The sequence below is a fragment of the Zea mays genome, chromosome 8 (genome assembly GCF_902167145.1).
Source record: "Zea mays cultivar B73 chromosome 8, Zm-B73-REFERENCE-NAM-5.0, whole genome shotgun sequence".
Taxonomy (NCBI): Eukaryota; Viridiplantae; Streptophyta; class Magnoliopsida; order Poales; family Poaceae; genus Zea; species Zea mays.
The window spans coordinates 25757404-25828874 of record NC_050103.1 but is presented as its reverse complement, the minus strand read 5'-3'; the positions used below and the strand labels follow the sequence as shown (position 1 = coordinate 25828874).

The 71471-nt window shown below is 43.6% G+C and overlaps 3 protein-coding genes, 1 long non-coding RNA gene, 1 other non-coding gene and 1 pseudogene across 14 annotated transcripts; 1 reads left to right on the top strand and 5 right to left on the bottom strand.

The window, feature by feature from the left end:
- Window positions 1–23734: 23734 nt before the first annotated feature.
- LOC118473087 (uncharacterized) lies at window positions 23735–24957 on the bottom strand (annotated as a pseudogene).
- A 4890-nt stretch (window positions 24958–29847) lies between these two features.
- LOC111590015 (small nucleolar RNA Z247) lies at window positions 29848–29986 on the bottom strand. Its single transcript, XR_004852309.1, has one exon. It is a non-coding gene; the product is annotated as a small nucleolar RNA Z247 (small nucleolar RNA).
- Window positions 29987–43982: 13996 nt separating this feature from the next.
- Window positions 43983–45170, bottom strand: LOC103634982 (uncharacterized). The gene is made up of 3 exons (XR_557051.3): window positions 45054–45170; window positions 44276–44354; window positions 43983–44182 (listed from the first exon to the last, which is right to left on the bottom strand). It is a non-coding gene; the product is annotated as an uncharacterized lncRNA (long non-coding RNA).
- A 45-nt stretch (window positions 45171–45215) lies between these two features.
- Window positions 45216–47178, top strand: LOC103634980 (GDSL esterase/lipase At1g28640). The gene is made up of 3 exons (XM_008657558.4): window positions 45216–46152; window positions 46234–46610; window positions 46686–47178. Exons 1-3 carry the CDS (start codon window positions 45885–45887, stop codon window positions 47007–47009), a joined length of 969 nt encoding a protein of 322 aa, XP_008655780.1. The 5' UTR covers window positions 45216–45884; the 3' UTR covers window positions 47010–47178.
- A 1073-nt stretch (window positions 47179–48251) lies between these two features.
- Window positions 48252–53504, bottom strand: LOC103634979 (uncharacterized). Of its 9 annotated transcripts, none has more exons than XM_008657554.3 (10): window positions 53418–53504; window positions 51748–51897; window positions 51229–51598; window positions 51073–51135; window positions 50783–50875; window positions 50580–50687; window positions 50179–50298; window positions 49882–50073; window positions 48963–49132; window positions 48252–48679 (listed from the first exon to the last, which is right to left on the bottom strand). In XM_008657554.3, the coding sequence occupies exons 2-10, from the start codon at window positions 51856–51858 to the stop codon at window positions 48518–48520; spliced, it is 1389 nt and encodes a 462-aa protein (XP_008655776.1). In that variant the 5' UTR covers window positions 51859–51897; window positions 53418–53504; the 3' UTR covers window positions 48252–48517. The 9 variants fall into 9 exon arrangements, with proteins under 9 accessions (XP_008655776.1, XP_035817534.1, XP_008655779.1 ...); XM_035961641.1 differs by having other exon boundaries at window positions 50179–50274; window positions 51751–51897; window positions 53418–53503; XM_008657557.3 differs by having other exon boundaries at window positions 49002–49132; window positions 53313–53502.
- A 1921-nt stretch (window positions 53505–55425) lies between these two features.
- Window positions 55426–58036, bottom strand: LOC100283879 (SEC13-related protein). Of its 2 annotated transcripts, none has more exons than NM_001348977.1 (2): window positions 57883–58036; window positions 55426–56608 (listed from the first exon to the last, which is right to left on the bottom strand). In NM_001348977.1, the coding sequence occupies exon 2, from the start codon at window positions 56539–56541 to the stop codon at window positions 55624–55626; it is 918 nt and encodes a 305-aa protein (NP_001335906.1). In that variant the 5' UTR covers window positions 56542–56608; window positions 57883–58036; the 3' UTR covers window positions 55426–55623. The 2 variants fall into 2 exon arrangements, with proteins under 2 accessions (NP_001335906.1, NP_001150249.1); NM_001156777.2 differs by having other exon boundaries at window positions 57888–57985.
- Between the last annotated feature and the right edge of the window lie 13435 nt (window positions 58037–71471).

Sequence of the window (71471 nt, the reverse complement as noted above, 5' to 3'; positions counted from 1 at the left end):
GCCACCAGAGCGAAAAGTTGAGTTTGCCATAGAGCTTCTTCCTGGCACCACCCCCATCTTTAAGAGAGCTTACAGAATATCCGGACTAGAGTTGGTTGAGCTTAAGAAGCAGATTGATGAGCTGTCAGAGAAAGGTTACATCCGGCCAAGCACCTCGCCTTGGGCCGCCCCTGTCTTGTTCGTGGAGAAGAAAGATGGCACCAAAAGGATGTGTATCGATTATCGAGCTCTGAATGCGGTCACCATCAAGAACAAGTACCCCTTGCCCAGAATAGAAGATCTATTCGACTAGTTGAGAGGAGCCAGCGTGTTCTCCAAGATAGATCTGAGGTCAGGTTATCATCAGCTCAGGATCCGACCTTCAGACATTCCGAAGACGACATTCATTACCAAGTATGGGTTGTATGAGTTCACTATGATGTCTTTCGGTCTAACAAATGCACCGGCCTTCTTCATGAATCTGATGAACAGTTTATTCATGGATTATCTTGATAAGTTTGTGGTGGTATTTATTGATGATATTCTGATATATTCTCAAAGCGAAGAAGAGCATGCAAATCATTTGAGGATGGTATTGCATAGATTGCGAGAGCACCAGTTGTATGCAAAGTTGAGCAAGTGCGAGTTCTGGATCAGTGAAGTCCTGTTCTTGGGTCATATAATCAACAAAGAAGGATTGGCTGTGGATCCGAAGAAAGTGGCAGACATTCTGAACTGTAAAGCCCCAACAGATGCTCGAGGAATCAAGAGCTTCATTGGAATGGCCGGATATTATCGACGATTCATTGAAGGGTTCTCGAAGATTGCGAAACCAATGACAGCTCTGCTAGGCAACAAGGTTGAGTTCAAGTGGACCCAGAAATGTCAAGAGGCTTTTGAAGCACTGAAAGAAAAGTTGACTACAACGCATGTCTTAGTCTTGCCTGATGTGCACAAGCCCTTCTCGGTGTATTGCGATGCTTGTTACACAGGGTTGGGATGTGTGTTGATGCAGGAGGGAAGAGTTGTGGCTTACTCGTCCCGACAGCTGAAGGTTCATGAGAAGAATTATCCCATCCATGACCTAGAGTTGGCAGCAGTGGTTCACGCATTGAAGACATGGAGGCACTATCTGTATGGGCAGAAATGTGATGTTTACACAGATCACAAGAGTCTGAAATACATATTCACTCAGTCGGAGCTGAATATGAGGCAACGAAGATGGTTAGAGCTGATCAAAGACTATGAGTTGGAGATTCATTACCATCCAGGCAAAGCGAACGTAGTGACAGATGCTTTGAGCAGGAAGAGTCAAGTCAATCTGATGGTCGCTCGTTCGATGCCTTATGAGTTGGCCAAAGAGTTTGACAGGCTGAATCTCGGATTTCTGAATAATACGCGAGGAGTCACAATTGAGTTAGAACCTACCCTGGAGCGGGAAATCAAAGAAGCGCATAAGAATGATGAGAAGATCAGTGAAATTTGGCGCCTGATTCTAGACGGCAGAGGCAAAGACTTTCGGGAAGATGCAGAAGGTGTGATATGGTTCAAAGACCGCTTGTGTGTTCCCAATGTCCAGTCTATTTGGGAGTTGATCCTCAAGGAAGCTCATGAGACAACTTATTCGATTCACCCTGGAAGTGAGAAGATGTATCAGGATCTGAAGAAGAAATTCTGGTGGTACGGAATGAAGAGGGAAATCGCAGAGCATGTGGCTATGTGTGATAGTTGTCGAAGGATCAAGGCGGAGCACCAGAGGCCAGCTGGATTGTTGCAGCCATTGCAAATTCCTCAGTGGAAATGGGATGAAATCGGTATGGACTTTATAGTTGGATTGCCTCGCACTCGAGCCGGCTACGATTCCATTTGGGTAGTGGTGGACCGCTTAACCAAGTCGGCCCACTTCATACCAGTCAAGACCAACTACAGCAGTGCAGTATTGGCAGAGCTGTACATGTCTCGGATCGTTTGTCTTCATGGTGTGCCAAAGAAGATAGTGTCAGACAGAGGAACACAGTTCACCTCTCATTTCTGGCAGCAGTTGCATGAAGCTTTGGGTACACATCTGAATTTCAGTTCCGCTTATCATCCGCAGACAGATGGTCAGACCGAAAGAACCAATCAAATCCTTGAAGATATGTTGAGAGCCTGTGCGTTGCAGGATCAGTCCGGATGGGACAAGAGGTTGCCTTATGCAGAGTTCTCCTATAACAACAGTTATCAGGCCAGCTTCAAGATGTCACCATTTCAGGCGCTTTATGGGAGGAGTTGTAGAACTCCATTGCAATGGGATCAGCCTGGAGAAAAGCAAGTATTCGGGCCAGACATTCTGCTTGAAGCTGAAGAGAACACCAAGATGGTCCGAGAGAATCTGAAGATAGCGCAATCAAGGCAGCGAAGCTATGCAGACACAAGAAGAAGAGACCTGAGTTTCGAGGTCGGAGATTTTGTCTATCTGAAAGTGTCACCGATCAGAGGAGTCAGAAGATTCGGAGTCAAAGGCAAGCTAGCACCCCGCTACATTGGTCCGTATCAGATTCTCGCATGGCGTGTAGAAGTGGCCTATCAGCTCTGTTTGCCAGAAGGCTTGTCCGCAGTGCATGATGTCTTTCATGTGTCTTAGTTGAAGAAATGTCTGCGTGTGCCAGAAGAGCAGTTGCCAGTGGAAGGTCTGGAGGTCCAGGAGGACTTGACCTACATTGAGAAGCCAACGCAAATCCTTGAGACTGCAGACAGAGTCACCCGAAGGAAGACCATCAGAATGTGCAAAGTCAGATGGAATATCACTCTAAGGAAGAAGCAACCTGGGAGCGTGAAGATGATCTGATGGATAAATACCCAGAACTCTTTGCTAGCCAGCCTTGAATCTCGAGGGCGAGATTCTTTTAAGGGAATAGGTTTGTAACGCCCCGAATTTCGAGTTGAATTTTTTTCTCTGTCGCTCGCTAAATTCGGGCGTTACCTCTCTTTCCCCATTTCTTTTCGCTAAAACCCTACCCATTTCCAAGACTCTAGGTCATATAATAATGATAAACCCTAGAGATTTTCTCTTTAGTTGTTGCATCATGCCGGATCATGCATTTTGTTGTTTGATTGAGAGGGTTTGTGAGTCATGCATTCTAGTGATGAATTAGAGCTAAAACAGGAAAATAAATAAGAAAAACCCCAAACCCCCCCCCCCTCTCTCTTGGGCCGGCTTCCCTGGCGCAGCCCAACCGCGGCCTGCCCTTTCCCCCTCCCCCTTTTCTCGTCGTGGGCCGGCCAGGCGTCTGCGGCCCAGCCACTGTTTCCCTCCCCGCGGCCTGCTTCTCCCCCCTTTCCCCTTCGCGTCTTAGGCCGGAACCGCGGTGTCCCAGCTCGGCGCGGCCCAGCCGCCAGCGCGTGGGCGCGGTGCGCTCACCCGGCCGGTGCGGGAGGCGGCTCGGCAGCCGCCGCCGCTGCATGTGGGGCCCGCCCGTAAGCCGTGGAATCGCCCCCTGTTCATCCTCTTCCCCATGACGTTTCTTTCTCCTCTCCCCATCGCTCTCGTCGCCTAGAACCGTTGCCGCCGCATCTGTCCGCTCGACCCCCGTCTCGTGGTAAGCCTCGCCTCCCTCTCCTCCCTCGTCCCTCCCCTCCCTGCCTCCCTCACGCGCGGCTGGATGGCGCGGCTCGGCGCGGCCGAAGCTCGGCCATGGTGTCCGGCGCGACCCTGGCGTCCCGCGCAGCCCCCCCCCCCCCCCCCGCTCGCGGTCGGCCCCGGCGCGGGCGCCCTTCGCGCGGCCCCGCCCCGGCTCGCCCGTTCCCTCCCGTCCCGTCCCCGCGGCCCGCGGCCTGGAGCTCGGCAGGCATGCCTTCGGTGCGCGGCCAGAGCTCGGCTAGCGTGGCCGTGGCAACCCCGCACGGCATGCCCTAGCCCCCGGCACGGCCTGCCCTCTCTCCTCCCCGCGCAGCGCCCCATCCCGTCCCCGCTCGGTGCGCGGCCATGGCGTCCGCGTCGCGGCGCACGGCCTTGGCGCGGCTCGCCCGGCGCGGCTCTCAGTGCGCAGCACGGCTGCTCGCGACGGCTCTGCACGGCCTGCTCGCAGCACGCCTGCGCTGCCGCTCGCGGTGGCCCCGTGCGTCGCGGCTCCCTGCCCGGCGCGGCCCTCTGCTGCTTGGCGCGTCCGTGGCATGCAGCTCGGCCACGGCGTGGCTGCCCGTAGCGTGTAGTGCGGTTCACGGCCAGCGTCCCCAGCACGGCGTAGCGCGCGTCTAGCAACTCGCTTGTTCGCTCGCTCGCCCGTGCAATGCTTAAACGTCACGCTCTATCATTTACCCTTTGTGTGCAAATTGTCGCGCGATGATGCTCTTCATCATTTAAATGTCCTAGTACTAATTGAACTGTATCAAGAAGCGACAATAACTAGGCGTGGGCTAATTATGCTTAGATAATAACTATCTTCACACCTATATTAAATATCGGTTAGTGTAACTACATGAAATGAAGTGGTTAAGATCATTCTTTCACTTAACATGAACATAGTGAGTTGTCAATTGTAGTAATGGTTATGTTATTCTTACTACTTAAAATGGTCGTAAGCGCTAGCCATATGTTGAGTGTATGACTATTGGATTCATCTCTTTGTGTGGTGTACTGTTTACTTTCTGATTTGAGATGTGAATGCATGTTTGAACTCGTATAGAGAACGATCTAGTTGAGGAACCTGAAGAACTCGCAGGAGAAGCCCCTGAGCAGCAATCGGTTGGTGGAGGCAAGTGTCCCTTGACCTATCTTTGTCCTATACATTCTTTAATTCACCTCCCGCATTCCACAGTTATACCTAAGGATTGACTAGCTTTTGTTATCCATGTCCTTATTTACCTATTTTGGGTTGGATTATTATTGTTTAGCTTTATGCTATTGCTCAACTCTAATTAATGAACATGATGAGATTTATCAATGATACGTTGTTTTCCTTCTTTATTATTGATGTTATACTTGAGTCATTCATAGGGGCTCGAGCGGTTTCTCGAGTGCCTCTCCGTAAGGACCTGTTCGTTGGATGACCGCCCGGGACAACAGTGCAACCATCAGGGTGGAATGGGATGCCCTTAGCTAAATAATTAGAGGAACCGAGGTGTAGTTCGCTTAGCCGTCGTGTCGTAATGGGGCTCAGTGTATGTAGCTCGCTCTGCCAAGTTTGGTTCGCCCCTTGGGGAGGAGTGCGGTGCATTTAGGAAACCTAACGGGCGGCTACAGCCCCGGGGAATCTTTGTAAAGACTACGTAGTGAGACCCTGCCTACTCACCTTGGGAGTGTTCAAGGGTCCGTACAACCCGAGGCGAAAAGGGAGTCACGGCTCATGGGTAAAGTGTGCAACCTCTGCAGAGTGTATGCAAACTGATATATCAGCCGTGCTCACGGTTATGAGCGGCCAAGGGAGCTCCAGTGATTAGTGGTACTTGATCAGAGATGTTCGGATTCGCAGGTGGCAATGAGATTGATGGTTCTTGGTACTAGCTCTCGTAATGGTAAGTGGTACTCTTTCCATTTGGAAAGGAGTACGCTTGGGTTAATAACGTGGGTTAATTCTAAAACCTGGCTTTCTCTACTAGTAATAAAAATCTGACCAACTAAAAGCAACTGCTTGACTTACCCCCACATAAAGCTAGTCCACTACAGCCAAACAGGATACTTGCTGAGTATGTTGATGTGTACTCACCCTTGCTCTACACACCAAACCCCCCATCCTCAGGTTGTCCGCATTGCAACCACTGCTCAGGAGAAGATGAAGTCGTGGAAGGAGACTTCCAGGAGTTCCAAGGTTACGACGAGTTCTAGGCGTGGGTTAGCGGTAACCCCCAGTCGGCTGCCTGTGAAGGCCGCGTGTATCTATGTTTTGTTTTTCGCACTTTGATTATTGTAAAGACTATATGGATGTCTCAGACATATGATGTAATCGACTATTTTCCCTTTTTTAATACAATTCGAGCACTGTGTGATGATGTCCATGTGATGTAACTGATGTGTACGTGAATTGCTGATCCTGGCACGTACATGGTTCGCATTCGGTTTACCTTCAAAACCGGGTGTGACAATGGGCCAATCAAGGAGGAGGTGTATGTGGAACAACCCCCTGGCTTTGAGGATGACAGGTATCCCGACCACGTTTTTAAGCTCTCTAAGGCGCTCTATGGACTTAAGCAAGCCCCAAGAGCATGGTATGAATGCCTTAGAGATTTCTTAATTGCTAATGCTTTCAAGGTTGGGAAAGCCAATCCCACTCTTTTCACTAAGATTTGTGACGGTGACCTTTTTGTGTGCCAAATTTATGTCGATGACATAATATTTGGTTCTACTAATCAAAAGTCTTGTGAGGAGTTTAGCAGGGTGATGACACAGAAATTTGAGATGTCGATGACGGGCGAGTTGACATACTTCCTTGGGTTCCAAGTGAGACAACTCAAGGAAGGCACCTTCCTCTCCCAAACGAAGTACACTCAAGATCTTCTCAAGAGGTTTGGAATGAAGGACGCCAAGCCCGCGAAGACACCGATGGGAACCGACGGACATGTCGACCTCAACAAAGGAGGTAAGTCCGTTGATTAAAAGGCATACTGGTCTATGATAGGTTCCTTGCTTTATTTATATGCTAGTAGACCGGATATTATGCTTAGCGTATGCATGTGTGCTAGATTTCAATCTGACCCAAGGGAATGTCACCTTGTGGACGTTAAGCGAATTCTTAGATATTTAGTTGCTACGCCTTGCTTCGGGATCTGGTATCCAAAGGGGTCTACCTTTGACTTAATTGGATACTCAGACTCCGATTTGCTGGATGCAAGGTTGATAGGAAGAGTACATCAGGGACGTGCCAATTCCTAGGAAGGTCCCTGGTGTCTTGGAGTTCCAAGAAACAAACCTCCGTTGCCCTATCCACCGCTGAGGCCGAGTATGTTGCCGCAGGACAGTGTTGCGCGCAACTACTTTGGATGAGGCAAACCCTCCGGGACTTTGGCTACAATCTGAGCAAAGTCCCACTCCTATGTGACAATGAGAGTGCAATCCGCATGGCGGATAATCCTATTGAACACAGCCGCACTAAGCACATAGACATCCGGCATCACTTTTTGAGAGACCACCAGCAAAAGGGAGATATCGAAGTGTTCTATATTAGCACCGAGAACCAGCTAGTCGATATCTTTACCAAGCCTTTAGATGAGAAAACCTTTTGCAGGCTGCGTAGTGAGCTAAATGTCTTAGATTCGCGTAACTTGAATTGATCTATAGCATACATGTGTTTTATGACTTTGATCAAGTTACTTTATGCATTTATGAGATTTGTTGTTTCTTTATGGTGCTCAAGTTGTGCAAGGGATCCCCGGACCTCACAAGTCCATGTGCGAGTGATGCACATATTTAGGGGGAGAAGTGCTACAACTTGACCCTGTGAGACTAACATTTGTGTTTGAGTTTACTTAATGTAGTTTCAAAGGTGAATTGAAAGGGAAAGGTGAACTTGGACCATGCAAAGACTTCCACTGCACTCCGGTATTAGTGTACTCACCTCCAAGTTCTTTCTTATGATCTTATTGCCTTTTGCTCTTAATTGACGATTTTGGTGAGGCAATGGGGTTCAAGGGCCAATAATGATCCCGTTTTGGTGCTTCATGCCAAAGGGGGAGAAATTAAGGCCAAAGCAAATGGATCAGCTACCACTTGAGGAATTTTGAAAATAGTAGAGTTAGAACTTTTGATTTGTCAAAATACTCTTATTGCAAAAACTTGGCCTCTTATGGGGGGAAATTTCAATTATGGGAAAAAGGGGGAGTTTTTGGATCTTAATCAATTTTTCCAGTGGATTATCTCTCTTTATGCCCAAACAAGCGAGTTTGAATTAGAGATAGGAAAATGAATTTGATTTGCAAAAACAAACCAAGTGGTGGCAAGGAATGATCCAAATATGCCAAATTTAAGTCAAAAACAATTTGGTCTTCAATTTGAGTCAATGTTGCATGTATTGCATTGCTTTTTGATGTGTTGGCATAAATCACCAAAAAGGGGGAGATTGAAAGGGAAATGTGCCCTTGGACCATTTCTACAATGTTTTGGTGATTAAGTGTCGAACACATAGTGAGTGAGATATTATGTGCCAAATGAAGAGAGAAGTGCAAATCATGTAATAAGGTATGTTTCTAGACTTAGTACATTGGTTTGAGTACTAACATATTTTGTCTAAGTGCTAGAAATAGAGAAAAGAGAAGGAGAAAAGGACTTGGCTCTGAGCAGCCAATACTCAGCTCAGTCTGGCACACCGGACTGTCCGGTGGTGCACCGGACAGTGTCCGGTGCGCCAGGCTGGCTTCCGGCGAACTGGCCGCTCTCGGGAGAATTTGGCGGCGTATGGCTATAATTCACCGGACTGTCCGGTGAGCCAACGGCCGCCAGCGCAACGGTCGGCCGCGTAATCCGCGGGCGACGCGTGGCCCGCACCAGCGGTCGGCAGGGGGCACCGGACTGTCCGGTGCGCCAACTGCCACGAATCTGCAACGGTCGGCTGTGCCAGAATTGGAAGGAGATCGTGCACCAGACATGAACATTGGCTGTCCGGTGGTGCATCGGACTGTCCGGTGCGCCACCCGACAGAAGGCAAGGATAGCCTTCCTTGTTGGCCTCCAACGGCTCCTAGCTGCCTTGGGGCTATAAAAGGGACCCCTAGGCGCACGGAGGAGTCACCCAAGCACACTCTAAGCATTCCAAGACTTCTAGTCCTCACTTTCACGCAATCGTTCATCGTTCTTGAGATTGGAGCACTTTTCGAGTTGTAAACTCCCCGCGCGTGTTTTGTGTGCTCATCTTCTCACTTGTGTGCGTGTTTGCGGTGTGGATTTAATTCTAGTGTGCGTTGCTCTTCCCGACCTTACTCCGTGCTTTCATTGTGATCTTTGTTGTAAGGGCGAGAGACTCTAACTTGTGGAGATTCCTCGCAAACGGGAAAAAGAGATAAGCAAAGAAAAGTCGTGGTATTCAAGTTGATCATTGGATCACTTGAAAGGGGTTGAGTGCAACCCTCGTCCATTGGGACGCCACAACGTGGAAGTAGGCAAGTGTTACTTGGCCGAACCACGGGATAAAATCACGTGTCTCTTGTGTTGAATTCTTTGTGATTGTCTTGGCCTCAAGAACTCGCTTCGCAACTACTTAGTCACACTAACATTTGTATAACCAAGATTTGTGGCTATTAGTTGTTGAATTTTAAAGGATCACCTATTCACCCCCCTCTAGGTGCTCTCGGGATGTGACATTACCCTTTTTCACATGGACTTGTAATCTTTTAGCCTTTGCCTTCTTATTCAACTCTCTCTCTCTCTCCCTTTCCAACCTTGATTGTTTATGTTGCTTCTTCTTTTATCCTAGACCATCTCCTCTAAAGTAGTTTTATATATTTTTATATACCTAACTACCCTTTTAAGTAGTTTTATATATTTTTACTTTTGAATCATTTGTCCTATGGCTACCATCATGAGGCAAGTGGTATGTTAGAATACAAATATGGCACATGAGGTAAGTATATATGCATACAGTTGCACCATATCGTTATATCATGTGCATTCTTGTTATGAGCATATGCATTGAACCAAGTCGATGAACAAGTTAAACAATTATTCAAAGTACTTTTGAGACAAGTCGGTGAGAAATTTATATGATCATTCCAGAGTGCTCTTACGGATTATGCCGCTGCTTGTTGGCTGCAACCATACCGCACATACATTATTGAATATTGCTCGAAAGAGAGGTATGATGTCGCTTCATACCTTGTTGGATATATGCATATGCATTGCATTAGCCTTTTTGAGGTTTATTTATTTAAATATTTATATTGGCATAAAGTGGATACCAGAAGCATTGCTTTCATTTATACGAGGTCATTATTATATTTATATGTAGAAGTGGTTTAGTTTTTTTTTATATCTTGTTCTTAATCTCTTGATGAGAATTTTGTCGGACTAATAATTTTTATCACAAAATTTGTTTATCGTCATGACATGTATTCTTCTACTCCCTCCTTTCATAAATATATGACACCGTTGTCTTTTTAAAAAAACTTTGACCACTCGTTTAATTCAAAAAAATAATGAGTTATCATTTATTTTGTTGTGATTTATTTTATCACTTAAGGTAGTTTGTGCTTAACTTAAAATTTTACATTTTTGAATAAATATTTTGAATAAGATGAGTGGTGTTTTCGAAAAAAAATCAATGGTGTCATATATTTGTGAACGGAGGTATAGTATGATCAAATCGAAGTCTAGTTAAATTTTAGTTTGAACGACATGTTTAGACAGTTTGTTTGCTGAGGATTTATTCTCAACCCTATCATCTTTTCATGTGTTTTGGATGCTTTGTCCGAGGGGAGGGGATTAACAGATCTTCACTGTTTTATCTATACTTAGTGATAATAATAATAATTCTGGTAGCTAGTGTACTTAGATGATGGTTAGTGGAGCCGACTCCAATGATTTTGTTGTCAGGCTTCGGCCACCAACACAGCACAAGAACACCAGAGGAGCAAGTCCGCAACAACAAGAGCGCACAGATTGGTTGATCGTTTACCTAGCCGTGAATAGTGGAGAAGGTTTGCCTCGCTCTGACCTGATATCCGGATGGAAATTGTCAGGTTACAGGATGGGAATGAGAGCTGGCTACTGTTATGCCATCACATTCAGACAGTAATAGTGCCATCACGTAATAAGTCCCTGAAGACTAGGACTGCATCTGCACCCTGAGGACACACCGTTACTCCGAAATCTGAACGTGCAGTGCTCATCTCTGGCTGTGATATTTAGTCTGCAGTCTCGGAGAGCGTCACCTTCTTCAGTAGGCCCCAAGCCCATGCCTTCTCATGGAGGTCAGGACCTGACTGCGACAGCACATTCAGAGAATCATGAGGATTATAGATCACGACAGCACCTCTAGTGACAGTGAAAGTTAGAGAGGGAGAAAAAACGGAGCCTGTCAAACCTCGTTGCAGTCTCTTTGCCGAGGTCAGAAGAAAGCAGGGATTGATGTATACTGACATAGGAGTATTTTTTTTACCTGCCAAACCACTATATAAGTACTGCGCCATTACTGGAATCAGTCAGCATCAATGGGCGGCATATCCAGTTTCTGAAAAAGACCAGATGACTCTAAGATAAGGTGAGAGAGACAGTGCTGCAGACTAGTCACACCCGAAATCCGTCGAGGATCGATTGGTACTGCTGTTCTGACCTGCGTAAATTTGAGCTCAGTGATCAAATAGGGAGTAAAGAGAGAGGGGCATGGCATATATCGGCGTGATAAACTGAAAATTCTACGAGATGAGAAGATGTAGCGTACAGGTAAATGTGGTAATGGAAACATTTCTTAACAAAAAATAGTAGGACTCTAAATAAATATTAGTTAAAATGAACAAAAATAAGGTTCCATCCTAATTTAATTCGATCCTTAATTTTTATAGTGTAAAATTTAAAACTCATTATCATCCATACTTACGGAGCATGCGATTGGTCACACGTACGTTCTAGATATCTTCATCCATGCATCCAACTTAGGTTCCACTGTTAAGCTGCGTAATAATATAAACGGGAATGAGGACTGATGAACTTACGAGGGAGAACAGAAAGGAAACAGAACAGGTTGGTGGGTTTTGTTCCCGAGAATTTCGACAAACAATCCCCAAAATAAGCTCCATGACACTTTTGATACTGACAACAATAATGGGGATTATTTTCTTTTTCTAAAGTTGGACGTCTGAAAATTAGTATTTCGTAGATGTCCAATGCAAAACAGTCCTATTACCTTAAAAAACGATAAAAACACCAACTTTTTTGGATTTTAGCCATTTTTACTTTTTTTTTGCACAACTATACTCTTTGCAGTTTCATTTCAAAAAATGGACCCCAACCTCGGCGCCATCATCATTGGCGCCGAGGTAACGCACATCGACGTCAGTACCATTGACGCCAACTTTTCCTACGTGACAGCCGATGTGGCAAGTCCCAGGGGGTCGGCGCCATAGATCTTGGCGCCGACCCCCCTTGACGGTGGGGTCCGGTGCTATCCAGGGGGGTCGGCACCAAGATCTATGGCGCCGACCCCCTGAGACTTGCCACATCGGCTGCCACGTAGGAAAAGTTGGCGCCACTATGTGTTACCTTGGCGCCAATGATGACGACGCCGAGGTTAGGGTCCATTTTTTGAAATGAAACTAAAAAGGGCATAATTGTGCAAAAAAACCCCAAAAGGGCTAAAATGCAAAAAAAGTTGGATAAAAACACCCAGTTAAGGACAAGAACACATACTCACGGTTGTAGTCTAGGAGCATGTTTGGTTTATGTTTGTTTCGATGGAAGTTTTGGGCCAATTGCTCAACCAAATCTTTCGATTCATACTTTACGCCTATGCGTGTATTCTCATTTACTCGTTTGGCTTCCAAGCTAGAGACAAAGCTAACCGACAACTCTTAATCACAGTATGAATCTACTCTACCACAATGGATCGCTCATCTTTAGCCGGGTTCAATTCTCCCCTTACGCTCGGCCACTCCGGGGACCTAGTTGTCATGATGCCTCTTGGCTCCCCCGATGATGAGATGTATAGCCTTACGATGAATCTTTTGAAATTCATTCCGTTAGACTAGTTTAGAAGACATAAAATCAGAGTAGATTGTGAGGCTAGAATCCTCTTCTTAGAAATCCGGAGACACTCGTAGATCTCTACTAGCCTGGGGTCTCAAAGAGTCCTTATTAGGCTCGCATCGCGAGAGCTGCCAGCCCCTAAACACTTTAGGGCTCAAAGCCTTATGGGAACAAAAGACCCAGCCCAATTAGGCTTTGTTCGACAGTTTGGTATTTTTTTCTTAGGCTGGTTTTTCTCCACATATGGATTGGATGAATCTAAGTCTTTCATCCAATCCCTTGTGGGATTAAATCCCTAAACTCAATCCGCCAATCTTTGTTTGTTTGTTTCATATGGATTATATCCTAAAACCCAATCAACTATGTTTGTTCGTTTATTCCATGTGGATTAAATCCCAAACTTGAAAACCAACAAAAGCCAAAAAAAACCAACAAAGTTTAAGTATAGAACATGTCATTGTATCTCTCCAGAAATTTAAGCATGCATGTCACGTGATTCTCAATACATATTTTTTCGTTCAGATTCAACACATTTTTAATCCAGATTAATGTGACACCCGGATTTCGGGGCACCAAGACCCGGGTGCGAACATAATCACCAGGTGCGCTGGGACCAAGTCTCACACATATGATGAATCATGGCACATGATCGAATGTCACATCTTTACTATATAATAGGATTTCTATACAAAATAAATAATTACATTATAAGGAGACAACGGTCCAGCAACCCAAAGTTGACTGGGAGACGACGGCCTAGATCTCTCTCACGAACTCATCGCAGCATCCTCCATGCGCCTCATCCTGTGGTACCTGTTCTTGACCTGTGGGGGGGTGAGACAGCAAGAGTGAGCTCACATACGTTCATCGCTCAACAAGTTGTGGGGAATAATGTGCATGAACTCGCCAAAGGTGGGAGCTCACGTGAAGTGTAAGGCTTACCAAAGATGATGGTTAGAGCTGAGCATTGCTTTTAAAGTTGGTCAAAATTTTATTAGCACTTACTAAGTATAAGTAAATACCAACCCAATTAAGTAGTAGAACAAAAGTAACAACATCACCTGCGATGCAATGCATATGACAAATTGAATTTAGTTCCATAATTTAATCATCAGAGAGTCCTGAGCTGCTCATGACCGTGAGCTCGGCTAGTATACCGGTTTTACACTCTGCAGAGGTGGTACCCTTTACCCACAAGTCATGTTACCCATCTGCCAAGGGATCGCGACTTCCCATACACCTCTACCGAGGAGGCGAGACAGGGTAACACTACGAGGCCTTTACAAAGTTCCACTAGCTTCAGAAAACCCGCTACAGTTTATAGGAAGCTCCAATGCAGGGTTCTTGCCTGACCGCCATCGCAGCAAAATCAACCAAGGACCTCCCTACACTGACCACTCCCCTACTGCCCTTGCCCCTTTCGGGTAAGGTAGTCCTCCACTAGCTTTCCTAATTAATCAGCCAAGGGCGTCCATAAACCCTTGTGGTGGCACGTGTTTCTCAAGTTAAGCTCTATGTTCCAATTAACATTAATGATCTTGACATGAACATAAATAGAATAACAAAATAACTGGAACATAGATATGATAAATAATTATCCCAAATCCATGTAAAGCAATAGCAAACTACCCAAGTGATTCAGGGGTAAACAAGGTAATGAGATAAACAATCTAGGGTAACCTATTGGGTCCCATCAAAATTAACTTATGCATGAATAAATGATATTAAAGAACATTATTGGGTAAAAAGTGGTCAAGGGCACAACTTGCCTGGGACTTGAGATTCCAGGTACCAACTTGCTCTTCAGATGACACGTGTCCTCACGCTAGTCGTAGCATTACAAACAAACAGTGTATAGGCAAAATTAACATTACACCAAACATAAGGATAAACTGTATGATTATGATCTACGCGTTGCTACAAGATCGTAGAAACAAGAACTGCTAAATTCAGGGTTACAGTTATGAGGTTATGGTTTTCCGAAGATCCACGTGGTTAAGTATAGAATAAACTAAGTGCAACATTTTAACCTGTATTTCATGACAAAAAAATTACCAGATGATAACAAATATTATTTTGAGACTAATGCAACTAGAATGGATCAAAGTGGAGTTACAGTTATTGAGTTATGAATTTACAAAGATTTTATGTGTTTGATATGAGATTAATTAGGAGATCAATTTTATTATTGTTTTCATGTCAAAACAGAGGCAATAGGTAATAAACAACATTATTACAAAATTATAGAAATTGGAATGGACTCATTTGGACTTAATATGAATTTTCTATGGATTTAACAAGATTCTGGAATTGTTTTTATATAAGAAATTCATTTTATAAATCAATTTATCTGATCTACCATTTCCCTAAACCGCGCCTCAATTACCATATAAGACAAGGGCTTCTACGTAAGTATTCCCGTGACTCAGATTTACCCCGCGGTGGACTGCGGGTTTATTCATAAAAAGGACAGGGAGTCTTATGCAAAAAGTGGTGGCCGAAGGGGTATTGGCCAATCCTAGCCGCACGATCTAAAATCAACCGTCCAGATTAGATCATTTTATTACGAAACAACGCGCGATCACAGATGAATGACAATCGTTGATTCCGAGATCTGCGAACGAGATCAGTTCTAAACCAATGATTCGCGCCAACCGCACGATTAGAGATCCAATGGCTCAGACCCATCCTATCCCTACCGGTACGCAGACTAGATCATGACCGATGCCCCTGGATCCAACGGCACTCGGGCTTCCTTCCCCCATTCTGCCACCCAGGCGCGGAGTAGCAGAGGCCCGTGGCGGCGCTAGGATCACCCACGGCGGGGTTCCACCGGCGCACAGCCGATGCGGTACGCACATAGCCCACCCGGCCATACGAGGAGCATTTACCCATCTTAGAACCAAGGCGAAACTCTACTGAGAATTCGTACCTACAATGGTGGCGCCGAAATCTCGGATTACGGCAAGCGTGACGCTGGAGGCAGGGCGCTCGCACCGGTGAGCGATTCTTCCTTGATATGGTGGAACTCCGATTCAATAGGGCTCCACCCGGGTTCTCCACACGGCGGTGAAGCCTTCCCCGCTGATTCTTTGACCGCCCAACGCCGTAGCTTGGGATATTCTCACGGCGGCACGGAGGTGGACCAATGGAGTTGGCTGTGACGGAGAGCGGAGGCGAGTGCGCGTCTGCGCCCTGATGACCAATTCACGACGCCCCCGAACACCAGACGCATAGGCGGGCCATCCAGGCTGGTGCCTGAGGGTTTGACGGCGACCCTCGCGCTACAAGGGCGGCGGCGACTTTCTTCTTTCTCTCTCTCCTCTCTGTCTGTTCTCTGAATGGCGCCTTGTGGTTTGATGCATTGCTCACAACGGGGCACGGCTGGGATTCAATTTTTATACCCAAGAACGGATAGAGTCCGAGCGTGGATCAAGGAATTGGATCCGCAGTCCTCGCGGTGAATTCGTTGATTCGGTTACGGAGCTCGTGTGGGGGATAACGCGCTGCTGCGGTCAGAGATGGCGAACAGGAGAGTCTGACGAGAGGGGCCCACAAGTCATAAAGAGCCAGCAATTATAAAGGAAGCTGTTGACGGGGTGGGGCGGGCGTGTCAGCGCGCGCACCAGGGACATAGGGTTGAGTCGCTGTGCGTTAGTGGGGAAAAGTTGGGCCAGAATTGGGCCTAACACAGGTTTGTTTTCTATTATTTTCTTTGTTTTTCTTGCTGTTTTCTATTTTTAAATTTCAAATTCAAACAGAATTCAAGTTTCAAATTTCAAATACACGTTCAGCGACAGGGGCTGGTACTTTACAGCCGCTGGATCCCAATCAGGATGTCCTTTCTCTTAGAGAGGCCCGAAGCCAGAAGAGGAAGGCTGTTAGTCCAACACCTCCGGAGGATGACCTGGATCAGGAGATCCAAAACCTGGAGATCCTTCAGCAACAGGTGCAACGCAAGAAGGAGAAGATGGCTCGTCTAGCTGATCTTCAGAGACAGATAGACGAAGCTTCTGAAGAGGTTCGTCATCTTGTTCAAGATGATCAAAACCGAAGGCCTCCACATAGAGAGCTTCATCAGGAAGGCTTCCACAATGAGGATGACTGGTATGAAGATTTCCATCATGGAAACTTTGCTTTTGATGATGCTTCTCCTCTCTCAACAGAATTGCAGGCTACACCATGGCCACAGTCTTACAAGCCACCCCAGCTCCCCATGTATGACGGTCACACAGACCCGAAGCAATTCCTAATGAGCTATGAAGCAACCATATCTTCGTATGGTGGCAATACGGCAGTCATGGCAAAATCTTTTGTCATGGCCGTCAGGAGCGTTGCTCAGACTTGGTACTCTTCTCTTCGGCCAGGGACAATCACTTCTTGGCAGAAATTGAAGGATATGCTGATAACTAGCTTCCAAGGGTTTCAGACGAAGCCAGTCACCGCTCAGGCTCTCTTCCAGTGTACCCAGGACCATGAAGAGTACCTTCAGGCGTATGTCCGGAGGTTTCTGCGCCTGAGGGCACAAGCGCCAACAGTGCCCAATAAAATTGTCATTGAGGCCATGATTAAGGGGCTTCGGCCGGGACCATCAGCGCAGTACTTTGCCAGGAAGCCACCACAAACCTTGGAGAAGCTGCTCCAGAAGATGGACGAATACATTCGAGCTGACAATGACTTCCGCCAAAGAAGGGAGGAAGCATTTAGGTTCTCTGAAATGACCAGGGGCTTCGGAGGAAGATTTCACCCGAGGCATGTTAGGTCAATCCATAACTCTGCTCAAACTGATGATCGAGGGAGCCAGCAGCAAAGGCCACAACACCCTTCACAAGCTTCGGCCCAACAGCAGAGTTCTTTTCGGCCGCCAGCGCCAAGGGGCAGAGGCGCCAAGGGCTTCGGGGGAAGGTTTGGAGACCAGCCAAGAAAAATATATTGCATATTCTGTGGTGAAGACAAGGGCCATACTACCAGGATGTGCCATGTTACCATCCAGAAGCAGAAGGAAATAGCGGAAGCAGCAGCGCAACAGAGTCAGCCGAAGCAGGTCATGCATACTGCTTCGTATCACTCACCTTATATTCCAGAATATGTAGGCAACCACCCTGCAGCTTATGTTGCTTCGGCGAGCCAACCCCAAGCATCTTGGCAGCAACCTCCACCGCCACCACCGACCCAGCGAGGACAACAGCCAGAAGGGAGTCAGCACAATCATCTTCAGAGGGATTTCAGAGAGGAGTCCGAAGCTCGCACAGTCAACAGCACTGTGCCAGAGTCGAAGCACATTTATTGACAAATATCCTACCTCAACAGCAGTTCTTTTGCATTTTCTACACTCACTATTACCCTTTTTGTTAATAAGGAACAATTATCAAGAGTTTAAATGTCTTTTATTGAATTTCAATTCCTTGTAATACTTTCGTCTTTTACCATAATAAAAATATGTTTTTTTCCATAGGCTTGAGTTGCCGAAGCATACGAACTTATACTGATTTGAAGGACCTTTGTATTATCAAAAATTTGATCTAACGGACACAGTACAAATTGTTCGAAGCAGTAAAAAGTCGTTCCTAAGGGAGCGCAGTGTAAGTTTTCTAAACCTACAGCGAAAAATAAACGCTGATTCCGCTGAAAGTAAAAGGCGAAGAAGCTCCTAAGGGAGGCTTACAGCGAAAAATAAACACTGATTTCGCTGAAAGTAAAAGGCGAAGAAGCTCCTAAGGGAGGCTTACAGCGAAAAATAAACGCTGATTCCGCTGAAAGTAAAAGGCGAAGAAGCTCCTAAGGGAGGCTTACAGCGAAAAGTCAGCGCTGATATAAAAAGTGTGTGTGCTTTATTACAGGGATATGTATCTGCGACACAAATATCATTTTGCATAACATAACATTATCACATCATTTTTGCATAACATAAGCATCATACAGCATAATGCATCTGGAACAAGAAGGGGATACAGTGTTGACCTTCGGAACATATTTTGGAAAAGAGAAAATCGTGCTAAGGCACAAGACAAATCGAGATGAAGTGTAGCCTCATCGGAAACGCAACACAAAACTTTTTTATAGCTTCAGAAAATATTTCACGAAGCTTGGACATTTTTCATCAGAGAAGTAAGCGAATTCTTGTGATATAGAAAAGATTTTCTTCACGAAACATGAAAAGAAGGGAAGGTGTTTTTTCGCCGAAGGCTCAAAAAATGGTATGTATGCAAAGTTTCATGCATCGTAAAGAATTAAACTATAAATAGATTATATATTACATTTAAAGTTACAATATATTACACATTTTTACGTTTCAAATATTTCTACAATGGCATTCAATCCTCTTTAAGCACTATCTCTGCAGCTTCGTTCAATAGTTGGTTGACAACCTTGTCCGTAATGGCTTCGGCCATTTTTCTAATTTCATCGTCCCCCTTCGGGTGGGGGCCCGGAGATGCCTCAGCAGGTTCTGAGGGAAGAAAAGATACGGCTATATTACTATTACAAACCGAGAACAGAGTCTGGAATTAAAAATTACAGCATGATAAAAACCACTAATTAATACCTATTTGTCCTTCGGGCTCTGTACTTTTCTCGGCAGCTTCCGCTACTTTTCTAGCATCGTGGATGCCTTTTTCACTCCTTTGAATAATTTCTTGCGCCAATTCTCGGCCGCCGTTATCCCAGATGTCGGTGAAGAATTTCCCACCAACCATGCTTGCTTCGGGTGAGGGGTTTTTAATGTCTTCAGAGGACAAGGTAGCTTCGGACCGCGCTAAGGATTTTACATGCTCGTAGCCTTTCCTCTCCAAAACAGCAGCAATCCCCCTAGCACCCGAAAAAGCGCAGATGTCACCACGGCTATTCAGGATTTCCTCGAAGGCCTCTGCTTCGTGACTGATCCATTCCATTGGACCTTCAGGATTGCCTCTTGAAAAGTTCTCTTCACTAGAGAATGCGCCAACGCTGGCGAAGCTAGATTTTATCTTTTTGACGCACTCTATGGATTTAACATAGCATTTCCTCTGGGATGCACGAAGCTCTTTAACACTTATCTCTAAATGATTGGCCAATTGATCACTAAGCTCTCATTTTGTTTCTTCAAGTGTACGCTCTTCTTTAGCTCTAGCTAGCTGTTTCTGAAGATCTTTAATTTCACGTCTTTGAGCTTCGGCCTGGGCCTTTGAGGCAGCTTCGTCCTTTTTTACCTTGTCCACCAATGTAAGCAGAATTTTATCCTTTTCCAGAGCTTCATTTCTCAGATTAATAACTTCTGACCGTAGGTTGTTGAATGCAATTTCATAGCTCTCGTCTTCGGCATTCTTTTGTGCTCTCAATGCGTTGCTTAGAATTAAACCCTATATGTAAAAAAACACAAAAAAGGTTGGTATAAGAATAAAAGAATGAGTTACGAATTATAAAATTTGTAAGCATCCAATTCCCATACCTTCAGGCTATTGTACGCAAGACTATCCGCAAGATCCTCCTTCGTCATAGCACATAATCCAGCTTCGAGCTTCGGAAACCCTATACTTCTAGACATCTCCCGATAGACAGATAATTCTTTATTGTCTGGGAGGCAGTATAGGAAATCTTCTTCGTTCGTCCCATTGAACACTAGTGCCCTCTTCGGATATTTCAATTCTTTGGCATAGTGATTAGCTTCAAAAACTTCTTCTTCCGATAACTTTTTCCCCGAAGCATGACACACAATATAATCGTATATTTTGGAAGATGCTTCGGGGATAGCAGTATCAATTTCTTCGACCAAAGTAGGCTTCGACATTTTCATTTCTTCAGTTGCCCTTGCAGTTTTTGCTTCTTCTGCTACCAAAGGTATTACCTTGGTTGGTTCTGAAGGCCCGGTTTCAACTTCAGTCTGTTGCTTTGGAGCCTTAGCAACAGATACTTCAGCAAGCACCTCAGAAGTTTCAGCAGTCTTCTTTGGGGTTGTGCTTGGAAGTTTAATTGTTTCCAAAACATCTAACACATTAACCATTCTTTTTTCTTTTTGGGGTCACTGTTGGCCCCTTTTTAATTTTCGTTGCTTCAATTTCTTCTGAAGGACTTAAAATTTCTGATATTTTCGCTCCCTTAGTCGATGCTTTTGCTTCTTCCATCTTTTCTGTCGATGGCACTTCGGCCAGCTCTTTGGTTTCTGGTAACAGAATTTTTGGTTCCTCTAATTCTTTTGTTGTTGGTTCTTCGGCCAGCTCTTTGGCTCCTGACAGCGGAGTTGATTCCTTAGCTTTGGGGGCCGAAGAGGTTTCACTACCGAGTTCAGGTACTGTGGCTAGTTCAATGTAACGTGGCCGGTGTGTGAGAACTTTCACCCTTTTTCTCTTTGGCGCTGGCTCGCTAGGAGCAGCTGAAGCAGTTTCTTTCGCAGAAGTCGTACCTTTCCTTTTCTGCCCCCGCACTGGATAATGGTAGTCGGGGTACACGAATCCAATTGCATCAAAAACTCGGTTCAGTCTTTTCTTTTTTCGGCCTCCGAAGGCCGCTGATAATGCAGTATCTTCGGCTTTCGAATATATCCCAAGCAATTCATCACTTACAGTCTCAATGCTCTTTAACCAATCATCATCTGGTTCAACGAACTTGTCTCCATACTTGAATGTATACTTCAGCCTGACTAGCCCACCTTCGTCAGTTTCTTTAACAGTTTCTTTCGGCATTTCCCAATTATCTGCAAGAGGCCATACTCTGAAGGCAATGTGTTCTTGTATTAAATCCCTTGTCCCAATAAAAGAGCAGACTACGTCGAAGGCCCGTTGGCATTCTTCGGCTGCTTCATCCATTTCTACCTTCGGTTTCCGGAGTCTGAAGCGCTGCCAGATGGGGCACATGATGACATCCTTAATATCCTCTCGAACTTCAAATCATTTTTTACATAGAACCATTCTTTCATCCATTCTCCGGGCCATCTCTTACGAAAGGTGGGCACGGGACAGCTTGATCCAGAGCGAGCGCCGAAGCTGTAGCAACCAAAGTTGTTATGATATTGCTCTTTACCCCAGGGCTTCGTTTCATATAACAATTCATGTATATTGCAAAAGCTTTTCGCACTTGGCTCTAGACCCTGACTCTTCACAGCCCAGACAAAGATTCCCATTCTTATTATTGCTTCAGGGGTAAGTTGATGAAGGTAAACCTGATATATTTTCAGAACTTCTACCACGAATCTGCTTAGAGGGAATCGTAGCCCAGCTTTTAAAAAGCTTCGGAAGATAACGACTTCATCATCTTCGGGAGTTGGCAGAGTTCTTTCTCCGGCATCTGCTCTCACAATGGACATATCTCGAAAGTATCTCCCCTTCATGTTTTCAAGATGACTTTGCCCAATAGTTGATTTTCCGAAGACTGAATAGCTTGGTCGCCATGGCCGATCTTCGGAATCTTCACCCCCACTGTCTGCATCGTAACTGTCACTATCACCAGTATCTTCAGATAAACCTTCTAAAATCTCCCTTGTAATCTTCTCCGTATTCGTCTTTGCCATTGACTCAAGAAAACCCAGATGCATCTCTTCAGAAAGGCTCAGCTTCATTTCGGCAGCAACCTTCTTCTCCTTAGACATTCCTTCGGAATTCTTGCCTCTTGCTTCCGAAGCTCAAAACTAGGAAGGCAACCAAATATTTGTAGACAGAAAACTATTTGAGCAAGTAAAACAGATGGCAAGAGAGCGTGCCAAATAAATTGTGGCGAGCCCCTATTTATAAACCCATTATGTTGGAGACTGGAGGGTCCCATTTGCCAATGACTGTTGCTATTCTAGCAAGAGGAAGGTGTTTTTTCGGACCTTCGGCTCATAGCCTTCGTCCATTTCGCAATCTGAATTTATCATTCTAACAAATTAATATTGCGAGGGGCTACTGTTGGGGGCCTTCGGCTTCCGAAGGACCTCAAAAACATGATTTAACAATGTTTCTGGAGTAAAGTACATTAACAGGTATCTTCGGACTCGGATCAGAGCCACGGTATGAAGAAGCACAAAGAACACGAAGGTTGGTGCAGAGCCGAAGCTGTGTGTAGAAGAGCTTCGGGATAGCGACGGAAAAGGAAACCGACTTAAAGATGAAAAACCAGATTAGACCTCGAAGAATTATCATAGAGTTATTGATAAATGTAAAGGGTATTAAAGTAATTTTGCATGGGCTGCGACCCGTGCCTATAAATAGGTGAACAGTATCCCCGTACTGTTCACGCTGACTGGGCATTCACTTTTGCGTCACGCCTGTACTCTTCTCCTTCAAACCGAAGGTATACTTGTAATTTATTCTTGTTCAAATAAGTAATAAAAAGAAGAAATAGATTAATAATAATATTTACAATAATTGTGTCACTTTCTTTATTTTGTTTGAATGTTCTCCATTTTTTATCATGATCATGAAGGTATGACCTTCATGACCTTCGTCATAAATTCATTATGTCTGAAAGGAAATAATGATTTGAAGGACGAAGGGCCTTTTGATATTTAACATTTTGTGTTGCCTTGTTCTTGATTCATAGTATTTGAGAACAAGTCCCCAACAAACACCATTGATCCTGGAGCACAAACCAACATAGTTCAATGCGTCAACTAGCAACTAGACGATGTAGATTTTCAGATTCAGACCAACAGTGCTACAGAAGCCCAAACAGCAAAACACGACAGAGAAGCAACAATGTTAATCAAACTACTGAAGCCCAAAGATAAGAACTATAGTACAATTCCTACCATAAATACTCCTACTACTCAGGCAGCTACACTACCACACCCTGCAGAATTGGGAAAAGAAAAGCTACTATTTTGCACAAGAGAAGAAGCTGGACGATTGCATTATATTATTGCTGCATAGCACAAGAGAATTAGGTGTTTGTGCTATAAGCATACTTCAAGATAGTTACACAACAATGAAACAAGAGCATCTTGGGAGCCTTTATCACACATGAACTTCATTGGCCTAAATGACATGGATTTGTTCAGCATGCCCACAAGGAGACAATGACAATAGTAAACCTAATGATTTCAGTTTTTAAAATTCAAAGATTTTTAGTTTTAAAAAAAACTAATTGACTATACTTAGAATATTAGAAAGTCAAGAAGTTCAACCTTTTACTTTAAAGAAACTAATCATAGATTATACTTACCTTAGAGCTTATCCATCTTCCGTCTTAACCATAGGAGGGCAGTTTCTGGCTCATCAATACTAAAACTGATAAAGGTCTATCTGTTGTTTGGTATGTCGAACACCTCAGCTGCTTTTATCTTCTCATCTGTTGTCACATTCATGGATCTAAGAACAGAAATGCATCTCATGATGGGGAAGTCACTACCTTGAGCAGATTCTTTTCCTTTAACCATTTGTGTAACCTCATCCTCAACTTGTTTTGATTTTAGATCTAGATATCTCCCAACAAGTCCTTCCAAAGAATCCTTCTTCATCCTCTTTGCTTCCTTATCTTGATTGATTGTTGATGCAGTAGACCTTCTGTTGTTACATGTACCCTCTGTTCAGTCATTTCAATTATAGGATCTTCATCTTGTTCCAATCTTGAATCCTCTTCTTGTGGTTGTTGTTGAATAATACCTTCCTCATCCATTCTTGTGGTGTTCACTTGTTATTATTCATTTGAAATTGTGTTCCATTCTTGTGGTAGCTGTGTAGATGTTATGTTCCATGTCCCTTGAGCAATGTGCCCATCGTATAGTTCCCCAAGAGCATCAAAGAGAGGGAAAGACTTCTTTTGAAATTTCTTGGCCCTAGGAAATGACTGATAAAACATTGTAAAAAAAGTAAGTTCCTAAACTACTTTATGATAAGTTCATAGTTATAAAGCTGGAGTCACAATTAGATATAAAGCTGGAGTCAAAAACTTACTTTTATGATGTTTTCCCATATTGGTGGATCAACAACAATCATGCATCGTTTCTCATTCCAAGAAACACCACTTTGCTTTCTAGCCTCTTTCAACATCTTGTAATCCCTTTTCAATTGCCTCTCCTCCTGATTTTGAATCTTGTTGAATGTGACATACTCATGCTTCTTGTTGAATTCAGTAACAATTTTGTTCCAAGCATCTGGACTCCAGCCATTTTGAGCCCTATATGGAGGTACATTGTGCTCAAACAACAAATCAACGAGGCTCTTCTCCAATTCAGAATTTCATGCTGCTCTCTGAACACCACCTAAATTTCAAAAAATATGAGGGACAATTAATCATTTGAAGTTGAAACACAATAAGAATAACATGTACAAGCTTTATATTAAATAACATGTACCTCCACACTTCTTTGATGTAGAAGCTTTAGGAGAAACCTTCTTTTGAGCAGCTTTAGATAACATCAAAATTTTGGGAGAACCTCTTGTGAACTTCATATCTATTATAGAGAATCACCAGCAAAAAGAAACTATGAACATCATTTTTACTTTTATTTTTGTGACACAAGGAATGAACTGTGACCCACCCCCAACCGAAACACTAGAAAAAAGGAGGCTGTAATTTGCCATCACAAAATATCCATTACAGCAGTAATTTGCAAAATAACCATTACAGCAAAATTCAACAGCTTACAAAAATACACTTGATTATTCTCAAAACAGCAGTAATTTGCCATCTCAAAATATCCATTACAAAATATCATCATAAGTATGTAGTCCAATTGAAATGACATTTATTGATCACACAATATCCATTACAGAAATGATTCACTGATTTCTATGTTGCTCATAATTTGTCCACATATGATAAGCTATCATATCCCTTAAGTTATTCCCTTCCATATTCCCTTCATCATTTCCATGGGCACTATCGGGTAGGCTGGCAAAACTTTGCGGGTTGATATTTCCTTGATCATTTTGTAGCCATCTCTCATCATCATTGTGTGATCGAATTAAGTTATGGAGGAATGCAGCAGCAATAGGTATTTTTGCTTGATTTTCCATTTTGTGAAGGGTAGCAACTTTGAGGATTGGAAATCTCTTCTTTATGACACCCAAAGCCCTCTCTACATGATTTCTTAAAACAGCATGGCGATGGTTGAATAACTCTTTGTGATTTTGAGGCCTTTGATGACCATGGTCAAACTCTTTCAGGTGATATCCAACCCCACGATATGGTGCAATAAAGGAAGTCGTATTGGCATAACCACCATCTACTAGGTAGTACTTCCCAGAAGGTACTTCAAACTTTTCTACAACATTGTTCATTGCAGATCTAAGAACCATTGAATCTATTGCTGACCCTTCCCATCCGACTCACACATAAGTTATGTTAAGGTTAAAATTGAAAGAACACCAGGTTGGGAAGTGTTTGTTACCTACCGTAGTAGGCCGCCTGTATGTATTTATAGGAGATGGAATACCATCATCAGATTACAAAGGGGTTGGCTCCAGCAATCAATCAAATCAATCAAAATAGATTATGATTGATTGGATTCTATCTATAACAGATCTGATTGATTGCCTCATATTATATCCAAACTGAACATATCCTTTCCTAACTGAACAGATCATTTCCTATCTTTACTCAGGCGCATCACCCTTTCCTTACTTTACAGATACATTCTTAATATTATCTAACATCCCCCCTCAATCATAACTTGCATAAGTTAAGATTGTCTCTGAACAGATCCATCTTCTTCTTCGTCAGAGCTTTTGTAAAACCATCTGCTATCTGGTCATTTGTAGAAATCACTCTCACATCCAGGAGCTTCCTTGCCACTCTTTCACGCACAAAATAGAAGTCAATTTCAACATGCTTAACACGACCATGAAAGACTGGATTGGCTGTGAGATAGGTAGCTCCAATATTGTCACACCAGATTCTTGTTGTAGGGGGATAAGAAATTTTTTGTTCCTTCAATAGAGACTGAATCCACATCAACTCAGCAGTGGCATTTGCAATAGCTTTGTATTCAACCTCAGTACTAGATCTTGACACGGTTGGTTGTTTGCGAGCGCTCTAGGATACCAAATTACTGCCCAGAAAAACAGCAAATCCCCCTGTAGAGCGCCTGTCATCAATATCTCCAGCCCAATCTGCATCAGTGAAGGCACTGACCAGCAGAGAAGGTGACTTTGAAATCTTCAACCCATGGTGAAGAGTGTATCGAAGGTACCTTAAGATACGCTTAACTGCTGTCCAGTGATCTGTTGTAGGTGAATGCAAATATTGGCACACTTTGTTCACTACAAAACTGAGATTCGAATGAGTCAAAGTTAGATATTGTAGGGCACCTACTATGCTTCTATACCGTGTTGAATCTTCAGGCCCAAGGGGTTCACCATTGTGAAGGCTTAATTTTTCTGAAGTAGAGAGTGGTGTAGTGGTAGGCTTGCAATTTATCATACCAACTCGACTAAGAACATCTGAGGCATACTTTCTCTGCGAGAGGTGAATACCATTATCTACCTTCTGCACTTCTATTCCAAGAAAATAATGTAATGGGCCAAGGTCTTTTAGTGCAAAATCAGTTTTCAGATCCTTGAGCAAAGCTGAGACAACATCCTGAGATGAACTTGCAACAATTATGCCATCGACATATACAAGCAAGAAGATGGTGATACCTTCCTTCATGTAAAAGAACAGAGAGGTGTCTCCTTTGGATGCTTGAAAACCTAGCTGCAATAGTTTGTCACTGAGTCTGGAATACCAGGCTCTAGGTGCCTGCTTCAGACCATAAATGGCCTTGTCAAGCTTGCAAATGTGGTGTGGCTGCAGCTTGTCTTCGTAACCTGGTGGTTGCTTCATATATACATCCTCCTCAAGAATGTCATGAAGAAACGCATTCTAAACATCAAGTTGTCGTAGTGACCACCCTTGTGAAACAGCTAGAGAGAGAATAACCCGAATAGTGGCCGCCTTCACTACTAAACTGAATGTGTCCTCATAGTAAATCTCGTACCTTTGCTTGAAGCCTTTAGCGACTAATCTAGCCTTGTATCTATCCAGAGTACCATCTGCCTTCTTTTTGACCTTGTACACCCATCTACAATCAATAATATTTTTGATTCCTTCTGGTGGAACCAAGTGCCAAGTCTTGTTCTTAGCCAAGGCCTCAAATTCAGCATCCATTGCATGCTTCCAGTTTTCATCACCCAAGGCCTCCGCTAAATTTTGGGGCTCACTAGTGGCAGCCAAACAGCCATACTTGATGCGCTGTATTGTACCATTCTGAAGCCGAGTACGAGGTCTCAGATCTATGTAACCACCTGCAGCTGAAGCACTTTCAGTTCCTTCCATGAGAGACACATGTTCTTCTGATTCTGAAGCACTTTGAAACGATGGTGAAGGAGCTGCAGTAGGTTCTTGTGAAAGAACAGCAGAAGAAAAAGGTGTTGTGGCAGTTTCTGGTAATGCAGCTGAAGGTGGAGTTGATATGTTCTTCTCTCCTCTCTGGTACGTGGTAGTGATAGGTGGTTTCATATATTGTTTTGTTGCACTCTTGGGCTGAACCTGCTCCTGTTCATGCACTTGAAGCTGCTCAGTACCTATCTCCTGCATTCTGACATCAGAGACCACACTAGGAACAACATCATCAATTGCATTAGCCTCAGTAACATCAGGCAAAGTGTGATCAGCTGTATTAAAAATGCCCCTATTATCACGGTTGGATGAAGGAAATAAGGTAGAAGGCAGGAGATTAATTTGTGCTCTAAGATGTGCTCCAGCATTTGCATGAAGTTCAGCAAAGGGAAAAATGTGCTCATCAAACACAACATCCCTAGAGATGTAGACACGACCAGTAGAGACCTCTAGACATTTGTATCGTTTGTGCATATTGTTGTATCCTAGAAAGACACATCTTGTAGAGCGGAAAGCCAATTTTCGAGTATTATAGGGCCACAGGTTTGGCCAGCATGCACAGCCAAAAACTTTAAGAAAATTATAGTCAAGGGACTATTGGAACAAGTGCTCAAGAGGTGTAGAGTAATCAAGAAGTTTCGTGGGGGTGCGATTAATGAGGTATGCAGCTGTGGCAAAAGCCTCATCCTAGAACTTAAGCGACATGGATGCTTGAGAAAGGATAGACAACCCAACTTCAACAATATGTCTATGTTTGCGTTTAGCAGGTCCATTTTGCTGATGCGCATGTGGGCAGGACACATAATGAATGATGTCGAGTTTAGTAAAGAAAAATTTTAGGCGCTGATATTCGCCTCCCCAGTCTGTTTGCATAGCAATAATTTTGGTGTCAAATAGGCGCTCAACCATGGTTTGGAACTCAGTAAATCTTTGGAACACTTCAGACTTATGTTTCAGCAAATAAATCTAGTTGAATTTGCTAAAATCGTATATAAAGCTGACATAGAATTTTTTCGACCAACGGACTCGGGGGCTGGGCCCCATACATCCGAGAAAACGAGTTGTAAAGGCTTGGTAGAGACACTTGTTCACACTGGATAAGGTAATTGGTGACTCTTGCCTTGTTGACAAGCGTCACAGACAGACAGACTACTTGACTCACTAGAACATATGATCTGATTATTATTGGCTAATTTTCGAATGATCTGCAATGATGGATGACCCAGACGATTGTGCCATAGAGATGGAGAGGACTTGATGGCGCCAAATGCCCCCCGCCAAGAACTGTCTGATGGAAGGGGATAAAGACCATCTCTGCATCTACCTTGAAGAAGAACCTTCCTCGTGTCTAGATCCTTAAACAAAAAATGATTTGGAAAGTATTCAAGTGAGGCATGATTATCAGATGAGAAATGATGAACAGAAACAAGAACTTTTTGTGATGTTGGGACGTGCAAGATATTATTGAGATGCAAGGGTTTAGTAGGGGTATCAATAACAGCATGACCAACATTGCAGATGTTCATACCTGCACCACTTGCAGTGTGAATCTGATCTGTCCCCTTGTACTTCTCATGAGTGGTCAGTTTGTCCAGCTGAGACGTGAGATGATCCGTTGCAGCTGTATCGGTATACCAATTTGTATCGACACCATGGTTGTGCATTGTTGCTGCTGCACTCTTGGAATTTGAGTTGGAATAGTTGTCTTCATCATATCGGTACCAGCACTTGCGGACAGAATCCCTAGTTCTGTCACAAACCTGATAGGTTATTGTGTTCCCATCAGATCTGTGCCCTACTGGACCACCATGCCTCCTGGCGCATTGTTGTTGCTGCTGCGACCAGAATTAAACCGGCCATTGCGACCCCGGCCACGTGGGCCAGAACCGCCACTACCATGACGGGCAGCAACATTAGCCGATGGCTAGGATCCTCCATACAGCAAAGCCATTCTGCTCTCAAAATTGAGGAGTTGCGAGTATGCCTCCCCAACTGAGACAAAATCCTTCTGTGCAACAAGGACAGAGACCACAGGGTTGTATTCTTCATCTAGTCCCGCAAGGATGTAGGAGACTAGTTCTTCTTCATCAATGGGCTTCCGAGCAGATGCCATCTCATCTGCAAGTGCCTTCATTTTTGTAACATACTCAGAAATTGACGAGTTACCTTTCCGAGTCATGGCCAATGCAATCCTGGTGTTGACTGTTCTTGCCCGGGACTGCACTGCATAGGTCTGTTCCAGCATGTTCCACACCTCCTGGGGCATGGTGTAGGATGATACCTAACCCATGACTTCTTTGGACATGGAGGTGATGAGGAAGCCGAGGACCTGCTGCTCCAAGGCAGCCCACCGGATGTACTCCGGGTTACTTTCCTTCACTGTCTTGTCGTCGTTCTTGATGTCGATCTGCTCTTCAGGTGCCTTGGCAGAGCCATCAATGTAGCCCTGCAGTTGTGCACCACGAAGGATGGGAAGAACCTGCGCCTTCCAAAGTGCATAGTTCGACTTGGTTAGCTTCTCAGCTATAGTTTGCCCTAGCAAAGGTGTAGGTATAGCCATGGAGGATGAGCTTGCCATGAGATCTCCTGGCGTCTGCTATGGGCTGGGGGAGGCTAGGGTTTGAAGGAGGTGGCTCTGATTACCATGAAAGAACACCAGGTTGGGAAGCGTTTGTTACCTACCGTAGTAGGCCACCTGTATGTATTTATAGGAGATGGAATACCATCATCAGATTACAAAGGGACTGGCACCAGCAATCAATCAAAACAGATTATGATTGATTGGATTCTATCTATAACAGATCTGACTGATTGCCTTAGATTATATCTATAACTGAACAGATCCTTTCCTAACTGAATAGATCCTTTCCTATCTTTACACAGGCACATCACCCTTTCCTTACTTTACAGATACATTCTTAATATTATCTAACAAAAATCACACGCAACCATCACGTTTTGGCTAAGGGTCCCTTTTCTATTCCTGAATGGTGCGGCTTGATCGGGTGACATTAATATTGGAACATGGGTTCCATCTATTGAACATATGCAATTCTGCAAAAAAAGAAACGATCTTCTAAGATCTAATATTGAGGATGTTCTAAGATGGGCACATAAGAGTTAAAAGAAGTCACCTTGAAGTATGGATAAAATATGTTGTCACCATGAATTTTAGGATGAACTTGATTGGAAGGAGGCTTTAGAAACCGCATGCTAAGGCCAGGGATAACAATGTTGAAGAAATGTTTGATGACACGGTGAAATGTATCATTGCTATGACCAAAAAAGACTTGGAGATCTTCAAATGTCGCATTGTGGCTAATCATGTATAGGAAGAACCCAAGTTTTTCCTCAACTTTGATTCTTGTATCTTTAACCAATCATTCCATTCTATAAGATAGTTGGCCAAGGATTTGAAAATGAAAGGTTCCATTCTAAATGATACCCTGCAGTTCTTGACATGACCTTCAAGTAGCTCTCGAACCTTTTCCTCCTCAGTCATCACTGATGTATGCCTCAATGAAAGGATCACGATGCCCAAGAGGGGGGTGAATTGGGCTTTTCTAAAAATCAACACTAATTAAAACCTAAGCAAGAGCCCAACTTCACCCCAACAACTAGCACTAAGATAATAATACTAGAAATACAACAATGCTAAGACAATACTTCAAATACTTGCTAAACAAATACACAATGCAAAGTGCTTGAATTAAGTGCGGAATGTAAAGCAAGGTTTAGAAGACTCCTCAAATTTTTCCCGAGGTATCAAAGAGTCGGCACTCTCCACTAGTCCTTGTTGGAGCACCCACGCAAGGGTATCGCTCCCCCTTGGTCCTCGCAAGAACCAAGTGCTCACTACGAGATGATCCTTTGCCACTCCGGCGTGGTGGATCCCTCGAGACCGCTTACAAACTTGAGTCGGGTCACCAACAAGATCTTCACGGTGATCACCGAGCTCCCAACGCCACCAAGCCGTCTAGGTGATGCCGATCACCAAGAGTAACAAGTCGTAGACTTTTGCTTGACCAAGAGAAGCCTAATGCAAGTGGTGTGTGCTCTAGGTGGCTCTCGCTAGCGCTAATGAGGAACAAATGTGGGATTAAGATTCTCTAATCTCCTCACTAGGCTTTTGGTGCTTGCAATGCTCTAGCAATGTGCTAGAATTAATGTGGGCAGCAAGACATTGAATATGGTGGGTGGAGGGGGTATAAATAGCCCTCACCCACCAACTAACTGTTACCAGCACTCCTCTGCGCATGGGCACACCAGACAGTCCGGTGCGCCACCGGTGCGCCAACGGTCGACTCCAACGGCTAGTTCTGACAGCTAGCCATTGGGCTGATGGCACACCGGACAGTGAACAGACACTGTCCGGTGCACATCGGACAGTCCGATGCACTGTCCGGTGCGCCACTAAAATTCATTTCTGAAACTGGCGCTCTCAGGTTTTCTGCTCGGGGAAAGCCTTCCCTTGGGCCAGCCTAGCCCCACCTGGCAGAGGGCGCACCAGACAGTCTGGTGTCCCAAGGCCATAAACCCTATTTCCTGTTTTTAGCTGTTTATCAAATCGGTTTTCGTTCTAACTTGTGAGTGAGTTCTAGAGTGACACCTAGCACTATATGTGAGTGTGAATGTGCACCAACACTACACTAGAACTCCCTTGGTCAAACTACTCATCGACAACCCCTCTTTATAGTACGGCTAAAAGAGAATAAAAGACCTAACTAAATCACGAGTGTCCACAACTCCTTGACACTCGGACTCCGTAGTCCTTCACTTTTTGTTTCATCGTTTAGCCGTCGCTTCGAGTTCTTATCTCCGGGATTGTTTTCACCGTTGTAGTACTTCTACCTGTAATGCGACCTAACTTACCATTTGTCTCTGCAAAACACACGTTAGTCACATATAACATTACGTTGTCATTAATCACTAAAACCAACCAGGGGCCTAGATGCTTTCAATCTCCCCCTTTTTGGTTATTGATGACAACCCTACAAGATTTGTGAGAGTAGTTTGTTTTGAAATTTCTGTCAATAGAGAAGATGGTTAGTTATACTCAGTAATCTTTGACAGAAAGAGTGTGTACCAAAATAATAAGAATGAGCGCATACACATCATAAGTTTCTTGTTCATATAAAAGTGAAATCAAATCGATGAACAAGAACTAGAAGACTGGTGATAAAATATAAGGTGAAAACATAATACACACACAGTCAATATAAGCATCGAGAGTATATAATAGAGTTTGTGAGCCAAAAGCATCATACAAAAGTGAAGCAAGTACAGAGAGTAACAAGCACATATATTACATCAAAATGACTCTCTACTAACTCCCTAACTCCCCCTAGCTCTCACAACTCATATCTCTCCCCCTTTGGCGTCAAACACCAAAAGGGAACCCAAACCTACACAACAGAAGAGGGAGGAGGTGGCAGGGGCGCATCCGGTCGCGGTCGTGACAGTAGAGTGAACGCCAGCTAGGGGTCAGAGTCAGTCTCGGATCCAGGATCTGCTGTAGAAGCTGGAGCTGGTACTGACTCGGACTGAGGCTACGCTGCAGGAGCTGCCGGATCTGAAGTGGTCACAGACACCGCCACACCAGTAGTGGTAGCAGCAGAAGCTGGTGGCAGTGGCGGCTGAGGGCAGACGGAGCTGAAGACCAGTGACGTGAAAGCCAGGGTGACCGGCCGAAGCGGAGAGGAAGAAGGACCAACTGTAGGAAGAGGGGGTCCAGGCTGAATCGTTGGCACAACAGGAGCCTGAAGAGGTGGAGGCGGTGCTGACTGAACCGGGGGAATCGACACACCGGTGTGCTGAAGCATAAGAGTCATGAATGCCCGGTTCTTAGCCCGGTCCTGAAGAAGCTGCTGCTGGAAAGAATCCTGCCTGTCCTGAATCATCTGAAACATCGAGAGCATTCTCTCGGACATCTGCTGCTGGACCGCTGCTAAGTGAGCCTGCTGCTGAGTAAGAGTTTGGAGAATCGCCGCAAGAGCAGGGTCAATGGAAGGAGGGGCAGCAGGGACAGCACCACTGGAACTCCCAGCCTCATGATCATGAGAGCGTGGAGGCATAGGAGGCGGAGGCGGAGGTGGAATCCCAAAATCATCATCATCATCAACAACTGCTGCGTCCTGAGCTTCGAACTGATGAAGAGCAGTATCCTCGGCCTGAGTGTTAAATACTGGAGCAGGTGCTGGCACAGGATCCTCAGGCGCTAGACGGTAGGACCCAAAGAGGAGGCATGAGGCCTCAAGTGTGCCCTGGAACTGTGGAGGTCGAATCAGCTGAGCAAAAATGTGACACAGATAGTGAGCATATGGCAGCTGTCGACGAGCACGCAGACCATCCAATACGGTGTCCTCGATCTCACAAATAAGGAAATCCACAACATCAAACTCTGAGTGAGAGACCAGGGCACCAAGGAGCCAGAGCTGGATATGAGTGGCAGCCTCCCTGTACCCCATCCGTGGCAGAAGTGTCCATCTCATAAGCTGATATAAAAACTTTGCTGTGGTGGTGAAGTCTACCGGAGAGCGTCGCGACCCATCTGAGAAGGGAGGTCGGAACAGAGCCGCGACGTGAGCTGTACCAGGAGCAACACCGTCGTGAGGGCGACGAGGAGGGTCAGAGGTGCCATAACATAAGCTGTGAAGACGAGTCTATGACTCGTGAAATCCAAATAGCTGGCGAATCTGGCTGGCATGAATAGTGACATCCTCTCGCTCAAAACGAAATCTCATCCAGTGGTGATCAGGGTCGATCCATACAGTAGAGTAGAAAACTCGGACCCATTCCTCAACATATCTGCCGCTGGTAGTCAAAAGAGTGAGAAGTCCAGGCAGATAGGAGAGGTGAACCTCAGAGTCAGCACCGGCGGCTAGCAGAAAAGCGGGAAGGTCCAAAAGTCGGTGCACTCGTAGAGCAATCTATGCAGACATCTGGGCCCTGAAGAAAGACTCCTGAATCCTGGTGCTGAAGAGATCGACTGCAGCAGGGTCCCTCTGAGCCGGTAGCCAGGTATCCACGGGTACGTGTCTGAACCGACGTACCCGTGCCGTTGTAGCACGCTGAAGATCAAATAACCTGGGATCCGCATCAAGTGGTCGTACCTCAGTCTCATCGCGCTCCCGGAAGCGAGCAGGTGGGATAGGAGGAGCGGAGGCGGGAGCAGGAGGAGGAGCAGTGGAAGCTGGTGTAGTGGAGGTGGTGGATGGCGCAACAGGGGTGACGGGAGCAGGCAAAGTGGGAGCGAGGCCGGGAGGCGAGGCGACGAACTCGGTACGCAATCTAATCTGAAGGAGTCTGTGGCTGATCTCCTAGCTTGGCCTGCTCAGCGGCTGCTGCTGCTGCCGCCGCTGCTCGGGCTGCTCTGTCCATATGCCGCTTCTTGCGGCCTTCCTGCTGCTCCAAGTACATGGTCTTTCCCTTGACCTGCCTGAAGGGGCGACGAGGATCATCATCATTGCCTCCCCCTGGCCCGCGGCATCCTGACCTGACGACTGCAAATGAGAGAGAGAAGCTAAGCACAAATCGATAATAGCCGATAGAATATCAAAAGAGGAGATGTCTACCTGGAAAGCTCACACGAGAGGTGAAAATCCAGGCAGGACAGGAGACGGCTCACGGGCAGGCATGGTCACTGAAATGACAAAAGAGGTGAGCACGTATTAGTCACATAGTCATAAGTATATGAAATGTGAATAAATACATACACAGAGAAATATGGCACAGAAAACGAGAGATATGGCGATCGAGAGGTCAAACGACGTGAAAACGGCGTTTGAACGAGAAATAGTGCCATAGGAGGTTTGGAATTCGAATTGAGGTATGAAATAACGTGGAATTGAGCTGATACTTCATGAATAGGTTTATATGGGTAAATATGAGTGAAGTGTGTGCTTGGTTTGAATTTAGGCGAAGAAAATGGAATTTGGGCACTCGGCTCGAAATTGATCGTTCGAAATGGGGGTTTGAGTGAAAATGAAGCCTGGTATATCGGATTGGCGTGAAATTTGGCGAATATGTTACTGGAGGTGTGGTGAAGGTGCCTGAAAATTTTGGGTTCAATCGGAGCATTTTTGGCTAGTTTGGACATTTCACCGAACACGTGGCGTGTGGTGAATTAGGTTTTTGGAGATATGGCCATTTGAGGATTGAAACCCTCCCAAAGGGAGCTAGAAACCTGCATGGATATTCAAGAGACACATAGGAACACATTCCACCACTTGGAGTCACTAGAATTCATAAGAATTTGAAATGGGCACAAAAGGGTGGATTGGAGAACCTCTCTGGTGGCAGAAGCACAGAGAGAAAAGGGGGAAAGAGGGAGCAGGGGCTGCTCACCAGAGAGGGAAGACGAGTAGCACTTGGTCACCGGAGAATCGCCGCCGATGAGGAGAGATCGCCGAAGAAGGGGCCAAACCGCCAGAGAGCAGAGAGGAGCCAGAGAGTGGAGAGGAAACAGGGAGCCTCTGGCTCGACTCGGGCTAGAGGCGTTTTTTTAAAACGCGATATGGGCGCACCGGACAGTCTACAGTGTCTGTCCGGTGCACACCGGACAGCGCACAGGAAAGGGAGTTCTTGCGTGCGCGCGGCCGGTGCACCGGACAGTGCACAGTGCAGTGTCCGGTGCACACCGGACTGTCCGGTGAGCCCAGACAGAGGGAAAATTTGGATTTTTTGAATTTTTCTATCTAGTTTTCAACCAAACCAAATCCCAACTTATAATCCCACAAAATAACACTTGTTGGGACAGGTATTGGCACCCTCATATATTTTCTCATAATTTTCAAAATATTTTGCCATAGGCTAGATAATTTTTAGAGAAAATAGGCAAATGGTGATATTTGCATTTTGGCCTTGCACTAGAGGTTTTCATGAGTGATTTGAGTTTTGAATACTCCCCCTAAGTGCAGAACCTCATGCATATTTCAAGAACCAACAATTGCATAAAAAGTAAGAATTTAAGTGCTAAAAGCTTAAAACTAAGACTTGTCAAGTTTGATCCGAGTTAAGCTTTTTCACTCGCTTTGTTGGCGGTTATCTCAACTAGGTTAGACAAGCCCTAGATGCAATACAAGAAATTTAAATATGCAATGCAAGCTTGACAACACCATTTGACATTTTAAATAAAATTTCTGAGATCAAGTATATTTAATTCATTCCTCAACATGCAAAAGCGGGTCTTATCAAGTGGCTTAGTGAAAATATCCGCTAATTGATCTTCCGACCTCACTCCTTCTAAAAGGATGTCTCCTTTAGCAACATGATCTCTAAGGAAGTGATGACGGATATCAATGTGCTTGGTGCGAGAGTGTTGTACAGGATTATTAGCAATTTTAACAGCAATCTCATTGTCACACAACAAAGGTACCTTTTCTAGAACTACGCCATAGTCTAGAAGAGTTTGTTTCATATATAAAATTTGTGTGCAACAAGCACCCACGGCAATGTATTCCGCTTCGGCAGTTGACAAGGCAACACTATTTTGCTTTTTGGATGTCCATGAAACTAGTGATCTCCCAAGCAAATGGCACCCCCAGAAGTACTTTTTCTATCAATTTTGCAACCGGCATAATCCGAATTGGAATAGCCAATTAAATCAAAAGTAGCTCCTTTGGGATACCACAGACCAACGCTTGTGGTGTGCCTGAGATACCTAAGAATTCTTTTAACAGCGCGAAGATGAGCTTTCTTAGGATTAGATTGAAATCTAGCACACATGCAGACACTAAACATGATATCGGGCCTAGATGCGGTAAGGTACAATAAGCTGCCAATCATAGAACGGTAGAGAGTTTGATTAACCGGGTTACCTCCCTCATCTAGGTCGAGATGTCCATTTGTTGGCATAGGTGTCTTGATTGGTTTGCACTTCTCCATGTTGAACCTTTTCACCAAGTCTTTGGTATACTTCTCTTGTGAGAGAAAGTTACCATCTTTCATTTGCTTGACTTGAAAGCCGAGGAAGTACGTCAGCTCACCAATCATTGACATCTTGAACTCCTTCGACATCAACTCACCAAATTCCTTGCAATGATAGTCATTTGTCGAGCCAAAGATTATGTCATCAACATATACTTGACAAATGAAAATATCACCGTTATGTTTCTTTGTGAATAGAGTTGTGTCGACGGTCCCGATCTTGAAGCCCTTTTCGATGAGGAAGTCGCGAAGACGCTCATACCAAGCCCTTGGAGCTTGCTTTAGCCCATATAGCGCCTTGGACAACCTGTAAGCATGGTTAGGATATCTAGGGTCTTCAAATCCAGGTGGTTGCTCAACATATACAAGTTCATTTATGAAGCCATTTAAAAATGCACTTTTTACATCCATTTGATAAAGCTTTATATCATAGCATGATGCATATGCAAGTAGGATACGGATGGCTTCAAGTCGAGCAACCGGTGCAAAGGTCTCTCCAAAATCTAAGCCTTCAACTTGAGAGAATCCTTTTGCAACAAGTCTTGCCTTGTTCCTTACAATCATGCCTTGATCATCTTGTTTGTTTCTGAACACCCACTTTGTTCCAATGATTCTTGCATCTTGTGGGGGCTTCTCCAGGGTCCAAACTTGGTTACGGGTGAAGTTGTTAAGTTCTTCATGCATGGCGTTCACCCAGTCCGGATCCTGTAGCGCCTCATCTATACAAGTAGGCTCAACACAAGAAACAAAGGAGTGATGTTCAATAAAAGAAGCATGTCTATGTGATCGAGTAATAACCCCTTGTGAAGGACTCCCAATGATTTGGTTTTGAGGATGAGCTTGAAGTAGTGATGAGTTTCTCCTGTCAACCACTTGGGAAGAAGATCCTGGAGCATCAACATCTTCGGCTTGTACCCTTGCTTGTTCATGAGAGACAAATGTATCTTCATTTGCATGCCTCTCATCTTTTTCATCATCTTGTGGTACATTTGATGAAGAAGGTCTGTCAATGTTTTGCACCTCTTCTTCATCTTCTTTTGGTTTGATAGCTCCAATTGGCATGTTCTTCATTGCTTCCCTAAGTGGCTCATCACCTACATCATCAAGATTTTCAAGTGCTCCTTGGGAGCCATTAGTCTCATCAAATTCCACATCATATGTTTCTTCTACCACGCCAGTGGCATGATTGAATACTCGATATGCTTTGGACTTTAATGAATAACCCAATAGAAAACCAATATCACAACGTCTTTGAAACTTCCCTAGGTGATGGCGTTTCTTGTAGATGTAGCATTTGCATCCAAACACCCGGAAGAAGGAGACGTCTGACTTTTTCCCATTTAGCAGTTCATAGGGAGTCTTCGCAAGTAGCCGGTGAGGAAATAGCATGTTTGATGCATAACATGCAGTGTTGACAGCTTCGGCCCAAAACCTCTCCGGTGTGTTATACTCATCAATCATTGTTCTTGCAAGTGTGATCAAGGTCCTGTTTTTCCTTTCAACAACTCCATTTTGTTGAGGTGTGTATGTTGCAGATACTTCATGCTTGATCCCAATTTCATCACAGTACTCATGAATGTTGGTGTTGTCAAATTCTTTGCCATTATCACTTCTAATCTTCTTGATCTTGCAATCAAATTCATTTTGTGCTTTCTTGGCAAACTTCTTGAATATAGATGCAACTTTAGATTTGTCATGGAGAAAGAACACCCAAGTGTATCTTGAGAAATCATCAACAATCACTAGACAGTAGAGGTTGCCACCAGCACTTACATAATTTGTAGGTCCAAATAAATCCATATGAAGTAGTTCTAGTGGCCTTGATGTTGACATGAAAGCTTTAGTAGGATGTGTATTAGCAACTTGCTTCCCAGCTTGACATGCACTACAAGGCTTGTCCTTTTCAAATACCACATCCTTTAATCCTCTAACCATGTCCTTCTTTAATACATTCTTGAGTGTGCTCATCCCAACATGTGCAAGCCTCCTATGCCAAAGCCATCCAAGTGATGCTTTGGTGAAGAGGCAAGTTCTTAAGTCTACATCTTCTAAGGTGAAATCCACTAAGTAGAGATTGTTGTATCTAAATCCTTTGAACACCATTGATTCATCATCCATTTTTGATACAATAACCTCTGTTGGAGTGAATAAGCATTGAAGTCCAAGATCACAGAGTTGACCCACTGATAAAAGATTGAAGCTCAAAGGTGCAACCAAGAGAACATTTGAAATTGATAAATGATTTGAAATTGCCATCTTGCCAAGTCCTTGAAATTTCCCTTTTGAATTGTCCCCAAATGTGATTTTATCTTGTCCATCAACATTCTCATCAAGTGAGGTGAACATTCGTGGGTTGTCTGTCATATGTTGTGTGCATCCACTGTCAATAACCCAATGGCTCCCACCGGTCTTGTAGTTCACCTACATCCACAGACAATTCAAGCTTGAGTTTTGAGAGCCCTATATTGCATAGGACCAGTGACTCTCTCAATCAAGGACTTTGCAACCCAAATTTGTCTAGGTCTACTCTTGCTTGGTGGACCTAGGAATGTAACTTTGACCTTTCCATTTGCTACTTTTCTTAGAACATAATGAGCATTGAAAGCAAATGGTCTTGAGTGCTTAGGCAAGGGAGTTGGTGGTTTGGCTTTGCAGTTGTGGGCAAAATGACCTTCATTTCCACACTCAAAGCATTTGATAGGCTTGCGAGTCTGCTTTGGCTTGTATTGAGTAGTAGCTTTCTTTTGCACAAAAGCATTGTATCCAATACCACTCTTGTTGTTTTTCATGATAGTGTTCATAAGCAACTCATTTTGGAGGTATTGGCCCTTGTTGAACTTTTGCACACTTGTTGCAAGATGTTCATTTTCACTCTTAAGTTTCTTGACCTCATTTTTAAGCCTTTCATTATCCACTGCCAACTCATTGTTGAAATCATTGTTCTCAATAGCAACCTTTCCTCTAGTAGTTGCATCGGTCAAGTATCTCTTCAATTTTTGGTTGTCTAAAGTCAAGACTTCAACTTTTTCGGTCAATTCATCATGTAGACTAGTTTGCTCTCCTTGACTCAAATCATCACATGAGGTTTCTACATCAATCTTAACAACAGGGTTAATAGCCTCATGTGTATTGCAAGATAAAAGTTCATTTTCAACAAGAAGATTATCATGATCAAATTTAATCTTAGTATAGTCTTCCTTGATTTTCACTAGTATATCTTCCAACTCCCTATTAGCTTCATTTAACTTGTCACATTTATCCTTAGCATCTTTTAGGGAGGTTGTGAGCTCATTTACTGTAGATGACATAGTTTTGTTCTCTTCTTTCATTTCATCACTAACTTTCATAACTATGTCATATTTGGCATTTAAAGATTCATTTTCATTTTTCAACTTATCACATTTAGCTTTTGACTTTCTAATGATTTGAGTATATTCTTTAAGCAAGTCAGCTAGTTCATCATATGAAGGTGAAGCAAATTCCTCATCACTATCACTATCTTCAGTAATATCAATATCATCTTGTACCTTCCGTTCACCTCTAGCCATGAGGCATAGGTGAGAAGTCGATGATGGCGATGGTGGTGGTGAAGAGAAGTCTCTGGCCGGTAATTTTTTCATCATTCTCTTCTTCACTTGAAGAAGATCCACTTGATGACTCAATGTCAGTGAGCCAGTCACCAACAATATATGCCTTTCCATTTTTCTTTTTGTGGAACCTCTTTTGCTTCCCATCCTTCCTCTTGAAGAATCTCTTTTCCTTTTTCTCATCATCGCTGTCATCTTCTTTCTTTCCCTTGAACTTGTTCTTCTTGGGCTTGTTACATTGATGAGCAAGATGACCAAGCTCTCCACAGTTGTAGCAGTCCATCTCAGAAATGGGCTTTCTTTTGCTGGAAAAGAATTTCTTATTTCTTGAATCAAATTTGATGCCTTCTCTGTTGAGCTTCTTTAACATCTTGGTGGTCTTCCTCACCATCAAGGCAATGTTAGCATCAAGGTCATCATCACTTGAGGATTCTTCCTCAATTTGTACTTTAGCTTTTCCTTTCTTTCTTGATTTGCTTTGAGAGCCAAATCCTTTCTTTTGGAAGATGACTCATGAGCATTGATCTTTCCCAGTATCTGTGTAGGTGTGGTAACTGAAAGATCCATTTGATGTAGCATAGTGACAATGTGTCCATATTTGTCAATTGGGAGGACACTGAGAATATTCCTCACAACATCCGGTTGTGAGATTTGAGTAAGCCCAAATCCATTAACTTCCTCTACAAGAATATTGAGACGTGAGTACATAGCATTGGCATTTTCATTAGCAAGCATTTCAAAAGAATTTAACTTTCTCATAGCAATGTGATATCTCTCCTCACGCTCACTTCTAGTTCCTTCATGTAGAGCACAAATGTCCATCCACAAATCATGAGCATTTTTATGATTTCTAACTCTATTGAACACATCTTTGCAAAGGCCTCTAAAAATGGTGTTTTTGGCCTTAGCATTCCATTTCTCATAATTAAACTCATCACCTACAAGATTTGTGGGATCTCTAGGTGCGGGGAATCCTTGTGTGGCGGCTTTGTAGACACCAATGTCTATAGCCTCTAAATATGCTTCCATACGAATTTTCCAATATGGAAAATCGTCACCATCAAAAACGGGAGGAGGTCCATCCCCACCGGACATCGTAACTCTAGCGGTTAAGCTAATCTAATAGCAACAAGGCTCTGATACCAATTGAAAGGATCACGATGCCCAAGAGGGGGGGTGAATTGGGCTTTTCTAAAAATCAACACTAATTAAAACCTAAGCAAGAGCTAAGCAAGAGCCCAACTTCACCCCAACAACTAGCACTAAGATAATAATACTAGAAATACAAAAATGCTAAGACAATACTTCAAATAATTGCTAAACAAATACACAATGCAAAGTGCTTGAATTAAGTGTGGAATGTAAAGCAAGGTTTAGAAGACTCCTCAAATTTTTCCCGAGGTATCGAAGAGTCGGCACTCTCCACTAGTCCTCGTTGGAGCACCCGCGCAAGAGTATCGCTCCCCCTTAGTCCTCGTAAGAACCAAGTGCTCACTACGAGATGATCCTTTGCCACTCCGGCGTGGTGGATCCCTCGAGACCGCTTACAAACTTGAGTCGGGTCACCAACAAGATCTTCACGGTGATCACCGAGCTCCCAACACCACCAAGCCGTCTAGGTGATGCCGATCACCAAGAGTAACAAGTCGTAGACTTTCGCTTGACCAAGAGAAGCCTAATGCAAGTGGTGTGTGCTCTAGGTGGCTCTTGCTAGCGCTAATGAGGAACAAATGCGGGATTAAGATTCTCTAATCTCCTCACTAGGCTTTTGGTGCTTGCAATGCTCTAGCAATGTGCTGGAATTAATGTGGGCAGCAAGACATTGAATATGGTGGGTGGAGGGGTATAAATAGCCCTCACCCACCAACTAGCCGTTACCAGCACTCTTCTGCGCATGGGCGCACCAGACAGTCTGATGCGCCACCGGTGCGCCAACGGTCGACTCCAACGGCTAGTTCTGACAGCTAGCCGTTGGGCTGATGGCACACCGTACAGTGAACAGACAATGTCCGGTGCACACCGGACAGTCCGGTGCACTGTCCGGTGCACTGTCCGGTGCGCCACTAAAATTCATTTCTGAAACTGGCGCTCTCGGGTTTTCTGCTCGGGGAAAGCCTTCCCTTGGGCCAGCCTGGCCCCACCTGGCAAAGGGCGCACCGGACAGTCCGGTGCACACCGTACAGTCCGGTGCACACCGTACAGTCCGGTGCCCCAAGGCCAGAAACCTTATTTCCTGTTTTTAGCTGTTTTTCAAATCGGTTTTCGTTCTAACTTGTCAGTGAGTTCTAGAGTGACACCTAGCACTATATGTGAGTGTGAATGTGCACCAACACTACACTAGAACTCTCTTGGTCAAACTACTCATCGACAACCCCTCTTTATAGTACGGCTAAAAGAGAATAAAAGACCTAACTAAATCACGAGTGTCCACAACTCCTTGACACTCGGACTCTGTAGTCCTTCACTTTTTGTTTCGTCGTTTAGCCGTCGCTTCGAGTTCTTATCTCCGGGATTGTTTTCACCGTTGTAGTACTTCTACCTGTAATGCGACCTAACTTACCATTTGTCTCTGCAAAACACACGTTAGTCACATATAACATTACGTTGTCATTAATCACTAAAACCAACCAGGGGCCTAGATGCTTTCACTCAATTTCTTTTTATTACATCCAAGATAGCCCAAGAGATGTAGGGAAGGGAGAATCAAAAGGAAGAGGTCATCATCATCATCCTCCCTCCTCCTAAGGTGATCTCTATTGCTCATGTCCGTAGCAAAACTAAAAGTAACATCAAGAGAAATAAGGAAAACTAATTACTAAAGCTAGTTACGTAGTTCATATAATTTAATTTCTTTAGGTTTTGGCTAGTACCTTGATAAAATGAATCAGGCACCAACACCCAGGATGGGGGAGGCTCATCCTCGCCTACTCTAGCTGGAGCCGGGACAATCTGAAAATAAATAAATTATTTGGTTCATATAACCATGTGGTGCGGTGTAGAGAGAGAGAGAAGAGAAGAAGCTAGGTGGTGCTGGTGGCCGAGGAGGAATTTGCAGCCCAACTGTACTCCATTTCCCAAATTTCTCCCAACTGTACTCCATTTCCCAAATTTCTCGTCGACGTGCTTGTGCTTGGTGACGTTGATGACCTCCGTCTTCCTCTCCTCTCCGCTCTCGTGTTTCTTGTGCAAGGCCCAAGGGGCAGTGCTCGAGGACTCGCTGATGGTGTCCTGCTTCCTGACCGCCTCCTGGAACCTGACATCCTCGTCCACCGTCCGCCTGACGGCGGTCGCGCCCCCAGCCGGCCCTGGGACGGTCTGCTTGTGGACGTGGACGTGGACGTGGTCGCTGAAGTTGAGCACCTCGGCCTTGGCCTCCTCCTCTGCCTTCCTCCCCCTCTTCTTCTTCTTGTGCCAGCAGAGGAGCGTGGCAGCCAGGCATGCCATAATAATCAAGTGGAGTACACTTGTTCCGCCTGTACACAGCTACGATCGAAGCACAAGCACACGGTGCTGCCTGTGCCTATCCAATGTCTATGGGAAGCTACACGGCGCCGAGGAGGATCCCAGCGCACGGTGCTGCCTGTGCCTGTCCAACGCCGAACAAAAGAGAGGCAGAGAGCAGATCTAACGAAAGAGAAGGGATCCTACCAGAGAGAAGCTCGCCAGCGAGTAGAGGTCACCGGAGGCGAGGAGGGTGGCTCGTCTTCTTGCGCCACCGCCGCTGCTCCTTGGGCTCACGGGATTTGTTCCAGACCCTTGGATCCTTGGCTGCAATCCAGGACCTTCTCTAGCCAAAAAAAATTCCAAACACATGGGCTTGAAATCTAGTGGGCTTAACCGAACAAAAAAATTAGAATCCGGATTTTTCCTGGCTTGGAATATAACCTGGATTGGGCTCCAATACAACCTTAACCTGGCCTGATTGGGTAGAAACGAACGAGGCCTTAAGTGTAATCCTATACAAGATAGAATGATATATGGGACCACCAAAATAATAGATAATATATATGAGGGATCCCACATCTAAATTCCTATAGACTAGTCTACATCATTAGCTTACTGGATAAGTCTACACAAACGAGAAGCATGGTGTTGCCATAACTTAGGAAATCGTTCACAGATCATTTTTAAGGCCAAACTATCACGACGGCAATCGAAACACACAGATCTCAAAAAACGAATAGAAAAGGCGTTGCACAAGTAGCTATGGCGACCGACACAACTTCACTCCCCCCTTAGTTCGTTTAATTTTTGTACATCACTGCACCGGTTTGTTTAACAACTCACTCATCGAGCTGTGCACTGTTCGAATCTGAAATCCCAAGGCCTCTGATTTGTTTAACACCGGGTCAACAAGCGTTGCGCTGTTCAAGATTGGCACGCAGAGCCGGGGCCTGTGAAGAATCTGAACTGCGGTAGCTGCTCATTTCTCGCTACCGTGATCGATCTCTCAACCAAGACTCCACAGCCAGGCAGCCCATGAGGAGTTCCATCGCCGCCGCCGTGCCCGCGCTGCTGCTGCTGCTCCTGCTCGTCCCGTGCCTGCTTCACGGCGCGGACGCCCGACCTTTCAGGATCACAAGCCACTCGTCCACCTCCGTGTTCAGCTTCGGCGGCGACGACTTCGCCGACACTGGCAGCTCCCTGAGGCCGTCGTCCGCGTCGCTCATCGAGAGCCGCCGCGACGGCGAGACCACCGTCTCCCGCCGGGCCAGCGGCGACGGCCGCGTCATCCTCGACTTCGCCGGTACGTGTACGTTCGTTACGCCGCCGACGCCGATGCATGCTGCTGGCACGCTGACAGCAAACGCTCGTCATATGCATGCAGCAAACGACGCCTACGATCTCCCGTTCGTGCCGTCGTACCTGGAGGACACATCGCACAACTTCAGCAAGGGCGCCAACTTCGCCGTCGCGGGGGCGACGGCTCTGGGGGGTCACGTGGGAAGCTCTGTGTCCAGCTTTCTACAGCACAGGCCGCCCACGCCGCTGAGCTCGTTCGGGACCCAGATCGGGTGGTTCGAGCAGCTCAGGCCCTCGCTTTGCGCCACCCCGGAGCGGTGCGACGAGTGCCTGGGCAAGTCCCTCTTCGTCGCAGGGTTCGGATGGAACGACTACCTTCTCCTCCTCGCCGCCAACAAGACCGTGGACGAGACGAGGATGCACGCGCGCACGGTGGTCAAGGCCATCGCCGACGGCGTGGAGGTACTGCTCTGCTGCTCATAGATCTTTCTTCACTTCCTTGGTTGACCAAACTGACGTGCATGCATGCGTGTGCAGAGGCTGGTCAAGCTCGGCGCCAAGCGCGTCGTTGTGCCGGGGATCCTGCCGATGGGCTGCGCTCCGGTGATCCTGGGCATGTACGCGAGCCCCGGCGAGTCTGGCCACGACAGGTACGGGTGCCTCGTCAGGTTCAACGACCTGGCGAGGTACCACAACGAGCTCCTCGCGGACGAGGTGGCAGGGCTGCAGGAGAAGCGGAAGGAGGACAACGTGAGCATCAGCTTCGGTGGTGTTTGGATCCCAGGTCTAAGAATTAGTCCTAGATTTTGGATGTCACAGAGACGGGTTAAGCGTGAATTAGTCATGGCTAATCAGAGTTGATAGGGTCAGTTCAATGGTACGAAGGACAGGTAAAATCAAAGTCAATTCAATTAGACTATAAATATAATCAATAGAAATGCTGTGTATCTATCCGTCTTAACCATCGTCATAGCAAGATTACCAAGATCACAACATAATAGAAAACTTGAACCTTGTCTTTCTTTGGTAATGGATGTATCGAGTTACTCTCTAAGAACTACACAATCATATTTCACAAAGTGGTCAGCATAAATTTAAACAAGCGCAAGTAGCCTACCTTCATCATAACTGGTAAAAAAATTACTGGGGTCAATATAAGCAACACATCTCAATAGTTGAGTAGACATTTCAACAAAACGATTATCAAACTTGGCAAAAAAAGTTATTGGGATCAATAGTTGGTGCAAGAACCCTCATAGTTGTGTCAATCTCAAGAACCAGGGGCGACCCCAGAGAGGAGGCAATGTGTCCCTAATTTTCCCTTAATTATATAATAAGAGCCACTGATACTCTTAGCTAATCATCATGTAAATAATGTAAAATACCCCCTAGTAGCCCCATTCAATTTGATTTGTCCTCTCTAAGTTTAAATCCTTGCTTCGCGCCTGTCAAGAACCCTCATAGTTTCTGTCACATTAGGTTTTGTTTGGATACTCTAGTATTAATCACAATCCACATGTATTGAAATAAATTAGGGTATAACACGCAATCCACATCAACACATGTGAATTAGAGTCAATACTAAAATACCTAAATTAGGCCTTAGGAAGCACAGAGGTCGGCGGACACGGCGACCGCCGACGATGACGGTGAGGCAGAGGAGATGGATGTGGAGACGGCCCTCCATCTCTTGGAACGGCGCGGCGGGGAGGGGCAACTGAACTAGAGCTAGGACCTAGGGGGAGCTGGGAAAGGAGGAAGTGATGAAAGGAAGCTCCTTTTCCTTTGAGTGCTGTGCTGTTGCTTGTAGCCCTATGCTCCTGTATCTTCATGTGGCTGGTCAGATGAGAGTGTGGATTTATCATTATACATGTGGCCATAAGCGATATCGAGAACGTCAAGATTCATCTGTGCCACGAGACGAGCTGACATCACGGCCCTCAGCTCTCGCCAAAGCTTATTTATCGCAGAGCTTCAACGAGATCCTACCGCATCACTACTAAAATTCATGTAGCTTCCACAGTACGGAAAACTGGCCATCACTACTACCAGTGAGCACTGCCAAGAAGAGGACTAGCTAGTGACAGATCTGACAGTCGAAGCTGTGGACACACGCTTGTCTCATTGTCTTGTCTGCATGCAGTTAAGGTCCGAAACAGAATCCAAACAGCTTTACGTATCCTCAACTAGAATTACAGTTATTATGCCGATGGATGTGCCGCACGTACGTGCAACATCTCACGTGTCTGTAACCAAGGAGATCTGTAAAAAATACGCCACGTGCCTTCCCTCAAAACCAGTTAACCTGACATGGATAAACTTAGCTCAAAAAAGAAAAGTCACGGAGGTTCTTGGCGGTTTATTATATATTACAGGATCTCCCAACTATCCTCCAGATCATCATCCGATGGAGAAACCAGTGGATATCCAGGGTCTTCTGCGCCCTGGGATCCAGGCGCCATGGTCTGATGCGTGTCTGCCTGCGCCTTTGACCACCTGAGTTTCCTCGACAGGTTCCTCAAAAGCATTTTCTGCAAGAAGCGAGCAGTTGTTATTTCTTCAAAGACATTTGTTCAGCAATACAATATTGCTTGCTTAGATTTTCAAGAGCGTCTATGAAATAAGCTTTAGAAATATTTTTTTTCCTCAGACATGCTTGGCATGTGTGAGCTTTAGAAATGGTAACATTATTAAACTGAAAAGAAGGGCACTTCGACTTCCTAGCCAGATATAAAACACTGTGATGTAATTCGCCACCATAATTCCTTCTCCACTACCATGACAGCGGCTGTGTTTCAAATACTATAATAGTACCTTAAATGACGCGTTTTCTGGTTGAGGGGCTAGGTGCACCTTAATTTTGTCGTTTTTCATGTGCTTCTGACCATCCATGTCCACAGATTTAACCATGCTGTCAGTCGACATACTTGGATCGTCAGCACAGCTGGACGCACTTGTGCTAGAGTCATGTGAAGTGCAAGTTCCTGCAGAAGATGCAATAGGAAGCATAGAAAGAGGAATGGTCACAGTTATGTGCAGGAGTCACTGTCATATCTCCTAAAATAAAATGATTAATTGTCAGAATTGATTGAGGGCGAAGCTGTTATGTGATTTCCTATAGCATAAATGGTCAGGGAGACATGGTAGGCCTCCAAAGGGGTTATTGTGAACAACATTAACGAACTATTATTGGTGGAAGGTGTCTGTAGTCCTGTTAATAAACCCTGCGCCTTGATAGCAGTAACATGGTTGTAACAGCTTGATGTTAGTCAAATGTGAAACGAAAGACTATAGTTTGTTAGTCAAGTTAGGCCCAAGACCCGGATCAGGGCACACGGTTGGCACCCTTTAGAGGGAATCAAGCAATGAAGAATCAATTTAAGCCATTCCAATTTATAATCCCTAGCATATCAGCATTTAACCCTACGGTAGTAGGGTTCATTATACTAGCGAAGCAATTGTATTGAACTGTAAAAATCATATTTCCTACTTCCTAATCCTAGCATAAATGGTCGGTATGATTATGAGGATAAAATGGTCAGTATAAAATTAATTATACTATTTTGCTCAATCATGTAAGGGAAACTTCGTAACCAAATACTCTGAAGTTGAGATGAATCAGAATAGTTTGCTGTTGAAAGCATTTTGGCTTTGATGTGCATTTAATGATTTAAATATGACAGGAGAGATAATAGAACAGCAGGTCACATTCCATAAGTATAGAGGTGCAAACCATGTATAGTTGATTCCACAGGGCTATTTGCACTGTATGATATGGTTGATACCATGTGCACTTCAGGCCGGTTTGCTTGTGTCCCAGGCAAAGTTGCCTGGTAGGGTTGCAAGCAAACTGTCATCTCATAATTTGTGCTAGAATCTTCTAGCAGCAGTGCATTACAAAAATCTGTAGTGTGTATTAGGATATCTGCGAAAATCCAGTATATTAAGGCACAGTAAGTAACATAAAAAAGAATCATGTGCCTTTGTCATTCTATAGCTAAAGATAAAGCTGGGGTTATAAGCAACTTGCCTGAATGTCCAGAACAATGCAGTCCAGCTTGCTCTATCATTTGTTCCATGTGTAATGTGTAAGATACATGATATTCTTGGGTTAGGGTAGTGGAATCTGCCAGGACACGTACACCATTTTCTTAATCAAAATAAATGTAAAACAGGTTAGTGTATTTATGACATGTGGTTAAATGTTAAAGTAAGCCAGTTATACATCTTAACAAGCAGGAGTGCAGGACCATAATGTGGTTTGCTAAATCATACAAGTTTGTATACTCACATCTAATTACTTTTCCCTAAGTACGACAGATTGTTGTCATGCATATTTAATAAAAGGTATATGATTGAGAATATTTTCGTAAATACAAGGGGAGAGGTAACAGAACAATCAGTCACAGTTAAAAGGTGAAAGATGCAAACCATGCACTGTTACTCCAACAGGGTCATTTGCACTGTGTAATACCATTTTCTCTTCACAATTTGCACAAGAATTTTCTAGCGGTGACACTCCACTGCAAACAGAAGAATCTGCCAGAATATGAAGGCACAGTAAGTAACTTCCAAAAAAATGTGCCTTTGCCATTCTTTTGGATAATGATAAGCTGAGGTTACAAGAAATTTGCCTGAATGTCCAGAACAGTTGAGTCCAACTTGCTCTGTCACTTCTGTTTCCAAAGCATGAAGTGCATGATCATCTTGAGGTATGGTGGTAAGTTCTGTCCGACCAATTATGAAATTTCATTAAAACAAATATAAAGACAGATCCAAATATTGATGGAAGCTGATAATTTATGTAATAAGCAAATAATCTGGGCATATGGCTATGGAATCAAGTGTAGTTTTACAAATGTTTTTTGAAAAATACAGTATTGATGATATTAAAAGTTTGAAATAGTCTCATAAAAACACGAACCATGTGATTGCTGTGGTTTTACAGAACTCACTGGATTCCATAAAATAACTTCCTCAGAGCTGTCTGGGGGGGGGGGGAGTAAAGAAAAATAATTAGTTAGGAAAGAAGATGCAGATAAATAAACAGAAATGAAGTGTCTATTACAAAAATGAGTACCATATATTCTAATACAAAGATCGTTTGAGTCGATATGAGCTCCTTCAGATAAATTATTTTCTGGATACACATGATTCATTGAGGATAAACCTGTACTTTTTGTTGAAAATGATTCTGATTGGGTTTTATGAGCATCAGTATCACAGCCAGTAGAACTGTTCTCCATGGTAATGAAGCATGCAGGAGGAGTTGAAAGTTCAGTGTTTGGTCCAACTAGCTCCTTCTCAATAGATGTTGGTGAAGACTCGGTGATAACATAGCGACTAGATTGATCGTTATTTGGCACCTCATCATCAGTAAAGGGACCATAAAATTTTGCATGGACATCTTCAATGAATTCGACAGCTTTATCATGAGCTGAATCAAGATACTTGATCGGGATCCGTCCATGAATGGGGAAAGTTAGTAACAAAGCATTGTCAAGAAAATCCTATTTCCTATGTTGCGTTAGAATATCCAAATATGTGTAAACCAAAAAAAAAAATCATGTTAAACATCGAAGTTATGAGAAGGCACTACTACCTCCATGAGCTTTTTCACATTTTCTTCAAATTCGTCAAAATTGATGCCCATGTCGAATCCACCCAAATGTGAAAAGTCTATATAATCTGAATTTATGTTTCTCGCCATTAGCTTTTTTTTTCTTTGTCAAAAAATGGTGTTAATCTCCTGTTTCAGAGAACATTGAAAAATCAACATTAGGTACCAACAAACATTAGAGTATAACATACGGTTCTAATCTGTACCAAATGTAAATCTCTAGCAGGTTCTAGGAATAAGCTTCATAGCCAATCCAGACATCTGATTCAGACAGGCTCAGGAACAGTAAATGTACTTGATTTGCATTAAACTATCCATCGGCATTGAGAGGTAAATGGTACTATCTCCGCTCTCGAATATTTGTCGACCGCTAGTTCATTTTTAAACTAAAACGCGACAAATAAAAAGAACTGAGAGAGTAATTTATTGTACATAATCAAATCCTACTGAGTTACAATCAATTGACAGGATTCCCGGACAGAGCGATACAATGTGTTTGAACTTTGAAACAACACCAAGGCAGTTTACGTCATGTTTCTAAAGGCATGCGGTTCTTCCATCTGAACTCATGTTTGCAGGATTGAATTTGCAAATTAGGATGACATTGGTGTCTATACCTTCAGAGACGTTGTACTCTAATCGAGCTGAATTTATGCAAGGTGTGGTACTTTTTTTTATTCAGTTGTCACCGAACCGCTGGTAATATCTCAGGCAGGGATTCGCCAAAATTAAGGTCCTGTTTGTTTCGGATTATAATCTCTCTAGATTATATAATCCAGCGCAAATAATTCAATAGGTAAACAAACATCTAGATTATGGGTTCAGATTATATAATCTAATGCCTAGATTATGATAATCTCATAATCTCCTCAAGAGTAGCTTATTTGAGATTATTTTGGCAAAAGACCCACTATCCATAGTTATGTAAATAGAAATTACAATATATGACATCCTTATTTCCTCACCTCAAATAAACAAACAAGGGTATTACTGTCTTTATGAATAATCTACATTTGTATAATCTAGACTAACAAGTAACAAACAACTACATGTAGATTATAATATGTCTAGATTATAATCTAGATTATAGAATTTAGATTATAATCCAGATTATATAATTTAGATTATAATCCAGATTATATAATCTATAAGCTGAAACAAATAGGGCCTAGTGAACTAGCATCCAAGCGCTCAACCAAAAGAATCGTGTTATAAAAAAAGTAACGAATCATCAAACCAGATCATACTCCTTGCACTTGCAGAACCCCAGGAAAAGAGCACCATACCGCCCGAACTCGGTGGAAACTAACTGATGAAACAAGTCGCGCCGCCGGATTAAAGCAAAGGACCGAACTTGGTGGAAACTAAGGACTGATGAACCTAGTCGCGCCACCGGATTAAACCAGCGCCAGCGACGACGAATAACCAATCCAATGAGAACGAAAAGCGCCACGGGAAACAACCTTCCGATCAGCGCATCAAGCAACATACGATACGAAGTGCTAGCTTATGCAACTGAGGTAGGGGTAGGAAAAAGAAAGAACCTGCAACAGCCGCCGGCGACGAGTGAGCTCGGAGCCGCCGTCCAGCCTTTTCGGGGAAGAAAGAAAAGAAAACAACAAACAAAGCAATAGTGGCCAATCGCGAACCTTTTGGTTTTGGAGCACGAACTACTTTTCCGAGCTTTTCCCGAACCTGACGTTTGTGCGGCCGCCAACAGAAACAACTCCTGAAATCTTGTGGCCAGTTATTTTATAGGGCTCTAGTTAATCTAGTGGTCTGCGAGGACTATCTCCACCGTTGGTTTAGACACAAACTCTGTTTTTCACCCTTTTACGAGCAGGAAAAGGACTCATGTGATTGTACGTGGACGGTGGATGTCATTTTTTATCTTATCCCTGCTGTGTTTTTCTTCTGCAAACATCTCATTCTTGTTTTTTTTCGGAAACAATTCAATATCAATAGAAGTTCCTTTCTAGTTCTAGGAATCTCAGCCCTCGACGTTGGATTGCAAAAAAAATGTTAAATTTTATGAGTCTGAATTTTAGTTTTACTAGTCAAACATTGTGCATCGCTACGGTTTCTATATGTTATATAACTTTGTTTTAATAAAATATAAAAAAATATGTGTTATATTCATTAAGTGGGTATAAATGTGAAGCTAACAAATGAGATTTAAACCATTCTTACTTGTATTAATTTTACTTTATTTTTGCATAGCCGTGAAAACCGGTAGGTGTGAGCGTTGAAGTTGATGTTTAGGCCGCACGTTAGATTATAAAAAATAGATACCAGGAAATTGGTGCTTTTATAATATAAGAGAAGAGATAGAGATTTTAGACTGATGTTACATTTATTTATATTAAAATCATAGATTTAATTTATTCTCTACTATACTTAAAGCATCAGTTTCAACGGTCGTCATGTATTATCTATTTACAAAAAAGTCTCTACATTTCTTCCAAATCAACTCAGTGTAAAATATTATAAAAAACGGTGCAGGAGGTGGAGTTTGAACTCACCCTGATGGAAGAAGCATGAGAGACACTAGGCAAAACTTTATAACTAGTATAACATCATGCTCAAGTGTTTATAATATTGAATATAAATTGTATATATGATTTTTTGTAAAAATAAAAAAAATCGTGTTTGGTGTGAGGTATAGAACAAATACATGAAGATAATGCACAAGTTTATATTAAAATCCATAGATAAAAAAATATTTACTAGCTTTGAGAAATACATGGATTAAACAGCAGATTTAATCCCACTATAAAATTTGGTGTGAGGTATAAATTTACTCAATCCAGACCTAAATTAAATTCATGGTAGGATTTTGTCCCTTTTAACTGAATAAGGTCTTAATGAAATTATTTCAAATATATAAATCTACATAGATTTAGATGATACATCCGAAATAGTTTATGGACAGCTAATACACTTTACTCTTATTTATATTATTTGATTATAGAAGAGTGTTACATGAAAACGCCTGCAATATAGCAGAAGTGCCAAAGAAAACACTACAGGAGTAATAAGGGTGTGTTTGGTTTGGCTTTTGGCTTTGGCTTTTGCCCCCTAAAAGCCAAAAGCCAACCAAAGGGCTGGATCCAGGAAGCAGCTTTTTCTAAAAGCCGACTTTCTCGTAGTGCAAAACTGAAAGCACCCCTGGATCTGCTTTTAGTGGCTTTTGGATGGAACTGTGAAAACATATATCGAAGAACTTTTAACGACTTTTAGTGGTTTCCACCAAACGATTTTTAGCTTTTTAACAGCCCACAGCCTACAACAGCTTTTTCCACAGCTCACAGCACACAGCAACTTTTTCCACAGCCACAGCCCAACCAAACAGACCCTAAGAGAACTGTAACTAGTAGCCTACTAGGTGGCCACACAAGCGATGCTTCCTCTGAACGAATATGACGAGTACTCTCTCTCTCTCCCTCTCCCTGGCCTTGGCCCCTCGTTGACACAAGCGGACCAAATTGTGACTGGCTTCATCTAATCATCTTCTGTCTGGCCACAGTTTCAACTTTCACCGGAAAAAACTTTGCGCTACAAGTGCAAAGCTTGCATTAGAGCACCAAATATATCCAATTAACCATTATCCTGAACAGAATAACTGATATATGAACACCTGAGTGAGCAACGAATTAACCATGGGAAAGAAAAGGCACTGAATCGAGAAACAGAATGCTCCACATATACAACAAGTTCATTTTTCACTTCTGCCCGAGCCTGAAATCACGTCTCAAGTAGTCATGCACCGTGGCCTGCTTGCTACCCACACAGGGCCATAGGTACACAAAAACTACAAGTATTAAGGCAATATAGACGAGGGACAACTCTAGAGACCTATGGCTCAACAGTCGTCACTTGCTGCCATTCGCCGTCCACAGCTTCCTTCCACAGGGTCACATTGTTGTTGCCGTCAGACACCGCCAGTATATTCCCAGTCAGTGACCACGACAGCCTCCACACAGGGGTCCTGAAATCATACAGCAACCGGCCTTCCCACTGCTCGCCTTCTTTTGCTGCTGTCCAGATAACAACTGTTCCATCCTGAGAGGCGCTGGCGATGGTGGACTTTGGAAGGCCCAGGTTTGGCGCCCACGCGACGTCTCTCACCCAGTCCTTGTGCATCTGTAGGGCGGGGAAACAGTCCATCCGCCAACTGCCGTTGTTGAGCTTCCACACCTTCACCGTGTTGTCACAGCCACCGGAAGCGAGTTTCTGAACATACTCAAACTGACCAGAAGACCCCGCGCTGATTAGAGCTCCCGGTGCCATTGCAGGAGCCCAAGAAACTGAGGTCACACCAACCGGATGCGCCTGATCAATACGCGTGGTATCCCAACCTCCATCAGAACGAGCAGTGAAGACTGAAATGTTCCCATCTGATGAACCACAAGCCAAGCATAGACCCAGCTCATGAGGCGCCCACGCGATGGAATTCACGGAGGACTTGTGCTCAGCAAAGGTGTGTACCAGTGCCCATTCATCAGGCTTGCTTCCTTCCTTCCAGATGATCACTCGGCCGTCGTAGCTGCAGGATGCAAGCATGGAACCAAACTTGGGATGAGCCCATGCGACTTGCCATACTGGGCCCTGGTGTCCACTCAAAGTTGCAAGCTGCTGGTGTGAGGTTCCACTTACGCCAATGATCTTTATTGTATTATCAGAGGAGGATGTAGCTAGGCGCTTGCCATAGTAATCCATGGCGACATCATGCACCACATCTTGGTGCCCCGTCTCGATCTTATGGGGCGGCATTGCTCCAATGATCTAACTTTAACTTAGCAAAATGACAACCTTCTTCCGCGTTCACCACTTCAGTCTCCTATATGAATAAAAGTGAGGATATCAGATAGATGATAAATCAAAAAATAACATAAGTACAAAAGGTATGCACACTTAGTAGCTAAAAATGTTACCGAGATAAACATCATATATTCATATGAAGTTATACAGAACACTGATGGTCTACACAATACCATGCGTGCGTGGAAGTGTGTGGATGTTTTCCACAATGGGCCAAGTTCATTGTTCGCCAGATTGCATGCTAAAACACAGGACGATTTGATTGAGGATACACCTCTGAACAATAAATTTCATCTAAAATTAGCTTACCAAGCTCCAGATACTGGGCAATGGTATATCTATCACAGGATCAGGAAAATAACGCCAACCCACCAGTTAGCAATGTTCCAGAATGGCGACGGGGCATTATTTTTGGAAGAGAAGTAGGAAAACATAGTCCAGCATTATACACATAAAATGCAGTACATCTGGCAAGATAATGTCTTTTGCACTTGTTTGAAATTTTCAAACCATGCATATTCATAACCAAACCCTGAAATAGACCCAAAATAGCTTAAAGAGCTGAGACAACAGAGGTTTGAAGCAAAAATATATGCAGACAGTGATGTCACTAATAAATACTAATCTCACGAAGATAACTCATCTTCGTAACTTTATGATGCTACAATAGAAGACTGGATCGTTTAGGTTTTTTTTTGTGAACCGAAGACGGCAAAAGCATACTTGTTTTGCAGAAACATCCAGCACGAATCAATACAAGTGTAGAACACACTGGGACTTGGTTTTGAGAAGGAAAAAAAACAATATTTGCATCTATCTTCAACCAACCTAGCAGCATACATTTGCAGCAGAAGGGTGTAGAACCAAATACCACAACCTAAATAAGTAGCTGCAGTCCCTCCTCTGCCTCACTGAAAAAATCTGTAGCTGCACTCCCTCCTCTGCGTCACTGCTAGACTTGGGTATGCTCAGAAATCCGAATCGACGAACACGAGCGCTAGCGAACACGTCCCGGTGCCAGACACCCAAAACAGAAAGGGTCGAAGGGTTGGATCTGCGAGATCCCTATAATATGCTGCCTATACGAAACTAATAAAAGCGTTTTCCCAAAAAAATCCGTCCCTACGGTGAACAGGCCGCCCCGTAGGACTTGCGGCCCGACCTAGGCTAGGCTGGCTGGGCGTGGTACCACAGATGAAACGACCAACCGATTCCACGCGGGTCAGGACCAAATCGATCGCTGGGTACACCCGAGGAGGTGGGGAGGAAGAAGATTGAGCCGAGAGTTCTTGCCTTACCCGCGGACGATGAGGAGCCGACGCCGGCGCCGGCGTCCAGGGACAGGGAGGAGGAGGAGGGGATTGCTGCCGCTGGCGGCGGAAGCCGGAACCGGAATGGGAATTGGCGAGGACTGGACGGCGCGGCCCTCAGGACGCGTGCTGGGCCTATACGGCCTTTTGGGTGATACTGGTACCGGGCTTGGGACGCTTTAACCGGTTGCAGATCGCGGCCGAAATGGCCCAACGAGGAATGCAGTTGGGCTAGGCCCACTGTTTGTTTGTCGTTGCCGTGATATCAGGCCACGGAGAGAGTCGGAGAAGGTGGTCCAGCCAGCGTTCGGCTCCCTCTCCATTGCCGCTTGCATGCATCGTCCGTCCCCCGCGCGCACGGCCTGGCCTGGCCTGGTCGAATTGGAGCGGCCGGCGGCGGGTGCTGACGTCTTCTTCTCCGCTTCCTGTGGGCTCGTAGTCGTAGCCGGTGGCGGTGCTGCATTGGATTGGATCTGAAGCAACAAGCAAACGCACAACGCAGCAACCATGGTGATGATGACGGCACCGTGCGTGACGTAGCCTGACGCCACCAAATATTCCCTAGCACATGTTTCCAGAGAGGGAGCCTTCTTCTCCAGGCCAAAAAGGCAAAAGCCACTGTCTCGGCTTCTCTGCCAAAAACGCCCTCGATCATCCCAACATCACGCGCACTACTGCTGATAACACTGAAACGTCAGCATTACTTACCCGGGCCGCGCATGATCCGAATAAAGCCGGCCGATCTGAATTCGACAAGAGGGCAGTAGTATATATCTTAAATAAACTACAGGTGCCATCACATGCTTCCATTCACTTGCGCAGTTCCGCCCCATCGTCAGTCGTCACCCCGATCCATCATCTTTCTTCAGTTCTTGCCTTGCTATATAACTATATATACTGTATTATTGCTGCATGCAAGTAATGCAATAGTCACAAGTTGTACCACGCGTTCATCGTTCGGTCAGAAGCTCAGAACCAAGGAGACCTTTAGGACGTACGTTAGGGTAAACCAACTACAAACACATGGCCGGCCAGGGGAGGGTGCGCGGCCGCTCTGGCCCCGAAGTATATACCGAGTATATTATTATCACACCCGAATTTAAAGGATAAAGCTGAGTATATCTCATATATACGCTAAAGAAGAAAATAATAAAATATATAGAGATAAATGTCACAAAATATTATTACGTAGCGGAAGTTTTACAAAAATAAATGATAAATATAAAGCAAACTAAACGTCCATCATTAGCGTTATAAAGCTGACTGAGAGACACTACCTAGATTAACTCGTACCCCTCATTGTACGGCTCCTCCTGGACGGCTGGACCATATGTTCTTCTCCTGTGGAGGGTTATATATATAGATGGCCAAACGGGCCGGCACGGCCCGACCCGGCACGGCCCGTCGCCGGCACGGCCCGACGGCGGCACGGCCCGCCAGGCCCGGCTAGTGAACCGTGCCGTGCCCAGATGGGCCGGCGTGCCGCTGCCGCGGCCCAGGCACGGCCCGTGAGTCTGTTAGTCGTGCCGGGCCGGCCCGGTGGCACTATGGCCCATCTGAGTATATTGTAGAATTTAGCAAAAAATGTGTAGTTGTGAGGGCTCGAACCCACAACCTAGTGAGTAAGAAGCTTAAACGCATCCATCTAACCAGTGCAACTGCAGTTTTATTGTGTTATATGTTGAATTCTTATAATTAATATATGTAAACTATTATTTTTAAAATAAAAAATGTAACCGTGTCGTGCCCGTGCCAGCACTACGGGTCGAGATAGTGGCCCAGGCACGGCACTATAGCCGTGCCGTGCCAGGCACTGGCACTATACTAACCGGACCGGGTCGTGCCTGGACCGTGCTTTTTCGTGCCGTGCCTGGGCCGGCCCATCGTGTTAGTGCCAAATGGCCATCTATAGTTATATATCACAAGTGTGAGCTCACAAAAAATCATAGCTCAACAAATTGTAGAGAATAATGTGCATGAACTCACCAAAGGTATGAGTTCATGTAAAGTGTAAAATTGTTCAACAATAGGAGTTCAAGCCGAGCATTGCTTTTAATAAGTTGGTCAAATTTTATTAGCAATTACTATATGTAAGTAAATATCATACCAGAATAATAATAGAACAAAATTAATAATAAATCACATGCAATGCAAATGACAAATTGAATTTAGTTCCATAGTTTAACCATGCGAGAGTCGTGAGCTGTTCATGACCACGAGCACGGCTAGTATACCAGTTTTACACTCTGCAGAGGTTGTACCATTTACCCACAAGTCATGTTACTCATCTGCCACGGGGTTGTACGGGTCCAATACACCTCTACCAAGGAAGCGAGGCAGGTGTTGAACACAGAAAAAGGCCGCGAGGACGGTCCGCGGTGGTAGCGCAGAAGGTCCGCGCGTGCGCAGAGTCAGTTAGGGTTCCTAGTTTCTCGCGGGATTTGTTACCTAAAACCGCGGGATTAGCTCGGGAAACAGTTTGTAGCGGATCCAGACCTCCCCCTTTATATAGATGAAGGGCTACAACCGATTGAACCCCCAACAATCGATCAATCAAGTCTATTTCTTGTTTTTACCTTATGCATTAGGAGTAGTTCTAGTCTAGCCCTAGTTTAGCCTCTTAATCCTAAATTCTTTGCTTCTCTTCGGCCCTATGTCGATTAGAGGTGTTTAGGTCGGTCTACCGAGCCTAGACAACACCTAGGATCTCTCCTCCCCGACAGGGTCCCTCCCGTGAGCGAGATCCAGGCGCCGTTGGCGATCTTCGCCGACCCTGCGTACGCGCAGACCGTCCGGCCCGTCAGGCAGGAACACCAGTGAAAGTCGCCTAGAGGGGGGTGAATAGGCAAATCTGAAATTTACAAACTTTAAGCACAACTACAAGTCGGGTTAGTGTTAGAAATAAAACCGAGTCCGTTAGAGAGGGCGAAAACAAATCACAAGAAAATGAACGCGGATGACACAGTGATTTGTTTTACCGAGGTTCGGTTCTTGCAAACCTACTCCCCGTTGAGGTGGTCACAAAGACCGGGTCTCTTTCAACCCTTTCCCTCTCTCAAACGGTCACCTAGACCGAGTGAGCTTTTCTCCTTAATCAAATGGGTCACTTAGACCCCACAAGGACCACCACACAATTGGTGTCTCTTGCTTTGATTACAAGTGTCTTGGTAACAACAATGGGGAAGAAGAAAAGCGATCCAAGCGACAAGAACTCAAATGAACACAAATATCTCTCTCTCACTAGTCACTAAATGTTTGGAGTGATTTTGGACATGGGAGAGGATTTGATCTTTTGTTTGTATCTTGGAGTGAAGTCTAGAGCTCTTGTATTGAATGCAATGGCTGAAAACTTGGATGCCTTGAAGTGGTGGTGGTTGAGGGGTATTTATAGCCCCAACCACCAAACCAACCGTTGGGGTTGGGCTGCTGTCGATGGGCGCACCGGACAGACACTGTCCGGTGCGCCAACCATGTCACCCAATCGTTAGGGTTCGACCGTTGGAGCTCTGACAGCCTGGGCCACCGGACAGTCTCATGGTGCACCGGACATTCACTGTTTACTGTCCGGTGCGCCTTCTGGCGCCTGCTCTGACTCTACGCGCACTGTCCGCGCACTGTAGCGCTTTTCAGGTTTCCGTTGGAGTCGACCGTTGCTCTATAGCTGTTGCTCCGCTAGCACACCGGACAGTCCGGTAAATTATAGCGGAGTGGCTTTTCCAGAAACCCGAAGGTGGCGAGTTCGAGTTGATTCACCCTGGTGCACCGGACACTGTCTGGTGGCGCACCGGACACTGTCTGGTGGCACAACGGACAGTCCGGTGCGCCAGACCAGGGCAGCCTTCAGTTTCTTTTGCTCCTTTCTTTTTGAACCCTATCTTGGACCTTTTTATTGGTTTGTGTTGAACCTTTGGCACCTATAGAACTTATAATCTAGAGCAAACTAGTTAGTCTAATTATTTGTGTTGGGCAATTCAACCACCAAAATTATTTAGGAAAAGGTTTGACCCTATTTCCCTTTCAACCTCCCCTTTTTGGTGATTGATGCCAACACAAACCAAAGCAAATGTATAAGTGCAGAATTGAACTAGTTTGCATAAGGTAAGTGCAAAGGTTGCTTGGAATTTAAACTAATTTAAACTTTCATTAGATATGCATGGATTGCTTTCTTTCTTTTAACATTTTGGACCACACTTGCACCACTTGTTTTGTTTTTGCAAATGTTTTTGGAAATTCTTTTTCAAAGTCTTTTTGCAAATAGTCAAAGATATATGAATAAGATTTCGAGAAGCATGTTAAGATTTGAAAATTTCCTCCCCCTGTTTCAAATGCTTTTCCTTTGACTAAACAAAACCCCCCCTTAATGAAATTCTCCTCTTAGTGTTCAAGAGGGTTTTACAAATTAAAAGAAGATCAAATATTTTAGATACCAATTTTTGAAAAACTGCTCCTTAAAATATAGATACCAATTGATATAGAATTTCTTAGAGGAATACTAATTTCAAAGATACCAATTGAAAACAACTTGGTTTCGAAATTTTTTGAAATTGGCGTGGTGGTGCGGTCCTGTCACACCCGTTTCTAAGGGCAGAGCCGGGTGCATCGCATATGTGTGCCAGGATCTATTTCCACACATATGTTGACGTCACAAGTGTAATATATCAAAAGGACAATGCATAAAAGCGTAAATAACGATTATATTAACATATTACACTTCGAATAGACATAATGTCTTAATCTTTATTCATCAAAGTACAGCGAAACAAGGACATCCATCCACAGGAAGATGACCGGGGGTATCACTAGACTAGCATCCATGGAGTTCAGCATCATATCTTCATCTGCAACTTCTGATCAAAATTAAGCAAGGGTGAGCTCACTTATGGTCGGGGCTCAGCAAGTGGGGGAAAAACTAATGCAAGTTTAACAAGGTGAGGCTAAGGTTGAGCAGTAAGCATTTTAGTTGGTCAACATTTTATTAACAACACCTGTCTTACTAATAAGTGTGAATCCCAAGTATTCCCATTAAACAAAGGTATAAGAATATTTCAACAACACTTAAGTGAAACCACTTAAGCAAACCATTAGCAGATCATCGGATCTCGATTTATTTCCATCTTCAAGTTCAATTATCATGTGAGGAGTCCAGGCCGCTCATAACCGTGAGCACGGCTGATATATCAGTTTTACACTCTGCAGAGGTGGCACATCTTTACCCATGAGTCGCGATTCCCTTCTAGCCCGGGTTAGCTAGACCCGTATTCACTTCCGAGGTGAATGGCTAGGGTCTCACTACGAGGCTTCTCCCTAGAGTCCTCATTACGCAAATGCTGGAAATGGTCAAACTGCATAAGGCACACCTAACGTAACCGACTTATAGACCAGTCTGCAGGGTAAAGCTTTGGGAACTATGCCCGTATCCAATCTGCCTGAGCTAGAATATAAGCGTTTGTCAGATGCCCCCGTTCCGGTCGACCACGACCAGCACCCAACATAAGACTTCCCTAGTTATTTAGCCAAGACCAGAGCCATGATAGTTCTCATGGTAGCACTGTTTTCCCGGGTGGTCACTCCATGTTCCAATTAATATGCAATAATCTTGTTTAACCATCGGGTTAACAACAATAGAGTAAACTTACCATTTGGAACATTAATATCATAAGCGGGAGTGACTGCATAAAGTTAAGTTGTAGCAATAGCATAGCTACGAAGGTAAAGTATAATACCCAGGTTTGATCAAGGAGTAAGGTTGGAAAGGTTATCTAAATAGGTAACCCATCAAATTATGCATAAATATCCAAAAGAATAAACTTTATTAAATGTATTGTTTGGGATCAAACAGAGTATGCAGAGGGAGAAGTCTACTTGCCTTGCTTATTGAAAACTCGAGGTTCTTCCACGGAATATATCTTGATTCTTAACTAGATCAACCACTGAATATCACACAAACAAACAAGAAGAACAAACACCACTCAATAACATACAACATTCACCATACGTAAAGCTAAAAGAAAGCCTAACGAAAAGAGCGTTTACTTTTCAAAAACGTCGCAAGGGTTATAATAAAAAGATATTCTTTTCAAAAAGATGTGATCTATACTTTATAAAACAAGACATGAGCTTAAAATATATTAATTAAAATATACAAATATTTGGTTCACCAAATTAATCTTTTATAAAACGTCATACATGATATGTCTAATGTTAAGGGTTTATAAGACGATAAAACACGTTATAACGATATTAAACATTTTTAACATTTTAGAAAAGATATATGTTATATATCTAAGGTTAATGGGCTATGAAACACGTTATTAATGTTAGAAGCATTATGGAACATATTATAAATATTGTTAACCAATCACTCATGCTAAATTAAGATATAAGTCTAAATAGGTTTTATGTGAAAAGATCATTATTATTAAACACATATTTATGGAAAGCTATGATATATGTCTTAAATGAACTTTTATGCAAAAGACAATGAACAAACAACTATATTTTATTTTTATTAGAAAGTACATATCCTATATTCTTCATTAAGAAAGCTATATACAAAACAGTATATGAACAAACATTTTAATTATTATTAAAGAACATAAACACTAATTAGTTTATTCTTTAGGAAAAACTAAGTGACACATATATAAATAATATGAACTAATTTTGATTAAATGATTAATTAAGCCTATATAGCTAGTTGTAAACAAATATAAATCTAATTAACTAGATTATAAGAGGACATAATTACTCTATTATTTATCTTTACCTTTACCTTTAGTTTAGAAACATATGATCTAGATATTTAAAATGAAAATTATATTCATTGGTATGTTATTAACTATTGTTTTAGTTATAACGACGTGAGCACTTAATTAAGCCATTATATCATTATTAGAAAAGTTATATGACATATTACTATTTAGTACAGCTATACTTAAACATCTATAACGAATCTTATTAAATCAAAATCATGATGTCTATTAAAAGGTCGTTTTACAGATAGAAACAAATTCTCTAATTCTTTAGTAAGAAACCTATATTTATCAACATATTATCATTTTCTTTATTAGGAAAGTATAAGTGCCTAGTTAAGTCATTTTAACACTATTATAAATTCTACTATTTCAGTTTTTCTCCTTTCTTTTCTAAATAGAATTTATACATGTAACTAAAAATTATTTATTTATATCCTCTAACATTAATATACTAGAATTAATTGTAAATTACTAAATGAGACTTTTAATAACATAATCATGGTTATTATGACATAAATAAATGTCTTACTAATTCTAAGTACTTAAGTGCCACACTTATGAATTCATTTATTATGAATAGTAAACTATATCTTTATTTGACCGAAAATACGTGGCTCAGTAGTCCTTCTATTTTTCTTATGCCAATAAGTTTACACTTAAAATACCACTAACCATTATCGTTTCACACACACTAAAGCGAAATTCAATATAAACATTTTTAGTATGAATACCACGAAAGTAGTGAATAGTGACCGTGTTCATTTTTAGAATTATAAAATCATACGCATATTCAAAGTATTGTCGCGGGCTTTGATTTTGGCTACACCTATACATCGCATCTCTAAAAATTATACGCGTGAATCGCCAAATCGCATCAATATTACAACAATAATTCATAAGATCAATAAAGTAATTCAAACATGATTTAGAAAATACATTAACGGGTTGGGGTTGTCTTCAACCTTGAGTTCTCGTTCTTGCGTAGGAAATGATGAACGTCGACGAGAGGGAGTGATTCGACGGGCAGGTAACGAAGAGGTTTGGACGGGGTTCGGGGACGTCTCCGGTGAGCAGGGGAACAGCGCGCGGTCGTCGGTGGACAGCGAGGTACAAACTCCAGCGACGGCGTGGCAAGCAAGAGAATGAGGAGCGTGAGAGAGAGAGAGAGAGAGGGAGCTCGGGGAGGAAGAGAGCTCTGCTGTGGAAGGGAGAAGAGATTCATCTCCAATTTATAGAGGGAGAGGAGAGGGAGGGTCGGCCAGCATCATCAAGCACCAATAATAGTATTCATCAACAGAGGGATTGATGGGAGAGGAGTAACGACTTCATTGAAGTTTCTTGAACGCAGAGGAAACGGACGGTCGCAGCACGGCTACTCGGTCGGGGTCTTGGTCCTACGCACGGCGTGGCGCGCGAGTCTGGGCGCTACTTCTGGCGCGTCGCGGTCCTCGATGCAGCGGCTCGGGTCGCTGGCGCGGTCGGCATCCTGGCGCGTAGGGGCGCGCGGTGCTCGGCGTTGCGCGGGTCTGGGCGCAGGGCGTCGGGCGCAGGAGCTCGGGCGTCCAGCACGTTGGGTCCAGCTCGCGGGTGCGGTCGGCGCGACAGCCTAGAACTTCGTGGCGCGGCGCGGCATCGGGGTCGCGGCTCGGTGCTAGTGGCGCGCCTGGGCGCGACCGAGGTCGGCCGGGTTGACGCGGGGCACATGAGTTCGGTTGGGGAGGGCGAGCGGCGTCCTGGCGGGGCTCTGCTCGGCGGCCTTGGGTGCGGTAGAGAGAGACGCGAGGGGGAAGGGGAGCCAGGGCGATAGCGACCAGGGAGGAGCCAGGGAAGTGGCGGCTAGGGTTAGCAGGAGAGCAAGGCGTGGCTTGATGGGCTAAATGGGCCGATAGGTTAGGTTAGTTAGTTTTTTGTTTTTTTTCGAATCTCTCTTTTCTAATTTAAATACACTTTTAAATAACTCTAAAATTTTTAATGATTAAACCAAAAGTATTTATAAATAATATAGTTATTTTTGGACTGATTATATTATTTATTTACTAGGATTTAAGAAAAAATGTTATTCAATAACCAAAAATCAATCATGCGCGATAAAAAAATTATTCCAAATACAAATACCTAACAATCACTTAAAAGGAAATTCAATTCCATCAATAGCATTAACTAAATGTATTATTTTTATTTAATGATTTTCATAGTGTCACAAATCTACCCCTCTTAAAAAGAATCTCGTCCTCGAGATTAAGAAAGGCTAGCACGAAAGCAAGGGAGATACATGGTTTATTTGTAGGTTCTTAGTTCACATTGAACTTCTCCAAACTTAAGGAACTTCCTTACTTCTCTGCTCCGAAATGTATACTAATCAAGCGTCCTTCATCATCATACTTATAAAATGGTGGGTCTTCTGAATTATTGCTTAGGTCATGCTTGGCAGTTTTCTTCTCTAGTCGGTCTAGACGCTTCTTGGGCCATTCGCGAATAAGATGTCCTTCATTTTTGCAGTAGTAGCAAGCACCTCTTGCTTTGAGTTCTTTGTGAGTCAACTTTGCTTGACCAACAGGGGATGAGGGTTGATTGGGTGTCTGTATCTCATGTAGCTGAGCCTGACTTGATTCTTCTGTTTGGATATCCATGTATTCCGTGGCTTTTGCTTGTGGTTGAGGTGGACTAATCATGTATCCAAACATTTTTCTATTCCTTTTGTTGTTCTTCATTCCATTCATCGAATATCTCTATGACTCATTTTTCTCGTTCATAGTTGTTAAGGTAGGAATATTATCGTTGGCACCATTTACTTCATTTCCATTGGGGTTCATCATCTAGTCAGAGGATAAAAGAGTTAGTGAGGTAGACTGCATAAGAGGCTTGTATGACATTAAGATGAAGAGCGAACACAACTTTTTGATTTCCAAGATAAGATTAGTCAAGGAACAAGGATGGTTTCTAGCTTCCTCATATTTCAAGAGTTTACAGGTGTTATATTCCTTAACAAAGATCTTTTGAACTTTATAGATTTCAGAGCATGATATCCAAATAATCTTTCTGATCCAAGAGTATTTCTTTGAGCACAAATTTGAGAGAAAGACTTGAGCGGGACTTTAGGGCAACTAGAATAGAGCATCATATTGTTTGCATATAGCAGATGATACCACACTTTATTCTCTTTATAAAGAGGCAAAATACAATAGGTGCGAGCGATTCTCCAAATTTATTCATATATTGCTTAGCACTATTACAAATCCTTAAAGGGGCAACACCTTGACACATTTTTTTTCTTCGTGAGACATACTCCTTCTTCTAGCTAATTGATATATTATTCTTCCTTGTCAGATGTACCAATCTTCAGGGCTGGAGGTCGGTCGTCTTCAACTACTATTCTTTCTCCAGATGGAGTTTCCAAACACATGGTTCTCTCAGTATGTTGGATTACTGCCTTAGTTCTTTGTAACCAATTCTTTCCAAGAATCACATCCTTTCCTATTGATTCTATCACTAGGAGATCAGCTGGAAAATCTATCCCGTTGATTTTAACACTTACTTTCGGACATATGTAGTTTACTAACATTTTTCCTTCAGGTGTACTGATGATCTTCCTTGATCTCAAGGGACACTTAAAGATACCATACTTTGTTGCAAACTGGGCACTGATAAAAGAATGCGTTGTACGAGGATCATACAATACGGTGGCGATGGTTGTGTGAATGACTAGTGTTCCAAAAATTACTGCATCATCATATGGAATGGTTCCTGTCACTGCATAACTTATCTTTCATGTGGTCTCTTTCCATTGTTTATTCTTTGTTGATGCATGGGTTTGAGGGTGTTGTCTTTTCTTTTGGACCTTATTGATCTTCACATCCTTCTTAGGACAACCATTAACAAGATGGCCGGTATCACCACAGCCAAAGCAAGCACGACTTGATAAGTTACATGGTGGAGTTGTCTTTACGTTGTTGGTAGAAGTTTCTATGCATTTTTGTTCATATTCCATGTCTAAAGACTGAGATAGCTTCATCTCGGAGGTGATCTGTAGTGAACTCTTCTCAGGACAGTTACAGAAGTAATGACCTTCACGTCCACATTGATAGCAAGCTTTTCTTGAAGTTATCTCTTGACTTTTTCCATGTTTCCCTTTTTGTTTCTTGGACCTGATGCGACCACGAGGCTGAAACTGTGTGCACATAATAGTCCATCCATCAATGTAACACTCATGTGCTTCTTTTTGGAGCTGGGCATCCTTGTGATGTTTCCTTTTTAGAAAACCTGGCAATTCATCGTCTGATAGTGCATCTGATATTAGTTGTTCTTGGGGAGACCATTGACTTTTTATGCCAGAAAATAAAATCCAGTTCTTCTGTTTTGTAGTTTCACTTTCATTTGTACTGATCTGGCGATAAGGAATTCCATAGTACTCACAACAACAACATGTTCCAAGTTCACTTGTCTGTTGGTTTGGTTGTGCATCCTTTTGTGTCTTGAATGTCAGTTCATCAGTTGTTTCATTTATAGTGTTGTTTTGATTTGCCAACACACCACATTCTTTGCACTTAGTGACATCACTTGTAGTTGACATTCTAAGGTCTGACATCTGTATGGGTATGGAAGAATGGAAGGGACAAAAGGGTTGAGCAAAGACAGATTTTAGAGAGCAGAGAAAACTCATCTATCTAAGGTTTTACCTAGCTAACTGATGTCGTTGTGGACAAAAGTCACACAATACACCAACAATCATTTCAAAGAAACAAATCAAACATGAACACAAAGGACAATGAATTCAAACATACCAGCACAACACAATCCAATTCTACTCATTCAACCAAAACAAAAGGTGAGACAAAGTTTGGAATAAAAAAATATTATAAAGTCAAGGAGTTGGGTAAGAAGGAGTTAGACTAGACATATTCATTGGTGGCCAAGAGTGAAATAAGATAATCATGAACTATTAAAGTGAGGATAAATGATACAACCAAGGATATAAAGTGAGTTAGGGAGAAAGCATTATCAAGGAGTAGAGAGCCTGTTGGGGACTTGTTCTCAAACGCTAAGAGTTAGGAACAAGGCAACATAAAAGTGTTAAATGTTAAAGTCCTTCGTCCTTCAAAGCATTATCTCCCTTCGGATATAATGAATTTCGGACGAAGGTCATGAAGGACAAACCTTCATGAGCACAATAAATGATAAAGAAGGATTCATGCACAAGATATGGAAAAATAATATAAACACTTTAAAGGTTATTATTAACTTATTTTAATTTACATTGCTGTATTTACAATGACAAATTGTGAATGTACCTTTGGCTCGAAGAAAAGCAAGGGTACAAGCGTGACGTGAGAGTAAACGCCAAGTCAACGTGAACAGTACGGGAATATTGTTCATCTATTTATAGGCAAGGGACGCAGCCCATGTAAAATTACATTCATGCCCTTTATATTTGCCAATAACACTATAGTAATCCTTCGAGGTCTAATTTGCCTTTTCATCTTTAAGTCGGTTCCCCTTTTCTACTGTCGTGCCGAAGCTTTCCTGTGTACAGCTTCGTGATCACCTTGTCCTTCGTCATAATCACCCTTCGTCTCGCTCAGGCTTCATCCTAACCATGCTCTGTATGCTCATGATCCGGATCCGAAGATACCTGTTCACATATTTCACTTGGAAAACATTATCAAATCATGTTTTTGAGGACCTTCGGAAGCCGAAGGCCCCCAACAGAGCCAAAGGTTTCATACATCAAGGTAGGTATTGCGCAAGGGTGGCAATACAATGGCATGAAAGCAAAAGTATAAGAATTCAATAGGGAGAAAGCATTATGGAGGAGAAAAGTAGAGAGGCAAAAGTTTAATATATCAAGGTAGATATTGCACAAGGGTGGCAATACAATGGCAAGACAACAAAAGTATAAGAAGTCAAGGGTTATATAACAATATTAGAGATTAGAAAACCACTTATAATATAATATAATATCGCCATTACCGATCTAGTCGAAAATCTTAAAAAAACAATCCTATCAACCCAACCAATAAGTCTGGTAATAGATCCAAGGGATCCATAACAAAACTTCTTGCGGAGTGGGGATAAGACAGAGAATAGGGCATCGTTGATAGCTTCGAAAAGGTTTCTTCTGGCAAACTTCGCTTCAAGTTCCGCAATCCTAGCTTGATCATCTTGCAATGCTTCTCATTAGAACCTTCTGATAGACGAAGAATCAGACAAGAAGAGTTGAAAATAAAAAGAGATGAGTTTTGATATAAAGTAAGTTTTTATGGAGGAAAATATATCAGGCTTTGAAAGACTGACTGGGCTTTCCATTTCTAACTAATCTAGCGACCTACGTCACATTGCTTTGATACCACTTCTGTCACACCCGTTTCTAAGGGCAGAGCCGGGTGCATCGCATATGTGTGTCAGGATCTATTTCCACATATATGTTGACATCACAAGTGTAATATATAAAAAGGACAATGCATAAAAGCGTAAATAACGATTATATTAACATATTACACTTCGAACAGACATAATGTCTTAACCTTTATTCATCAAAGTACAGCGAAACAAGGACATCCATCCACAGGAAGATGGTCGGGGGTATCACTAGACTAGCATCCATGGAGTTCAGCATCATATCTTCATCTGCAACTTCTGATCAAAATTAAGCAAGGGTGAGCTCACTTATGGTCGGGGCTCAGCAAGTGGGGGAAAAACTAATGCAGGTTTAACAAGGTGAGGCTAAGGTTGAGCAGTAAGCATTTTAGTTGGTCAACATTTTATTAACAACACATGTCTTACTAATAAGTGTGAATCCCAAGTATTCCCATTAAACAAA

What these genes read in the sequence shown, in the direction of transcription:
- LOC103634980 (XM_008657558.4), top strand. Translation starts at nt 45,885, where the DNA reads ATGAGGAGTTCCATCGCCGCCGCCGTGCCCGCGCTGCTGCTGCTGCTC. An exon ending in CGTCATCCTCGACTTCGCCG is followed by an intron (nt 46,153 to 46,233) that starts GTACGTGTACGT and finishes ATATGCATGCAG; the next exon opens with CAAACGACGCCTACGATCTC. An exon ending in CCATCGCCGACGGCGTGGAG is followed by an intron (nt 46,611 to 46,685) that starts GTACTGCTCTGC and finishes ATGCGTGTGCAG; the next exon opens with AGGCTGGTCAAGCTCGGCGC.
- LOC103634979 (XM_008657554.3), bottom strand. Translation starts at nt 51,858, where the DNA reads ATGGCGAGAAACATAAATTCAGATTATATAGACTTTTCACATTTGGGT. An exon ending in TCTTTGTATTAGAATATATG is followed by an intron (nt 51,136 to 51,228) that starts GTACTCATTTTT and finishes CCCCCCCCCCAG; the next exon opens with ACAGCTCTGAGGAAGTTATT. An exon ending in CAACTGTTCTGGACATTCAG is followed by an intron (nt 50,688 to 50,782) that starts GCAAATTTCTTG and finishes ATATTCTGGCAG; the next exon opens with ATTCTTCTGTTTGCAGTGGA.
- LOC100283879 (NM_001348977.1), bottom strand. Translation starts at nt 56,541, where the DNA reads ATGCCGCCCCATAAGATCGAGACGGGGCACCAAGATGTGGTGCATGAT.